General features: G+C 38.6%; 1 protein-coding gene across 1 annotated transcript; it reads left to right on the top strand.

The window, feature by feature from the left end:
- Positions 1-24,113: 24,113 nt before the first annotated feature.
- Positions 24,114-70,920, top strand: SPARCL1 (SPARC like 1). The gene is made up of 11 exons (XM_039225169.1): positions 24,114-24,454; positions 52,208-52,272; positions 56,569-56,745; positions 57,131-58,126; positions 59,425-59,497; positions 60,401-60,519; positions 61,248-61,368; positions 62,594-62,730; positions 64,201-64,349; positions 64,946-65,094; positions 70,456-70,920. Exons 2-11 carry the CDS (start codon positions 52,219-52,221, stop codon positions 70,482-70,484), a joined length of 2,004 nt encoding a protein of 667 aa, XP_039081100.1. The 5' UTR covers positions 24,114-24,454; positions 52,208-52,218; the 3' UTR covers positions 70,485-70,920.
- The last annotated feature ends 1,169 nt before the right edge of the window (positions 70,921-72,089 follow it).

Below are 72,089 nucleotides of genomic sequence, written 5' to 3'. Positions count from 1 at the left end.
ATTTTTCTAGGATAAATGTCTAAGAGTACAATTGCCAGGTTGTATGTTAAGTATATGTTTAATTCTATAAGAAACTGAAAAACATCTCTAGAGTAATTGTCCACCTTTGTATTTCACCAGCTATTTATGAAAGATCCAGGTTCTCTGTATTCTTGTCAGCATTTAGTATTATCAGCATTTTCCTTCAGGCTAGTTGGTGTGTAGTGGGGTAATCATTTATTTTTAAGATTAGTATTACCTGTCTTTCCTTTGACTTAAAATTGAGTACTGTTTAGGGGCGCCTGGGTGGCTTAGTCGGTTAAGGGTCCGACTTTCGCTTAGGTCATGATCTCGCGGTTCGTGGGTTCAAGCCCCGCGTCGGGCTCTTTTTGAGCGGGCAGTGCTGACTGCCAGCTCAGAGCCTGGAGCCTGTTTCAGTCTGTGACTCCCTCTCTCTCTGACCCTCCCCTGCTCACGCTGTCTCTCTCTCTCTCCTAGAAATAAATAAAACATTTAAAAAAATTGAGTACTGTTTATTAAGAATAGTGCTGACCCCAAAATAAAATTAGCATAAAAATACATGTGATGGTATGACCTCAAGGATAGCTATTCCAGTCTGAATCTAATAGATGAGATTAATGATCTGGTCCCAGATCTAAAGATTCAGAAACTTTCATTTACTCATTGACTTAGAGGTAAAAAAAAAAAAAAAAAAAATACATAGGCATTGAACCATGTCAAAAAAAACCTCTAAAAGATCTATCTGCAGGCTAGAAAATTACGTGTAACGATATCAGGCAAACCTAGCCTGGAGAGACGGTACCCATTTCCTCTGTCATAGTGGGTCGACCCAGGAGCCCAAAGCAAGGAGCAAATGTTTACAGAAGGAAAGGACGGGATGTGGATGTTCTTACAGGCATTTTTATTAAGCTCTGCTAGCCTGATGAAAGGCTGCCTTTGCTTTAAATATTCCCTTATGAATCATAAACACAGTATGTGAGATGAAATCATCCTTTGGCCATGACCATGTGGAAGAAAAAAGTCCACTTTCAATCTCCTTTCTACAGCAGAGTCACTTACCATTTTTTGGGTTTCACACTACAACATGAGCCTGCTTCTTTCAATTTCCATTAATATGCCAATTCCCAAGTGTACTAATTTTTGCTTATTACAATTGATTTCCTTACAGTCAATGGTATTGTAATAGTGCTCTATATGGTGACAGATGGTAGCTACACTTGTGGTGAGCATAGCATAATGTATAGAGTTGTGGAGTCAGTATGCTGTATACCTAAAATTAATGTAGCATTTTGTGTCAATTATATTTCAATATATATTGAATGTATATATATCTATATATACATTATATATTATTGAATATATATAAATTAAAATACTTCCTAAGGATACTTAAACTCACCTCATAGAGCAGTAAGCTACCTCAATCACAACTTTAGTATATAATTTTTTAAAAGATGTTGTTAAACATAAAAGCAGTACATACAGTATATGATTCAGACTTGTAAGTCTTGAGCATGTCATTCCCTGGTTGACATGTTGTTGACATACAATGTGATTGTATTAACCTCTTATTGACATTTTAATATAGTTGTCTTTTATCCTAAATTTAAGGTCTATTTTACTTTGGTGTCTGCATCACTCGAATCCATGAACTGAATATGTTAAAACCCCAAATAAAGGCTATGTAGATAGTAACATTGGCATTTGTTTGAATTCTAACCATACAAAATAGTATCTAACCACAAACCCAAAGACCGCAGGTAATTGATACCATTGCAGACATAACTGTGAGTTGCTACTGATCACTAGAGCTGGACTTAGCAGGGCACTAAGTATGAGAAAAAGACTTGGAGAGTGCTTTGAAGTTCAAAACTTAATGAAGTCCCTTATATTTAAAATGATCTACCTAAAGACTGAGGTATTTCCTTTCTGAAAATGTTTTCATTACATTCAAACTGTTTGATGTCGTTTTCCTTTATGATTATGGTTGTACAGATTCCCATTTTTATTGTGTAATTTTGGCTGCATTAGTCACAGGCTGAGATAGGAGTTTATCACTCTCTCTCATGTGAAAGTCCAGAGATAGACAATCCATGTGAAGTCTGACTTCAGCTCAGGTCATGACCACACGATTCGTGGATTTGAGCCCCACATCGGGCTCTGTGCTGACAGCTCAGAGCCTGGAGCCTGTCTTTGGATTCTGTACCTCCCTCTTTCTCTGACCCTCCCCTGCTCATGCTGTCTCTCTCTGTCTCTCAAAAATAAGTAAAAACATTTAAAAAAATTTTTTAAAAAGCACCTGTTCTAACACCCTCCATCATATGTACATCCCAGGTAGTGAGAAGAAGGAAAAGAAAAGAAATGTGTGTTGCCCATTTTTTTAAATGGTGTAACCTGAAAGTGGTACATATCAATTTTATTGTCATTCTGTTTTCAAGACCTTAGTCATAAAGGAAGAGCTAGCTGCAAATAAATCTGGGAAATATAGTCTCCAACTAAAAATCAGAGTGCCTAACTATGATTCATGAACTTTAATATCAAAGAAAGACAAAATAGATATTTATAGAGAACTTGCTGCCTCTCCTGTAGTGACCAGTTATTCCTCAGTTACTGCCAACTCCTTGTCCCTTCTGTTACTTTCAGGATGTCAAGTTCCAAGTAAAATGAACCGGAAAACGGGGACTTTTGCCCTCAAAGACGCTGTTCAAATTATAATCCAAGGAATTCCATTCCTCCTTCTAGAGTCTAGAATCTGAAGTGCATCCCTTTATTCTGGTATCTTGAAAACATTCACCAATTTCTATTAATAAATCATTGCACTGCAGGGATAAACAGAGGAATATGGATAAGAAGGTGAGAGAAAATGTCTTCAAAAACTGTAAACCAAAGTCTCTTTGAGAGTAAAAGTTCCTGTTTTTTTTCTAGCCTTCTCACATAGCTAATACAATAGTAGGAGCAGCAGCAGTGGTTGCAGTAGTAGTAATAGTAATAGTAGTAATTGTAGTGGTTAAGTCAGAGTAATAGAAGTTGCCTTTTATTGCACACTTGCTCTGTGTCAGGTGTTTCCTAAGTCATTTTCCTAAACTATTTTGTTGCAATCCTTTGCAGTCCTTTGTCTCTTGAGAGTGAAGCTGAAGCAAAATGATGTGAGGTTATCTTGCCCTAAGTTGCATGGCAAGTAAGTAGTAAAACCAGGATTTTAATATAGGCAATCTGACTGCCTGTATTATACAGAGTCCCTAAGAGATACCCTTCTCTGAGCTACTGTGAGAGACACTCTACATATAATCAGCTCATTTTATCCTCCCAATAATTTCACAATACTATTAACAAATGGGAAAAACTGAGGATGAAAAATTTAGATAACTTTCCTTGAGTCATAGCCATGTAAGTAATGGAATGAGATTTAGACTCAGGCAGTCTGATTCATAATTTAGACCCATGATCAGAGCTGTGCTCAATAGCAGAGTCATTATCTGGGAAAGAAAGTATAAGCTAATATGACCCTATAGTCTCCTAATAAACGTTCCATTTTGCCTTCTAATTCAGTTGGAGCACACTGGAATATCACGTTAAAACAGCTTCCCAGGAGTGAGCAGGTGGGTTTGTAAAACGAGATTTGTTTTGTCTGATGAGTCATCTTTGTCTTGTGTCTGGTAAAAATGAAGTTGTTTTGTCTCACTGTGTCCCTGAGAGGTATTTAAAGTCATATCCAAAGACATCTTGAGTTTGTCATCTTTGTCTGACTATAAAAATAAAACCAGATGGCATGTTGCAGGTATCAGCATGATGGTTGAGTGTATGGAGGTGGAAGGTGTGAGAGGTCAAGTGGATGAAGGGAAGTTTCTTAGCCATACTATTGCAGTGCCTTCCCTTCCACCCCGCCTGCCTCTCTCTCTCTCTCTCTCTCTCTCTCTCTCTCACACACACACACACACACACACACACACACACACACCACTTAAATACACTGGAAACAGCTACCTATAAGCACCTATATCCAAGCATTTTCCTGTTCCTCAGATATCCATCAGCAAGGTCAAGCCTTAAAAAAATTGTAAAATATAGTATCACCTCCACATCCCTACCTCTGTTTGTCTTCCTTCTGTCTGTGTTTTGGGGTGTTTACAAGCTGCCCTCTTGAGAGCTGCAAATTCCTCAAAGAGGCCCCTGCCCTAACTAGAGCTCTCTGTCTCTGCTTATGTTTCGCCAACCCATTCACTTATTCAGTAAATATGTATGGAATGGCTACAATGAGCCAGGCACTGTTCTAGGCTCTTGAGATACTTTGTGAGCAAAACAGACAAAAATCCCTGCCCTTGAGAAACTTAACATTCTAACAGAGGCAGGTAGAAAATAAACAAGTCACATTATAAATGAGTACATTATTTAGTTTGTTAGTGTGTGTTAATACTGTGTAAAACCAGAGAAAAGTTGAATAGAGAAGAAGGATCAAGAGAGTTGAGGGGAGAAGACAAAGCTGTGTTTTGAAATATGAAGTAGTGTGATCAGAATAGAAGTGTGATCAATGAGAAGAAAGTGGAGCAAAGACTTGAGTTTGGAAGAAAGCAAGTGAATAAACTAGGAAAGAACATTCTAGACCTAAGAAGAAACAAGTACAAAGGCCCTAGACCAGAGGGTGTCTGAAGAGTTTGAGGAGGTGCAAGGAGGCAGAGTTCTGGAAGAGAGAGTAGGTGAGTGAGGGGAGAGTAGGAGCTGAGGTTAGCAAGATGGAGGCAGCCATAGCCTCTAGATCTTATTAACCAATGCAAGGATTTGGATGTTAAATTGGACGCAAATGGAAAATAGGTTACATTTTCTTTTCAATTTAATTGATATAGACAAAGTATTTCTCCTCTTTTAAGAAAACAAATAGAAACCTATGAAATAAGGTAATGAAGTGGACCAGTGGCCTAGTCAACTCAATCTTCTACATCTAAAGTGTTTCCAGCTTGCTGAGTGGAAGAGCCTTGTATTATATTCTAATCACTAACCTCCCCTTAAAAATCTATTAGACATTTATGTAGAAGTGCACAAAAAATTCTTCTAGTTTACATAAACTCCTATGGAAAGATGATCTGTGTTGAAGATAGGGGGTTCTGACCCTTCAAGATTACCAGTTGTGTCTTCCATTTACATAGCAGCCACTACAACAATGCCAGCCCTCTTTCACCATGAACCCAAGGTCTTTATAAAATTAAAAAACAAACACAGTTTCTTCCGATAACAATTTAAGGATTTAGGTGTCTTAGACATTAGGAATCTGGTTTAAAGCCACAATGTTCTCTGGGCACCCGAGTGGTTCAGTTGGTTAATGTCCGACTTTGGTTCGGGTCATGATCTCACAGTTTGTGGGTTCAAGCCCCATGTCAGGCTCTGTGCTGACAGCTAGCTCAGAGCCTGGATCCTGTTTCAGATTCTGTGTCTCCCTCTCTCTCTGACCTACCCTGCTCATGCTGTCTCTCTCCCTCAAAAATAAAAATCATTAAAAAAATAAAACCACAGTGTTATCTTTTTAGCCCCAAATTAAAGTAAGTGAAGTAATTCTTTGCTCAGGTTTTCTTTTTTATATTAATTACTATTTATCCATTTCCTAATTAAGAGGGGCTATATGAGATAAAATTATTAAGTATTCAAGGGAAAATGTTTATATCTATATTAAGAGAGCATCTTTTTCATCCAAATTTACCTTGTTAGGGTACTGTATTTGTTCAGGAAAAATACGCAGTAAGCTACTTGAGTGAAGGGTGAGACCCCAAGGGAATGCTTGAGTAACAAAAGATCACTGATGAAATACCCAGCAAATTAAGGGCAAATGAATAAGGTTGGAGGAAAACTATCCTTTAGGAAGAGGAAGGAGCCAGAGAGGTCAGAGGCAAGGACCCAGAGAAGGGAGACAGTCTGGAATAGGACAGCCACAAAGAGACTTAGAAGAGGAAACACATTGGCTATGGTTTTTTTTACAGGGATTTATGTACCCTGTGTTCTGTGACCTTCTCTCTATAACCCCACAAAGGGATCACTAACTAGACATTTTAAGCTTCTCTAAATTATTTAAACTTTCAAAAAGCAGTCCTGAATCAATATAGCCATGAAATCTAGAGACATAATTTAATCTTAATAAGTAGTAATAATTCCCTTCCTGGGGGATTTTTAATGCTTGAATGATTTGTGGTAGTGGACAATCATTATCTTCTTCCAGTGGTGGAGGAAATAGACACCTGTTATTAACCCTAGGTTGCATTTAATGACATTACTAAGGCAACAAGAAAGCAAATGGCTTCGAGAGGGAAAGGAAAATTATTAACTATATTACAGGAAAAGGTTTCTCAACTTTGGCACTGCTAACATTTTCAATAGAATAATTCCTTGTTGGGAAGTCAAGGGTACCTATTCTGGGCATTGTAGAATGTTTAGAAACATCCCTGTCTGATGCTAAATTACACTAAGATGCCAGTAGCACCTTTTCAATTATGGCAATCAAAGATGTCTCCAGATTTTGCTAAATGCAAAATCATCCCCAGTTGAGGCTGACTGTCATGGATGATCCACTTGTGCCTTACCTAACTCTTAGTTCATGCATATCCCCAAAATTGTCTAAAAACAATAAGGAGGCTGATACGTCTGTGCCTTTAGAAACCACAACTGAAGTAGCAATTAAAAAGCAGAAATAAAAATTTCCAGAATTCTAGTTACATGGGATCCAACCTTAATGCCTTTGCAGTAACTTTGTGAATATTTTGCATGGACAAAAGACCATATAAATTGGTTTTTGTTAATGTGCTCAAGAAATGTAACTCATATGAAAAAAATTTTTTTATCAGCTGCTGAAGGAACTGGAAGGTTGAATCTTTTATTTCCTTGATCAGAAGGTGAGCTTATCCCTTCCCCTCTTCTTTTAAGTGAAATAAAGACATAGTTTGAAAACGCACCTACCCATTTGGCTGAATAGTTAAGTCTTGTCTGGCTATATGGTAAAAATAGACCTTCTTCTGTCTGAACATGAAAATAGTACTTCCCCAACAAAAGCCAAATGTCATAGAGCTGCAAAAGATGTTTACTTTTATAAAAAAGCCTTTTCCTCTGGTGTTTATTTTGGGATCGTGTAGGTGTTCTAGTAGAAGTAAGCAGGTATATAAGGCTTAGAGACAAACCCATAAAAACACACTTCCCACTGTAGGTGAGGAAGTCTTGTGATAGTCACAACTGTCTGCATGTTAAGTTGGGAGTATATGCTGGGGTAATATATACCCTCCCCTTTTAAAAAGTTGTGGATATACTGAAATAATAATGACCGTAACTATATAATCTTTATGGAGCACTTTATATTCATGCATTCATTCATTCATTCATTCATTCAACAGTTATTAAAAACCTACCATGCAATTTGCAGTACACATTGTCTCTCAACTCTGCTATTGGGCAAAACTGGCCACAATCAAGACATTAAAAAATGAAGATGGTGTGTGCCAATAAAACTTTGTTTATAGAAACAGAGGGTCACATTTGTTGAAAAGATTACCCTTTCCCCATTGAATGATCTTGGTATTCTTTTTTTTTTTTTTTTTTAACAAATAGTTTATTGTCAAGTTGGCTTCCATATAACACCCAGTGCTCATCCCCACAAGTGCCCTCCTCCATGCACATCTCCCTCCTCCCCCCCACTCCACACCCATCATTCCTCAGTTTGTTCTCAGCATTCAAGAGTCTCTCATGGTGTGCGTCTCTCCCTCTTCCCCACTACTTCCCCCCTTCTTCTCCTCCACGATCTTCCGTTAAGTTCCTCCTAATCCTCCTATACGTGCAAACATATGGTATTTGTCCTTCTCTGCCTGACTTATTTCGGTAAGCATAACACCCTCAAGGTCCATCCATGTTGCTACACATGGCCAGATTTCATTCTTTCTCATTGCCATGTAGTATTCCATCATATAGATAAACCACATCTTCTTGATCCATTCGTCCATTGATGGACACTTAGGCTCTTTCCATGTTTTGGCTATTGTTGAAAGTGCTGCTGTGGACATTGGGGTCCATGTGCTCCTAAGCATCAGCATTCCCTATATCCCTTGGGTAAATTCCTAGCAGTGCTATTGCTGGGTCGTAGGGGAGTTCTAGTGTTAATTTTTTGAGGAACCTCCACACTGTTTTCCAGAGGGGCTGTACCAGTTTACATTCCCACCAACAGTGTAGGAGGGTGCCCGTTTCTCCACATCCTCGCCAGCATCTAGAGTCCTCTGATTTGCTCATTTTAGCCACTCTGACCAGCGTGAGGTGGTATCTCAGTGTGGTTTTGATTTGTATTTCCCTGAGGAGGAGGGATGCTGAGCATCGTTTCATGTGTCTGTTGGGGGCCACCAGTTTTAAATAGGATGATCAAGTGAGCTTCATTGAGAAAGTAATGTTCAGTAAAAAACTAGAAGGAGGTGAACAAGTCAGATGTGTGGTTATGTAGAGGAAGAGCATTCCAAGTAGAGGGTGCAGCCAGTGCTAAAGTCCTGTGGCAGCAGTGTGTCTGGTGTTTTTTGAAGCATCAGAAAGGAGCTCTGTCTGGTTAAGGCACAATGAGTGAATGACCCTACTTAAACCACTCTCACTTAATGGAACATGTTTTACTACAACGAGTAAGGGCTCAGAAATTGGCCTTTTCACTTGTGGGGATGAGCACTGGGTGTTATATGAAAACCAACTTGACAATAAACTATTAAAAAAATAAAAAAGAAAAATAAAAAAAAAGAAATTGGCCTTTTCTGGGCATAGAAAAGATAATCAGCATGTTATGTCCTCACTAAGGCCTTGTTTCAACTTAATACCAAGAACAAAAGCAACAGATAAAGACAAAATTGCCTAACCATAGAGGTTTCCTCTAGGAATCTTCTATCAACACATTCTAATCCTCAGCAAAGTTGGCAAAATGAAGATTTAAAATCAAAAAGCAACTATAAAATACTGCCTTTTTATTCACTCAGGCTGTTTATTCCTAAAGTGTTTTCAAGAACCAACTAATCGTAGTATTTACAGAACCAGAAAGTAGGCTTGTTCTTTCTAAATTGTCAGTAAACCTAACTTCTAAGAAGAACTCTCTAACTCTTGATCTGGATGTGCTGCAAAGAAAGAATAATGCGAGCCTCCAGACTCCATGAGAACAAAGCCAGTCTGTGTTCTCAAGTCCACAGGCTCAGTCAGAGTGAGCCAGCACACCTGTGTCTGTAATGAGCCTCTGTGGACCTGAACGAGCCTGGGTGGCGATATATGGCGAAAAATGTCTTCAAGTAATGCTTGATGGAGCCAGCTTGCAATGCAACTTGGAATAATAATAACTTTTAATTTATACCCCATTTTGTTCCACAAAAATATGTTTATTAGGAAAAGATAACATAGGCAAGAGATAGAGGGGAACATAGAAGCCTCGGTAAAGCTACCAAAACTGCACTGTCCTCTCAAGCCTTGCCTCATACCTTCCTCATCTTTGCCAGTACTTTAGGTCCCCTGGAATTCTTCCAGTTGCTGAATGCACGGCGCTGTGCCCTACTGGTCAGGAGTGTCTGTGCCCACCCCTGTCACTCAGGTACCTTATAGTCATCCTCATGTTCATAAAGCACTTCTTCCCAATGAGGTTCAGTTGTCCTGTTATGCACTTTCATGCTATGAAGCTTACTTTCCTTCATAATACTTTTCAGTGTGTAGTTTATACATTCATTTGAATGATTATATCAAACTGTGATTTGGCATGTTATCCTAGGCTTATCACAATTCATTATAAACATTCTTAAGTTTTTTATTTATTTTGAGAGAAAAAGCATGCAAGTGGAGAGAGACAAGGAGAGGGAGAGAGAGAATCCTAAGCAGGCTCCACACTGTGGAGCCCGACACGGGGCTCGAACTCACAAACAGGGAGATCATGACATGAGCCAAAAGCAAGAATTTCTTAACCAACTGAGCCACCCAGGTGCCCCTCATCATATAAACAATTATAAATGGTACAAAACAAAGTAATCCAAGAATACAATATTCTCAGGGTCTGGTTTAACGCAAAGGTAAAATAACATTAGTAGAATTGAGGGAGAGGGACTGCATGTCCTTCAGGCCCTTTCCAGAAATATTTCTTCTAATTCGCATTATGGTGTGATTAGACAGCTGAAAGTTGAAGGTTATATTCTCTGTGAACACATAAAAAGCAAACCCCCATTCATTCTTTGACAATCAGCTGGAAGGAGTATGATTATTCAATTGACTGTTGTTCAGAATCAAGCACGCATTCAGCTACAGAAAGGATTCATCAGGTCACTCATTTGTGAAAGATGACAGTGGCTGATACTCCCCTCTTGTGGCCACTTGGAAGTATACCAGATCGTACATATGAGTGTAAAAAGGCAAATGAGAAATCAGATTCCTTTATTCAAGTCAGGAACCTGAGAATCAGTCATTCTTTAATCCTTCTCAATGTCAGACCAGTTTTAAAAATTGCAAGATGTTTAGCAACATCTCCAAACAAGAGTCATTAAACTTTGTATTAAATCTTTAATGATTAACATTTTAAAAGGTTTTAAAGGCTCAACATCTGAACTGATAGAGGGTTTGATACAAATATATGAGAGGCCTGATCATTTCTTGCACATTACCTTTCCTTAATTATATATGCCTTATCTTAATTTAATCTCCTTCAAGTAGCACTTTAGTAGATTTGGAACTTTTAGGAAGTGTAAGAAGGAATGATCTGGTGGATGAAGCAATTAATAACATCACAAATGCTCATTTTACAAATATTTATTGAGTACTTGCCACTGTAGAGAATCATAGTGATATAAAAAATAATCCCTGCCCTAAAATATTACCCAGGAGAAGAGAAAGGACCTATATATGTATCTATATTACATGAGGTAGAGCGGTAAATGACAAAAAAAAAACCCTCTAATGTGCTATTCCACTCTGACACAGGACAAAGCCCGGGACAGGAAGTGAAGAGGGACAGTTGATAAGCTTCTTCTTCTGAACCAACAGTCTAGTGCAGGACAGATACAGATGTAGCACTTACTCTGCACCAGGTATTCCAAGCACCTTATCAAAGATAAAATTCTATTTACCTCACACCCATTAGGATGGCTACTATGCAAAAAGAAAATAACAGCTGTTGGCAGGGATGTGGGGAAATTTGAATCCTTCCGTGCTGTTATTGGGACTATAAAATGGTACAGTTGCTATAGAAAACAATATGACTGTTCCTCATTCAAAAAAAAAAAAAAAAAAAAAAGAACTAAGTAAAATTTCCCCATGGTCCAGTAACTCCACTTCTGGGTATATACTTAAAAATTGAAAGCAGGATCTCATAGAGGTATTTGTTCATCCTTGTTCATAGCAGCATTATTTACAATAGCTGAAATGTAGAAGCAACCCAAGAGTCCACTGACAGATGAATGGATAAGCAAAATGTGGTATATACATACAACAGAATATTATTCAGCTGTAAAAAGAAAGGAAATTTTAACACATACTATGGCATGGGTTAACCTTGAAGACATGCTAAGTAAAATAAGCAGTCACAAAAAGGCAATTACTGTATGATCCATTCAGATGAGGTACTTAGAATAGTCAAAATCATAGAGACAGAAAGTAGAATGGGGGTTTCCAGGGTTGGGAGCAGGGAGGAATCAGGGTTGTTGTCTAATGGATACAGAGTTTCAGTCTTACAAGATGAAAAGATTTCTGAAAACAGGAGGTAGTGATGGTTGCCCATTATAAACACAGTTAATACCACTGAACTGTTGGTTTAAAAATGGTTAAGTGGGTAAATTTCATCTTGTGTATATTTTACCACAATAAAAAATTCTCTTAAAAAACATACTATTGAAGTTCAGAGAAAGAATAACTTCTTTTTTTTTTAAGTTTCTAATGTTTATTTTATTTATTCATTTATTTTGAGAGAGAGAAGGACAGACAGACCATAAGCGGGGAGGGACAGAGAGAGAGAGGGAGATACAGAATCCAGAGCAGGCTCCAGGCTCTGAGCTGTCAGCATAGAATCCAACATGGGGCTTGAACCCATGAGCCATGGGATCATGGCCTGAGCAGAAGTCAGATGCTTAACATACTGAGCTACCCAGGCACCCTGAGAAAGAATAACTTCTATCAGAAGTAGCAGAGAAATCTTCTTGGAAAGGAAACATCTAAGGTGGACCTTGAAACATTGGTAGAGTTTAAGATGGAAATTTCAGGCAAAGAAACCACCTAAGGAAAAACATAGAGGCATAAAATTACAAAGCAAAAAAAAAAAAAAAAAATGTTGGTGATCAGTTAAGTAAATGGCAAGATAATACATAACATAGTAGATGGATTTAAACACCTGGCTCGTGAGTTTAGAATTAACTTGGTAGGCAGTGAGAAGCTATTGAGAGATTTTAAGCAGGAGAAGGATGTGATATGAATTACACTTTAAGAGGACTACATTTTTAAAATTCTGTTCAAGGTGGATTGGATTGGGAAGAGAGGAAGTATCTGGAACTTAGGTAAAAAATTAGTGTTCTGTTGCTCAATCCAGCTCATAGACCTGTTTTATTTGGCTTAAAGAGTATTGAGCAATATTTAGTGATCACAGAAAGTTTCAGATTTCTGACTTCTCTTTAAAATGCTAAAATGATTTGTCAACCCCAGAATGTCATTTCCCCATGACTGTAAGATTACAGGAGTTGAGTAACAACTACCGTCTCTCCATGGACCACATATTTTCCAGATCCCAAGTCCCAAGGACTCCTTCTTGTCTTCTTAACACAAAGGCCTGGTGTCAGCTACGAGTCATCCGTGTCCTGAGTGTGTGGTTTTCCTACTTCTGACCTTCTTTCTTAATTTATGTGACCTTCCTGGCCCACGAGGGCAATTGCATTTGTGAATGTGGATCCAGAGGGAGACAACAGTTGGATGTGAGGTGACCTGAACTTTCATCAGGAATATGATCACAGGAATGAGGAAGAAGGACATTTGCGAGAGATCTTTCCCCTGCTATTTTTTTAAAATCTCACCAACTATTAACATGCAATATGAGAAGTGCTGAATTGGATGGAAAAATTATAATTATGAAAATGTTGACTGCATTTCCTCAGAAAGTCAACTATAATGTCTCCAAAAAGTTATTCTGAATGTGTTCTTCCATAAAAGTTATTAGAGTAATGAATGCTGTTATAAATATTATATAGAGTTCAACAGAAAAACACCAATGACTCAATTTCTCCAACCATAAATTATGATGGTCAATTGATTACACCACAGTAAACTGTACTTTTAAGCATGAAATGTGTTTCAGTCAGTTAGTGAGGTTCATTAATCAAGGGGACAAAATTGACTCATGGGAGAGACAAAAGCATTGCTTTTTAAGTAAATAAAACATAGCTGTGGATATACTACATAACTGGATATACAGAGTATCTGTGGTATTACAATTGCATGGAAAGGGGGCATAGGAAAAAAAGTTCAAAGGGCCCTTTGGGAGAATTATATTGAAAAGAATATTTGAGAAATACTAGAGAGAACAGAAATTTAGCAAATCATTTGTTTTGTCTCCATCTGAATTGCCAGCCAGTTAATGCCAGTGTAGACTCTAACCAGTTCTAATCTGCTTGCTTAGCATTTGTAAGAGATTGAGCCTCAGTCATACCATCACCAATGCTCATGTGTATAGACCACATGAAAGCTCTGTAACAAACCCAGTACTTTTCACAGCCAAAATATTGACAAAAATACAGATGCCCTTGCTCAAAACCATGAAGAAAACAACTACCATAACAAATTTCCAGAATAAGATTACTTACTTCATTACACAAGCAGTACTTCTTAGTTTAAACCATCTTGCCCTGGGAACTTAACACCGCAGCCAAAAAAACATCAGAGAGATTTGGAAGATGGTGGTTTTTGGCTAATACCAGCAAAGTGACCTCACCCGTGAGAAGGCCTGAGTGCAAACTTCAGTGTTGATGAACAAGACACATCCTGCAAGTCAAATGCACAGAAGTATGAAGATGTCCAGCTGCACCTCACAGACAAGACATCTGAACACCAGGTGCTCTGATAGACTGGGCTCTGTGTCTCTCCCAAGGTGAGGTCAGAGTGAGCATGCAGCTAATGTAGCTCACATTGCTTGTGCATGGCCAGCCCAAATTCCCCTGAACTCAATGAGGGTTCTGTCTGAGAAAAGACAACGGCATGGGACCCCAGGGATTGATGTGAGCAGCTGCTGTGCTTGCAGAGCTTGACTAAAAGGATGTGTTTCATCCCTCACAGAGGATATTAGCAGTTTATGTGAAAAGAAGAAGCATCCTAATTCTTATTACAGGAGGCTGCATGACAATCTCTAGCAACATCTGGCTTCCTTACTGGTGACCTTCGTCATCATCGTCGTTATCTATTATTATTATTATTATTATTATTATTATTATTATTATTTACTGAGCCCTAGTCTAGTCATGCATTAGACAAAGCACTACATAAACATCATCTCTTTTCCTCAAAATTACCCTGTGAGGTAGGCATTATTATTATTCTCCTTTAAAGATGAGGACATGGAAACACAGAGAGGCTAAGTAACTTGCCCAGGGTCACACAACTAGGAAGCATCAGAGCTAAGGCTTGAATTCAGATCTGTCTGAGTCATCAATTCTCTACTATTTCCTCTAGAGAGAAGAAGGGTTTTGAACATGTGTTCCATCCTCTGAGGGCTTGATTAGTGTCATCTAGATTGAGAAGTAGTCAAATTTATTTCTGGTAATATTCAGGGGCATCAGTGATTAGCAAGATCCTATCAAGCTTTTCTGATGTCCTTTGATAATGTGACACCTGATAGGTAGGCACAAAAGAGGTACAAGAAAAGAGTAGGCATTTTAGAATTTACCAATTCTGAATCAAAGCAATGGATATATGTAACTAAATGTAACTTTTTGGACTGAAACTCAGACATATGTATCTTGTACCTTGGTAGTGCATTTGACGTTCCATATTCATAGCCAAGTATCATTAGACTAGGCTCTTTTGAAATCTTTCAATGTTAATTAACAACTTTTCAGACGAAAGGAAGGAAGGAAGGAAAGAGGAAAAGAATGGGGAAGGAAGGAAAAGGAATGAAAGGAAGAGGGAAAGGAAGAAAGACAGATGGAAGGAAGAAAGAAAAGGAGGGCAGGAAGGAGGAAAGAGTAAAGAAAGAAAATATTTCTTATTATTGTGATGAAGGACTTCAAGAATACAGAAAGAACTCATAACTACTAAATGAAAATCTGCTAAACAGGTGCAAGAGTATCATGAACTGGGCCACATAAAAACAGCTATAGATTTTTATTAACTTGAGAATAATCTTAAACAATTTCAGAAGAAATCTCCTGTTTCTTGGCTCAGGCCACTGCAGCTTTACTTCTTTGACTTTTAACTTTGCTTTTTAAATTCAGCTCTTCATCTCCAGGTTATGCTCAGTTATCTTCCTGATGTCCTCAAAGATTTCTCATGTGTTCCTAGATTCCCAGTTATCACATGCTGTCTCCCATTTCCGTAATCTGTTGGCTCCTCTGGGGTTATTCACTGCCTGGGAAGCTACATGGAAGCTGATCTAAAGCCCATAATTGAGCCACCGCTCATCAGCCATGCCCTCTAACCCCTATTGAGTTCCACTATGTTTACCAGACACCACAACCTCTAGAAGTCGTCGCTAATCATTGCTGAACACCACTGACCTTATCAGGACTCTGCCTCTGCTGAGTACTGTCATTGCCAGTCAGCATCACTACCACCATCCTCCTGAGGGTCTACACTGTGCACTATTACCTGTAGCTGGTGCCACTGAGATGCCAGAGTAACTCTGTGTGCTCTGGAGTCATCCATACACTGAAACCTGCTGTGCACTGAGTCACATGGGTATGAAAGCAAAGCTGCCTACGCCCTGGTTTTTCAAGAGATTTGATTAAATAGCTTGTTCCATTTAAACCCCACCCTCTTTCCAGGATGCACTTGCATTCATTGAAAGCTGGGCTAGGGTCAAAACTAAGGGAAATAAAGTACAGGCATACCTTATTTTATTGCACTTCACTTTATTGCACTTTGCAGATACTGCATTTTTTACAAATTGAAGGGTTGTGGCAACCCTGTGTTGAGAAAGTCTGTCAGCACCATTTTTTTAATTGAAGTATAATTGACACACAATGTTACATTAGTTTCAGGTGTACATCATAGTGATTCCACAAGTTTATGCATTGTGCTATGCTTAACCACAAGTCAAAGCTCCCATCTACCACACCAACATTCTTCCAACAACTGCTCACTTTCTGTTTCTATGTCACATTTTAGTAATTCTCATAAGATTTCAAATGTTTTTATTATTATATTTGAATTGCTGCACTCTCAAGGGAAATCTTTAATGAATAAGGAGTTGCTTCTTACAGATGAGCACAGCAAGTGGTTTCTTCTTCCCTTTTTCTTTTTTAGCATTTATTTATCTGAGAGAGAGAAAACACAAGCAGCAGAGAGGCAGAAAGAAAGGGGGACAGAGGATCTGAAGCCAGCTCTGTACTAACAGCAGAGAGCTTGATGCGGGGTCAAACTCACAAACCATGAGATCATGACCTGAACTGAAGTTGAGCTCTTAACCAACTGAGCCACCCAGGTGCCCCACAAGTAGTTTCTTGAGACCGAATCTACTGTGAAGATTACTGGGGTGGCTGGGTGAATTTGAGTCCTACACATCGGGCTCTGTGCTAGCAGCTCAGAGCCTGGAACTTGCTTTGAATCCTGTATCTCTGTCTCTCTCTGCCCCTCCCCACTCATGCTCTGTCTCTCTGTCTCTGAAAAATGAATAAACCTTAAAAAGTTTTTGAAAAAAGAATCTACTGTGAAGATTATTAAAATGAAACAAAGGATTTAGGATATTATATAAACCTACTTGATAAATCAGTGTCAGGTTTCAGAGAATTGATTTCAGTTTTGAAAGAAGTTCTACTGTGGGTAAAATGTTATCAAACAGCATCACAGGCTACAGAGGAATTGTTCATCAAAGGAAGAGATAATCACAGCAAACTTCATTGTTGTCTTATTTTAAGAAATTGCCACAGCCACCTCAGTTCTCAGCAATGACCACCCTAATCAGTCAGGAGGCGTCAGCATCGAGACAAGACCCTCTACCAGCAAAAAGATTACAACTCATCAAAAGTTCAGGTGATGGTTAGCATTTTTTTAGCCATAAAGTATTTTTTAATTAAGGTATATGCATTATTTTTAAAGACACGCTATCACATACTTAATAGACTACAGCATAGGGTAAATATAACTTTTGTATGCACTGGGAAACAAAAAAAAATTATTTGACTTGTTTTACTCTATAATATTTGCTTTATTGCAGTGGTCTGGAATCAAACCTCCAATATCTTCTTGTATTCCACCACCCCCCTGGCTATATAACTGAGCTAATCTTGTCTGCCTGGCTTCCTATTCCCTTAGAATGTGTCTTTCCCAAAAAATCCTTGGCTCCTCCTAAGAAGCCCACCCCATGCCCCCCACAGTAAATGTCCAGATTTTTCAATAGTGCATGAAACTCAGTTCAAACTGAACCTATAGAACAGAGATTAGAATTTAATCACAAATAGCAGTTACATTTGTTTTTGTAGGTTTGTTAATCTCAGCAGTGAAGAATTAAAAACCAAACTATCACAGTTCATTTGTTACTGTCTCATAGAATTTATTTTATTTAATTGGACTTAGCCTTTTTTCCATTACCTATCCACCCAGGGATGTTGTAGGGAATAAAATGAAATGTGATATTCTAAGGATGCGTATGCTGTAAAGGCACCATTTTCTGCTTTCCAGAGTGTCTCATATGTTCTTTCTGAAATTATTTTATATTATGAATTTTACCACTAATCATATTTTCCTCCTTTCTTTGGTCACCCAATTGAGAGTCAAATCTGCAACCCACCTGGTAGTGGCTTAAATTGTGTTCCCTCTGAAAAACTGTGTTCCAAATCTCAACATCTGGTTCCTGTAAATGGGGCCTTATTTGGAAATAGTGTCTTTTTGTTTTTAATTTTTTAACATTTATTCATTTTTGAGAAAAAGAGTGGGGGTGTTAGTGGGGGAGAGGCAGAGAAAGAGGGAGACACAGAATCTGGAGCAAGCTCAACGTTCTGAGCTGTCAGCACAGAGCCCAACACGGGGCTCAGACTCACAGACCACGAAATCATGAGCTGAGCTGAAGTCGGACATTTAATGAAATGAGCCACCCAGGTGCCCCTGGAAATAGAGTCTTTGCAGATATAATTAAGTTAAGATAAAGTCATACTAAATTTGGACTGATCTTAGATCCAATGACTGGTACACTTATAAGAAAATAGGACAGTGGCACCTGGGTGGCTCAGTCATTTGAGCGTCCAACTCCGGCTCAGGTCATGAGCTCGCAGTTCATGAGTTTGAGCCCTACATTGGGCTCTGTGCTGATAGCTCAGAGCCTGTAGCCTGCTTCAGATTCTGTGTCTCCCTCTCTCTGCCCCTCCCCTCAAAAATAAATAAACATTGAAAGGAAGGAAGGAAGGAAAGAAGGAAGGAAGAAAATAGGACACATAGAGATTCAGAGACACATAGGGAACAGTCATGTGAAGATGGATGCAAAGATTGATAAAATGCTGCTACAAACCAGTGTATGCCAAGGATCTCTGGGAGCCATTGGAAGCTAGGAAGAGGCAAGGAAAGACTCTTCCCTAAAGCTATCTTAAGGAGCATGTGCCTGCTGACACCTTGATTTCAGACTTTTACCTCCAGAACTTTGAGAAAATAAAGTTCCACTATTTGAAGCCACCCAACCTGTGGTAATTTGTTATGACAGCCCTAGAAAACTAATACATAACTCTTGTAACTGTATAGAACCATCTGACTGGTATTGCTCTAACCTAATATAACCCCTTATATTTCTGTTGTCTCAGCTTTCTTGATTATTTGTATCTTCTGTAGAGCTGCCTCTTATTTTCCCCTCTCTCCTCTGCCCCCTCACCCTTTTTATCCTTCACCTTTTTTTCTAACTTTGCTTCTACCCCTTTCTTTTCTTTTCTTCTCTTCCTTTTTCCTAATACTTTTTTCAATTGGCTATCCTAGTTTTCCATTCTTATTAAAATCCATTTTCTGGTTCCTCTTCTCTATAGGAGGAATATACTTTCTTACCCTGTTAAGCTCAGTTGTGGCCACATGACCTGTTTTGGGCAATGAAATGTAGTCAGAAGTGATATGTATATCACACACAGGCAAAAGTTTTAAAACTAGACATAGTTTGCCATATTTCTTTTTCTTCAGCAAAAAGGAACTGATTGGTCAGCCTATATCCCAGAATGAAGGCAATGTATAACACAATTACAATAGACCTACAGTAAACATGTAGCATGAATGAAAAATAAACCTTTATTACAAGTCTCTGATGTTTAGGAGATATGTATTATTACAGCTTAACCTATCCTGATAGATACTTTTTTTTTCAAGATTTTAATTTTAGGTAATCTCTACACATAACATGGGGCTCAAACTCACAACCCCAAGATCAACAGTCACATGCTCCAGTAAATAAGCCACTCAAATGCCTGCCAAATACAGTATGTTATGTTTATTCCTTCTTCTTCTTCCTAACCTTCAATGGGTAAACCTCCCAAAGCTCCCTTTTACCTAATGAATAAAAGCCAAACTGCTTAGACTGACATGTAAAACTGACCTCACCCTAACCAGTCTTTCTCGTTTTATTTTTATTCAAAGTTATTATGAGAAACATAGCAGTTAATCACATTAGCTACATTTATTTAGCAAAATATTATGTGTATTTTGCTACTCACTTTCTTATTGTTTCTGTAAGTCAAGCCTCTGCTAAAGACCAAATAGAGAGTATGAATAAGCCCATAGAAGACCCAGGCTGGGAAAGGATGGTTAGAGTAAAGTCCTGCAAGAACCCAGGGTCAGAAATTGACCCAGTAGGTTGATGACCAAGACAGAGCTGAGAGATCTGAAATGGTTCAGGGCCAGGATATGCTGGTACTGCTGGCAGGTGGAGGAATGTCACAAAAAGTCAATAGCTAAGCCAGAACTGAGAAATGAGTATGGGTCCCATAAGTAAAACCTACAGAGAATTAAATATAAAGGTATGAAAGATAATGTGGTGTTATGGACTAAATTATGTCCGTATGTTGAAGCCCTAAACTTTAATGTGACTGGATTTGGAAATAAAGCCTTTAAAGAGGTAATTCAGGTTAAATGAGGTTTTAAGAGTGGAGTTCTAATATAATATGACTGGTATCCTTATTTATTGGGGGTTGGTGCAGAAAGAGAGGGAGAGAATTCCAAGCTGTCAGTGTGGAGCCTAATGTGGAGCTTGATCCCACAAACCGTGAGACCATTACCTGAGCCAAAATCAAAAGTCAGATGCTTAACCAATTGGGCCACCCAGGCACCCCTGGTGTCCTTTTAAAATGAGGAAGAGTCACCAGGATTGTGTGAGCATAGAGAAAAATCCCTGTGAGGACACAGCAAGAAGATAGCCATCTATAAGCCAGAGAGAAGCCTCAGAAGAAACCAACCCAGCGAGCACCTTGATCTTGGACTTTCAGCCTCCAGAATTGTGAGAAAATAAATTTCTCTTAGGTAAGTAAGCCACCCCAGTCTGTGCCATTTTGTTATGATAGCCCTAGCAAACTAATACATGGCATATCAAGGAGAAAAGTCCTACAGGCCAGGTCCTGGACAAGATAATTATTGAAACTCTGCTTTCACTGCACCTTTCCTTCATTCATACTCACTTCCTACCTGGAGCTATCTACTATTCCAAGGGAATCATGACACTAAGTGTATGTCTTATGTCTTAGACTCCTGATAGTCACGAACTCTATTTTTCTCACATCACCCAGAGACTAAAAAGGCTTATTCAGTGCTTAAGGATTGATTAATGTGTTCTCTGTTTACCTAAATCAGAGGTTCTTAACTTCATGGAACCACTGAGTGAGGGAGTAATTCATAAACGGACTTTAGGAGCTTGCCCACAGCTTTTGTCACATTTTCAAAAGGAATCTTAGCACACCAGGGTTAAAAAAAATACTTCAGTTTTGATATTGACTTCTGTTAGACCCTTTTGACTGATGCTGATGTTATGTGGGTCAGTTCATATGCAGTAATGTAATAAGCTCTTTATTTTTCAAAATTCTCCAATCACAGTCAGACACTGGGTAAGTTTCTATGGGTTTTGTTTTGTTGTTTTGTTTTGTTTGGGAGGCACAGGGGCAGAGAGAGAGGGAGACAGGGAACCCCAAGCAGACTTCACACTACCGGTGCAGAGTCTAATGTAGAGCTCAGACTCACACACCGTAAGACCAAGACCTGAACCAAAATCAAGAGTCGGATGCTTAACAGACTGAGCCACCCAGCACCCCAAGATGCTGGGTGAGTTTCTAAATCAGATGTACAGCTCCATCTGTTAGGTGGATATTATAGGTTTATTCTTCAGCTTCATGCGCTGTAACCTATTTTAGAAACAACAGCCTTAGAAACAATAAGAGTTTGGATATCTGCCCATGAACATTCCTAAAATAAAGCCATACTTAAAAGACATTGTAAATTCAAGGTTTTTTTTTATTTAAAAAAAAAATAATACTCTGTTAGCTAGTTATAAGAAACACAGGGGCGCATGGGTGGCTTAGTCGGTTAAGCATCCGACTTTCGCTTAGGTCATGATCTCGCGGTTCGTGGGTTCAAGCCCCGCGTCGGGCTCTATGCTGACTGCCAACTCAGAGCCTGGAGCCTGTTTCAGTCTGTGACTCCCTCTCTCTCTGACCCTCCCCTGCTCACGCTGTCTCTCTCTCCTAGAAATAAAATATATATATATATATATTTAAAAGAAACACAGTCAAAATTCTCAAGCTTTGCCACCTACAAATGAACTTTGTAGCCACATATTTACATTTAAGAGAGAAATCACATATTTTCATTTAAGAGAGAAATCTAGTTTGCTTTAACCTAATTATTTTTATGTTAATATAGACTTCTTTAAGAAATTTCACTTTGGTCACTTCATAGATGTGTAAAATATCAATTTTAGGATTAGAAAAAGTATTTTTGTTGGTCAAATTTTTTTCCATCGTTCTCCAGCTCAAACTTCCCCTACATTCTCAATTGATGTAATTACCTGAAATCAATCTCCTAAAGCAACCTCCAATAAATAGGGAATATGATTAGAATAAGAAGTCAATAGTTTGTGTCCCAGAGAAAATTTCCACAGCCAAACGAAGCAGAATCTTCAGAAACGCTTGTCCAACATGCCCTGCAACAGTGTCACATGCATGGCCCTCGAGAGCTGTTGGAAAAATGGTGCCTGTGTCTCCTCCACTTCTTAGACCCAGATGTGTACCGAGGCGGAGAGGCAAAGTCGAACACAGCCCACTCCTTTGATCCTGCCTCTGAGGAGACCGCCCACACCCTAGACCTTGGCTAAGGAAAAACATCCTATTGTCTGAGGCAAAAGGACATCACGTCATTTCATCCTGTGCCTGCAAAGGCCTTTGGGAACAAGGAATCCTGGTTGTAGAGTCGTGAGACACTTCCCAGCTGCGCAGTGACTTGTTTTCGGTTCCTAGGCAAATTGCCCAGTTTCCTCTGCTTCCAAATTTCCCCAACTGCAAAACAGAGATAATTACTGTTACCTTTCTCTTGTGGTGTTCTGACAAATAAATAGGGCAAATGTTCCTAAAGTGGCTGGAGACAGTTGTCGAAGGACAATTTACCTACAATGGTAGGTGGGGTGTTTGTCAAGTTTTGTTGTCATCGTTTTGCTTCCAGCCTGACTTTGGCATAAATGTAGTAAATCTAAATTAAATTATAACCATTCATTTAAAGTTAATGGAGCATTTACAGTCTGCAAAGCACTGTGCCAGGCAGAAGGAGCACATATCTACCCTCAGGGAACTCACAGCTCACTCAGAAGGAGGTATCATAGCCTGTAGTTTGAGTAACACAAGCACAGCAATTGGCCAAGGTAGCTGGGTTGGAATCCCACTCTGTAACTTACAAGCTGGAGACTCTGGAAAAATCAGTTTTATTAAGCCTAGGTTTCCTCTACAAACCACAATAGCTAACATCTGAGTGTCTGCTGGGTGGCAGGAGGCGTTCTGTGCATTTGTATTTACCTAAAACAGAACAACTGCCTGAGACAGATATTATTCTCATCCCCATATGTGCATCCCCATCTTATAGTTAAGGATACTGAAGCCTCCAGAGCTTACATAATTTGTCCCAGGTCATATAGCTGGGAAGTGGTGAAGCCAAGATGTAAACTCAAGCTGCGTGGCCTCAAAGCATGCAGAATTTACCACTTAATTACTACACCACCCTCAAATGGGAGCATAGTTATACTCACCTCATATAAACGTGTGAGGCTCAACTGAAATAATGCATAGAAAACTGTTAGCACAGTGTCTGACACATAATAAATGTACAGTAAGTGTGGAAGTAGTAGTAGAACTAATCAGACACTTACATAAATAACCAGAATGGCAAGTCAAAAATACACGTGTAACACCAGTGTATTTCATGAGAATATTTCTTATAGATCAGTCATTACATGGCGGGGGGGGGGGGGGGGGTTTAGAAGGAAGTTGTGTGGGGAGAATAATAGTCTGTGAGCCACCCTGTTTCTGAACTGGCATACAAGTGATCTATAATATGAATGAGTGATGCTTCATATGTACGTATCTTCCTAAAGGTCATTTAAAGAAAGTTTAAAGTATCTGAAGTACCCTGCTATGATTAAAATTGATACTGTACTCATGAGAACAGTTTCCAATTAGACAATTTAAAAATGCATCTGCTGCAATTCTTCTTCTCCCCTTCCTTAACCCCCACCCCCACCCCCAATTTCCTTTAAGAAGAAACAACAGCAGAGTTTCTTTTCAAAGTCTTAAAATAAAAAATCCCCAAAAAAGGGATCCTGCTTGCTTTTAGAGTTGTTTGAAAAAGGGGGAAAAAAATGCATGAGGAGCCACGTGCTTCTGTTCTGGCCAAGTTATTAGCTTCTGAGAACAAGAGCTTGAGGGGAGGACTCTTAACCCCCTAGTCTCTCTGGCAGAATGAGCTCTTCCCCTGTTGGCTTGCACTGCCTGGGAAGCTCCTCGCGCCCTCAGAGAGGCCAGCCTGCCGGAGAACTGCAGGAATCTGCAACAAAAACGATGACAGCCTGAAATACCCCCAGTGCCAACCTCCACATTTGTCTGTCACCTCAGACCCTGACTAGTTGACAGAGCAGCAGAATTTCAACTCCAACAGACTCGAATGTGTGTCTGGGCAGAGAAGCAGAGCTAATGAGGGAAGAGGTTTTTTAAAGAGTATTGGGTATTTGTCAAAGTTTTATTTCCTGGCTGTGTGCAAAGAGAAGATTCAACTTCAATTTTGTATCAAGCCTCTGGGTCCAGCCACCTACCTGAAGGTAAATTTTAATAAGTTTACTGTATCGTCTAATTGCATTTGTTATACTACTCTGCATGATCTGGTGAAGATGTCTAATATTTTTTTTCCTAGTACAAAACCATTTATTTACAAAAAAAATTGTGTGATTTACAGAAAAGCTACTTACTAAGAAATTTTAACTCTTGTATTCATGTTTCCTTTTCTTTTTCAAGATTATGTAGAAAGTAGTAATAAATGGTGATTTTAATGAAGACCAAGAACACAAATGTAGAACTATTGTTGGCTATATTAACATTCGGATCTTGGTGAAGTCTGAATCCGGAAATGTGTTTTATAGAAATATTTTACTAAGTATATTTAGTAAATCATAAGGGAAGTAGTTTAAAAAAAGAACTTTCAAATCAAAGTAATATGTATATTTTCCATGTTAAAGTATCTGAAATTATTTCATCACCAGCACTGTCTCAGTCTGTACCTACCAACAATACAGACATGGAACATTTTGTTTTTCCGAAAGGTAGGAAAATTCTACACTACTATAATCTTCTTTTATTATTTTTCAGTTATCATGACTATTATTCCTTTCCTAATTCCCTTTTATACTTTTATGACTAATTGTCTCTTGTCTCCCTCCATAGTTTTTAAGATGCACATGCATAAAATTTCTCTAATTCCTAATGATGTCTTACTTGGGGAGGGAAGGAGGAGGAAAGGAAACCAAAATGCTAAGGAGATTGTGGCAACTCCTACATCGTAAGGTATAGGCTCTACTAGAATAAAACAGTAATGCAAGTCATGCTCACTCATTCTTCCTAGGTATTGGAGGTCCCCCTGCAGGAGAAAACCATCCTTTCAACTATAGATCGATACTGTTGATAGTATAACCAAGATGTACTGGGGAAAGAGTATCTCTTTTGCACTGCCTTTAATCTGCAAAGAGGTTAAATATGTCACCTTGGCATTGTGTCTGAGCTTTCCTCTGGCCCACAGCCTAAGTACACTGAATAGAAATGTTCACTCAATCCAACTTAGCAAAAATCTTTTTAATAAATTCTCCCACGTCTCTTGGATATCAACTTTTTTTCAGCTCAGAGCTTCTTCATCTAAATTTTGATGGTAGTGACTATTGTTAACTATGACTATTTAAAAAAATGACACCCCTCTTAGGAAAGATTTAAGTTTATATTTCTGTTCATTCAACCAGATCTAGCAAAGAAGAGCAGTCCATTTCATCCACTTGTCATCCAATCAACTAATGTGACTTTCCAAATTTTTAATGAATCTTGGCTTTTTTCTTTTATGGAACTTCTGTACAGCGATTTAGCAATTCCTGAGGTTTCCTCTCCAGGTCTTTTGGGATTCAGTCCCCAGTACTTTCTCATCTGCAGCTTCACTTCTCAACTACGTGAAAATAAATAGTGATGACAGGAATGAAATGAACAGTGATGTTATCTAGACAACTCCAGAACATTATTCATTTCATTTCCTCTTGACTGATTATTATTTTTATTCCATTATTTGGTAACAGTACACAAACATTGCTATTTTATTTAACTTTAGCACACTGTCCAGAACATGTTGGGAATCTTTTTCTACAAAGAAGAACATAAACAACAGCTGTTAAAAAGACATCAGGTGGGGGTGCCTGAGTGGCTCAGTGGGTTAGGCGTCTGACTTTGGCTCAGGTCATGACCTCACAGTTTGTGGGTTCGAGCCCGCGGTTGGGCTCTGTGCTGACAGCTAGCTCAGAGCCTGGAGCCTGTTTTGGATTGTGTCTCCCTCTCTCTCTGACCTTCCCCTGTTCATGCTGTCTCTTTCTCTCTCTCAGAAATAAATAAAACATAAAGAAAAAATTATTTTAAGACGTCAGGTTCCCTTTTCCTTTATATGTCCTTCTGGAACAGTCTTCAGTGAAGGTGAGAGGAGCCCCCATAAATCCAGGAGAACTTCCCCAATAGATCTGGCTGCTCAAGAGATGCCTAGCTAAGCTCAGGTCTGGTTCTACAGGGCCCACTGGGCATCTTCTGCCAATGGCTGAGCTTGCACTGGTTGTGCCACTTGGGCCTCGTTTTTGTTTTGGGCATCAAAAAATGGACAGAAGTCTGGGGAACAGAGTGTGTGGTCTCAAATAATTGTAGGGAGATGGTGTAATAAAGTAAGACTGTGAGCTCAGGAAACATACGGACCTGGTTTATATCTGAGCTTTACCAGGCTCTATGACTTTGGGCAAATGAGTTGTTGAGCCTCAGTCCCCTCATCTGTGGAAATGAAGATCACAAAATTAGTTGCCATTTCATAGATTTGTTGTTATAATTAAGAAAACAGCTATGCCTGGTACATATGAAGCAATCAATTAATCATAGCTAATAATGAAAACACCACCCTACCTAGGTGTCCCAACTAGAACTCTGTAAGAAGGGAATTCACTCTCCAGTTTTCTTAGCTTACCCATCTATTAAGCAAGCTGTAATAATAATACCCACAAATGCAGTTGTTGTAGGAGTTAAATGAAATGTCTTAAAATACGAAGTATAGCACCTAACAGAGTGGCACAGCATGAGAAAGTGTTTGGTTTTGCTCTTGAAATGATTTTTCTGATAACAAAATTGGGGATGGAGAAGGAGATATTCTTTGAAATGTCTTTTTTTTAACTAAGGGAATGGAAAAATAAATCTGACTCTACTGTACTCCCCTGGGGGGACTCAACGCAAAGTATTTATTACTGTGAGTCTTTACTGCTTCATCAATTAGTTGCTTCTTAATGGCCAAGTCAAATGAAACCAAAGGGAGTTTTCTGTTTCAAATTGCCATTAAGAGAGTGAGACGAAATGCTGGTTTGCAGTCAGTTCTGTTTTATTGGCCTAGTTGGACAGGGAAGAAGGCCCCCAACATTTCTCCTTTCTTACCTTTTCTAAAGGCAAGAATAGGGGTTTTGACTTGCTCCGGGGGTATTTTTTCCTTTCTAACTGAAATTCAAACAAAAGGGTTTGGGTTTTGTTTTTTGTTTTTGTAAACCTCTCCCCCTGTGCTCCTAGCATTGAAATGTCAGCTGCTTTTTCTGGCTACATGTAGCAGGAGCAGCCTGTCGTCATAGCGATGAAAGGGTATAGAGAGACTCGAGTTTCATGACCCACGCTGTGAAATAACTCTTAGTCTGCTCGAAAATTCTTCTTTAGAAATGAAGTCTCCAGTCTTGGCTTGTTTCCTTCCTATTATGCAACCAACTTATGTACACCAATTGCAGTAGCTAAATGTTTTCTTTAAAGATTCAATGAATAGGTGTTAAGAAAGAAAATGAGCAAGAAAGCTACTAAAACAGTGACCAGTTTACTCTGGAGTTCAGGGGGGAACCACCTGGGAAGGCAAAGGAAGAAAGATGGAAATAACCTCACTTCATAGCACCTACTGCACACCCCAGAATAAATCCATTTTCTGAGTTCCCCCCAGCTTCTCCCATCTTCACAATGAACCACAGTAGAGTGGTTATCTAGGGGAATTCTGGGGCAGGCTACCAGGACTCATATCCTGGCACTCTCTAGTGTTTTACCTTATCCACTCTTTGCCTCTGTCTTCTCATCTTTAAAACAGAGATAGTAATAGTCATAAAACTGTTGTGGAGATTGAATGAGATGGCGTGTGGAAGGCTCTCATTACAGAATCTGACCAGTGGTCAAGGTTAGCTGTTAGGCTTGCCAGGCCTCAATATCCCTTATTCGTTAAACGGGGGTAACAGCCCATTCATAAGATTGTGGTCAGATTAACTGAAATGACGGGTGTAAATGCTCAATAAGTAGCAGTTCTTTTGATATTTGTCATCACTATGTCCAACGTTGACGGAAATAGCTTGTTTTTGTTGTTGTTGTTGTTGTTGTTTTTAAGAGAGAGCACAAGCAAAGTAGAGGGGCAGAGAGATGCGAGAGAGGGCAGGCTCTGCTCCCTGCTCAGCATGGAGACCAGTGCAGGACTTGATCCCAAGACCGTGAGCTGAATGAAATCTAGGGTCAGACACTCAACCAGCTGAGCCACCCAGGCACCCCCAGGGCTAGAGTTTTTGAACTAGGAATTTCCCAATGAGTAAACTGTAATGAATATAGATGCCAGAATTATCATTGTATAAATGTGAACCGTTGAATTTCTAAAGAGAAAAAAAAGAAGGGTTAAGATTTTCATCTTGATTAACAGCAGAGTAAAAGTGTGTCAAAACATCTTTTATTAAGATGCTTTACATTAAAATTTCTGTTTTAGTCTCTCCAGTGTTTTCTTGGCCATGCAATTACGTAAATAAGTAATTTTATGTCTCAAACAACTCATGTATTTCAATGTTCTATACCATAAGAAATGCCAGAGGTGCTGCAGGAGTGAATAGAGAAGGGCTGTGCTCTAGTGGCACTTACTGTGTAGTGAGGGAGACTGTCATTTTAAACAAATCATCACATTAATAAAAAGTGCTTACTCCCAAACATAAGGTGACCTTGAATACAAAGCCATCTTTATTTTTCTAATGAAAAGATTTTCAGCCAAAGTCCTTGGCCAACCTAAATGCACAAATGGATAGTATATTGTAATATGTACTTAAGATGCCCAAGATCTACTCACTGAATCCACTCTGTAATTATCTAATACAGACGAGTGTATCGTCAGTCCTCTGTAAGTTGTTTATAACACACTTCTTAAAAATCTGTGGATGCTGCAAATTGGATCCCCAAGCATAAATTCTCATTCTATTTATTACTTCATTGCTTTTCCCAGCCCTCTTTCAAGGGCTTATTTGAAAACACTTAAGTTTGTAAAGTGTGGTTTTCTAAAACTGTGCAATTCTAACACGGTAATGAAATCATACCTCAAGAATAATTACTAAATCTGCTTTAAATATCTTTATCTCCTTTTTTCTGTCAAGATGACCATTTAAGCATGACAAAAATAAGCATTGCTTGAGATCATTTCAGGCTGTTTTCCTGAAATGGTACTTTGATGTTCAAAATGAAGTCATTGAGACAGTGGTCTTTAATGTGAGAGATCTCAGAAGCACTAAAATATACTGTGAATCCCTCTTTTTTATAGCATGATTTGGGGAGATGAAAAAGTCACAGTATATTTGAATTTGTATTGTATATAATTATCTGCTGAAGTAAGCGTTAAGAGGGTAAAACACCTTTGTTCTAAGAAAGTATGTTTAAGGAGTCTGACTTCTGCTGAAGGTCAGTGATGGCTTTCCTTGACCTGAAGGCTAAACAGACGTTACTCCGTGGTGCCTCTGAGTGCGTGTGTGTGTGTGTGTGTGTGTGTGTGTGTGTGGTCATTGGGGTGAGTGGGTGCTGGCAAGAGAATTCTAAGAGTGTGACACCTTGTGCAAAGACCCTGTAGCAGGTGAGATCATGGTTTACTTGAGGAACACAGAGAAGGCCAGCTCCTCTGAGAGCAAAGAGCAGAGCAATGGGAGATGCAAATCCTAAGCAACTCCCCACAATGCCCTCTTCCCTGAGTACTAAGCATTTTTATTATCTGCTTGATTCATATTTAATGTCTCTTGTCGAATTCTGGTTGGACTCTGCCCCAACTGACATAAACCATGTTTATCCCTCACTCGGCCCCACATAATTGTAGTAGGTTTGGTTAGGAAGGATGACTGCCAGTTGAAGGTCAGAGCTCCAGAAAATCTGTGCCATTCACAGAGCTGGGACAACTTGATGTCAGATGGTGACTCAGCAGAGAACTCAAAATAGAAGAGCATCTTTTTCAGTCCTTCAGATGACTTTAATGTCAAGCTACAGAGCTCTCCCAAGAGACTCATTAATACTTTAAAAGCCCTAAAGCATCACTTCTAACTCTGGATCAGGTAACAATATGTATATGTTAGCCAAAATGTGACTAAAGGGTTTGCTCTCTAATAACAAAAGCTTTGGCTATCATGTAAGGACAAGGTGAAGGAAAATGATCTGCTTGAGACTGATTATGAAATAACCATGATAATAGTTTTTTTTAGTACATTTCCTTGAAAGGAAATTTTTCCACAGTTATAATAATTACTAAGAATAGCAGCCTACAGGCTTCCTCTGATATAAATGAATTCAACAGAAGATATATCTAGCCTTATTTAAAAGCATGGATGTACATACTCTAAGAAATGCTACACCAATAATAAAAAGAAAAATAGGGAAAACAGTCAATGCAAAGCTTTCTTTTTTCTAGGGTATATGGTGTGTCTTTCTCAGTTTGTTGGACTTTAGACAAGGTAAGATGAACAGATCAAGTAATCATAATCTGCCTTGAAAACCAAAAGTGTTGAAGCATTTGTTTAGTTTCCTTGGCCTAGAAGGAAGGGAGGAAGGCTTGTAAGTTTGGCTGGGGCTGCCTATGAAGGAGCCAACATCTAGGGAGAAAGGGGTCAGTTCAGCTGCTGGTAACTCCAGGCAACAAGAGGGAAGTTCAAACAATAACTCCTGGCACTCACATTTCCAAGGAGTCATTTACATAGCCAATAGAAGAGATAGAAAAGAATGGACTCTGAGCCTGTTCTTCCCTTTAGAGGAATGGATAGCTGTTTACACTAGTTCAGTGGTCAGAGAGCTTGTTAATGCTTAAGAGAAAAAAGAAGAGAAAGGAGATAAAAAGAGAAAAGAGGTAGTGGCACAAGAAGTGCCTGGGGGAGATATATGGTTACAGTAGGTAGATTTAAGCAGCAAGACAGCAGCAGAACTTCAAAAAGATTTATCTTTTTAAGTTTAAATTTAAATTAGACCTTTAAACTAATTAATTTATTTAATGTTCTAAAAAACTATAGAAACTGAAAAGAAATCAGATACAAAAGTCTACTCTGACCCAATCTTATTTGAATTTAAACTTCTAGAAAATATCCCAGAAACTGAAATGCAACCAATTACAGATAAGAACGCAAAATGAATCAGAGTACCCAAAATATATTCTTGCAAATTTGTGTAAGTTCACTCCTAAATTGAGATGGAGAAAGATATTCTAGGGAGTGCCAGACTTTAGGTGCCCTTCCCTTCTCCAGGAGATAGAAATTGCAGGACATCAAAAGATAGACCAAGAGTCATAGGGTTCCATCAGAAATGGTCCACACCAAATGCGGTGTCCAAGCAATATTTACCTATCACATGCACTGCTTTCCACCCTCCATCTAGAGGACCAAACACTGGTCTTAGAGGCCAGAGGAACTTCGCTCCATCCATCAGTCTGGGGGTAGATGACACACACATGGCCTATTTTGCCTGTGCCTTTTAGTCCAATCCTTTCGGGCTTAGCTGGGCTACCTTCCCAGCTAGAGGAAAGGATAACCAGACCCTTTTCCTTGTTTTTCCAGGGAGGGAGCTTGTAGACCTGCTGAGAAATCTAATTACAACCTCCTTTCATGGTAAAATCCAATTACAACCTCTCCCATGGTGAAAGCCAATCCTTTTGATACAAAAGGAAGCCAAACAAAGGGGCTTCAAGCAGTGGGTATGACTATGTTCTGCTCTCTCTTAGGCAACTATGCAGAAAGGTTGCAGTGACCTTCACTTGCTTGAGTAGGAGCAGTGGTCATAATTTACTACTACTCCCATTCTCATAAGAAGGAAAAATATTTTCATATCTGATGCTGAAGTTTCTGGGTATTTTCTCAAGCATCCATTAGTTGAGGAAATAAAATTTGGAGCCTCTCTCCAGACACGTTTTTGATTCAGTGATGGGGTTTTGCAGTGATGAGAGTCCAGAACCGATAGCCAAGAAAGAATTCTTGAGACATCTTTGGTGCAAAAAGGTGATTTTATTAAAGCACAGGGACAGGACCTGTGGGCAGAAAGAGCTGCACTGGGGTTGTAAGGAGTGACGGGTTATATATTATGGAATTGGGGAGGTAAAGGCAAAAGGGAGGCCTCCAGAGGGACTTCATAAGCTAAAGAGATACCTGAGGCCTTGTTGTTGTCAAGCTCAGGTTGTTTTTCCCTCTAGTAAGACATTAAGATTAACACAGTAGGGGGTTCCTGGGGAAATGTCATACTCTGTATTTGCCTCAAGTATTTGTGAATGGGCTGCAGGTTATGCGGAAATTTCATTTTACCTGCCATTTCCTTCTTGCCTTTGTTCCCCACATCGCTATGGAGGGGCGGGTGATATAAGGGGCTCCAGGAAACTGAGTCTATAGGTTTTCTTATAATTTACTAAGATATTTGTAAACTGATAGAGACTCCTGTCCTGCATGACTGTGACCTCTATCAATTTACCATTGGTATTCTTTCCCTTTCCTTTGTCCTTGGGCAGCCAGGAGTGTGTGAAGAATGTAGCATACATCGCATGGGGGAAGGGGGGAGGAGGAGTTGGTGGTAGCTTGTGCTTTGCTCTCAGCTTGCTTTATGGTCCCTCATCATCAGCAAGATGACTTTTTTTTTAATTGAATTTGGAGTATGTTAAAGAAACAACAACAAAAAAGTCATGAGTTATTTAATCTAATATCCTCCTATAATTTGTTCCTGATGTCTTTGGCTTCCTACGCCACACTTTCAGCCACCTGTTCACCTGAGGATAATGAGAAAATGAGAAACTCCAGTGCTGCTTAGAGAAGTGTCACCCCAAATTCCTGAAACCTGAATAAGATAAACAGAGACAGTTCTCAAAATAGTCATTTATGAAAATACATATTTTACGAGTACTGGCATAAGTCTATAACTGCTGAAACAACAATCACTATAGTCACAGAATATGTATAAAATCCAGATTTTCAGCTTATCCAAAGAAAAAAAATGGGCAGTTTAGAAGGAGCATCCAGTTATCTGATAGGTTTTTAATTAGATATATGTGGAGCAGTGGGGTTTTTTTTTAACAGGATAAAGTTTTAACAGATAAAGTGCTACACCCACAAAGTTAATTCAAGTATATAAAGAAGCATAAAATCCACCATTTAAAGACTCTGAAATGCCTCCAAAAGCAAAACATTTTTACTCTACTTGATTTAACTTCAGGTACCTAATTATCTATATCATATATATATATATATATATATAAAATTGTAGGTCAATGAAAATCTCTAACTGGCTTTCAGACACATGTTTGCTTAGATCTTCATGCTCTCTTAGCCCACTGGATGATTTTTAACTCTCAAGCCATTAGTTCAGAGGGTTTCCTCAATTTTTCATTGGGAAACAAACAACTTTGAGCTAACTCTAAATCAACGCAGCATTCTATTAGAATTCAGAAGAACCAAAACACAAATGCTGAACCCCAAATGTCTTCTTTCCCTCTCTTTTTCTTTCTTGATCCCCAATTTTAGCACATAATAGTAGCCTTCAAGGACCTCACAGCGGAGTGCAGGTTAAGCTCTTTCCAGGAAAACTTTTCAGTAATTTCCTAAAATATAGGTAGAGGATGATATTAGATGCTTTTGGTTTAAGCCTTGGTACTTCCAGTGGTCTTGCATTTAGTAGCTTCTTAGACAGGTATGGGGGCAGGGGAGGGGCACAGCATTAGCTCACTGATAAAAACAGCTGATGATGTCTCCTTGTAATCAGAAACAATTTAAAGTGACTGGTTTCAAAAGTAAATATTTTCTTATATTTTGAAAAATACTCTGGGTAGGAACATACAAGGTTACTATAGTCCGACCTCTGGATATGACTGACTGCTTTTCTTTCCCAAAAGGTGACGCAAAAACCTAGCCTATGCTTACTATATGTTTCATTCTTTGTTGTTTTATTTTTCCCAAATCCTCTGTGTTTGGGGGTTGGCCACAGTGAGGCTTAAGGTTATAGTCATGGCTAGAGGTAGCTGACTCACCTCACACTTCACAGCATCTTTTTTTTTAATTTTTTAATGTTTTATTTATTTCTGAGAGAGAGAGCATGCGCAGGGGAGGATCAGAGAGATAGGGAGACACAGAATCTGAAGCAGCTCCAGGCTCTGAGCTAGCTGCCAGCACAGAGCCCAATATGGGGCTCAAACCCATGAACCACAAGATCATGACCTGAGCCAAAGTCATGACCTGAGCCGAAGTCGGATGCTTAACCGACTGAGCCACCCAGGTGTCCCCACATAGCATCTTAATAACAGGGCTAATATCTCTAGAGATCTATAGCCTAGTTACGGAATGTGGTGTGCACATTTTAGTGCAATGAAACCAAAAATAGTCACTGTCCAAAAAGAATTAACAACAGATTCCCTTGTACAGTATTATTCATCCAAAATACAACTTTGTTTCAATTTGGCTAATTAGACTACTCTTGATTAGGCAAATTTCTACATGTCCTGGGATAACCACCCAAAAACAATGGTTTTAGAACAGTGTTTAAAGTGTTTAGTCAGACTGAACTAATGAGTTGGATTTCCTTTGGTATAGAAAAGACTGCATAATGGAGGGGAAAAGAACAGAGGGACTAACTTACTTTCTAAGGCTCCAGATCAATCCTGGTGTCAACATTCTAGAGATTGCATGAAAAGAAAAATGGGAGTCTAAAGTGAAAAAAAAACACCCATAAATACTCCCAGGCCTAGCTGACCATATTTATTTCTAAAACTCTTTGATTCACCCTTCAAAATTTGTGATTTTACCAGTAAAATCATCTTTGCTGATCACATTTGAATACCTTGTAGTTTTGGGTCTCTCCAAAAATAACTGCTATGCTCCATTTAAAAAGAAAAACATGGGGATTCCTGGGGGATTCAGTTGGTTAAGTGTCCATACTGGGCATGAAGCCTACTGGACATGAAGCTTACTTAAAAAGTTAACAATAATAAAAATAAAGAAAAAGGAAAATATGTCCCGGCTAAGGCAATGTAGAGGAGGAAAAAGCTTTTCCTCGCCCTCTTATATTCGGTGTTTGGGGCCTGCAAATTAAACTGACAAAAGACAGGTTAACAGGAGAAAAAAGTTTATTCATATGTACAGAGGAGCCAACAAAAGTAGCCGGCCCCTTAAGCAGGTAGAGTTTAAGGCTGTATAGCTAATTTAGTAGGAGAAAGGAAGGAATAGGGGGGAGAAAGGAAGGAATAGGGGAAGAAACAGCATCTATGGGAAGGACAACAGATTTTTTTAGGAAAGACAATCGTTTTTAGAACAAACCAGAGATAAGAGAGTTTGTGAAAATGTTTGTTTATACAAGTATAAGTGGCCACAAAACTCTCCTGGAGAGGAATTTGTGGTAGGTTTACTCTTGATCTGTCTCCCAGGAGCACAAGCTGCCTGCAAGAGGGAATTTATGGCAGTGTCTCATTTCTCAGAAGTTTCTGCTGTGAGTCAGATAAAGGAAGCTCCAAGAAGGTTTCTTTCTGCATCTGTTTAATCTCAAATGCCCTCAACCTTGAATAATCTTCATACCAACATGAGGGTTCCAAGTGGGTCCCCACAGCAACTGTCTGACAGACTTGAAACAGGGCAGCACTGGGGAGCAGGAGGCAGCTTTGTTGGCAAAGGATCTGAAAATATCCAAACCCATGAATCCTAAATTTTGAATCAAGTGTTGTTTGGTCAAGGTTTCAGCAAGGAAATGATAGATCCAGGCCAAAAAATTGAATTTGGGGATTTGATAGAATATATAAAGGGGTTACCAAGGTGTGGGCAGGGTATAGAGAAGCTGCAAGGGGTTCTAAGAACAGACTGATAAGAACTAAGCTTGTACATACCAAGGGAGGGAGCGTTTTCTGCACCCAGACAGAAAATGCTGCATGGAGAGGGTCACTGAGAGGTGAGAGGGTCTATGACCTTCAGAGGAGGGACATAGTCACAGAGAGGGCACTGAGAAAATGTATAGCCTGATATTGCTCTCCTCCTTCCCCCAAATTTCTCCTGCAGTGCACTCCACTGGCTGTACCCAATAGAAACCATAAGGCAAGAAAACCTTGTAATGCCATTCACAGGCCCTGGGATAGCTCAGGTTGGAGAAGATTGGACAGTGGATATGGTATGGATCTGGAGGAACAAATGGAAGGTTTCTAGATTCAGGGGGAGGAAAATACTTTCCCAGTGTGGGAGAGGTAGAATTAACAGCTGTGGACCAGCTGTGTTCCCTCCTTGCTGGAATGAATCTTCTGGAACTTCCCCCTCTGAAGGCCTAAATATGCTTTGGTTCTTCACTCTATTTTCAAAGAACTCCTCAAACCTCAGCCATGAAATTCATTAGGGTTATTGTATCTGCTTCTTTCAGAGAAGGCAGGTAATGAATAACATTGCACCACTGGGACAAGCAATTGTTGTCCCTGTTTAATGTGTTGGCCCTCACCAAAGCACATGAGAGGCTTCAACCATGTGCTGAATCCTGGAGGGACCTCCCCTTGGAGTGAGTGCTTTCATTAGTGGTTCACACAAGAACTACTCATCAAAGCCCACCATTGTTACCCAGCAGATCCCAACACCATGAGAATGAGGCTACTTGGAACTGCTCTTAGGTATGATTTACTGTTTTTCTTAATCCTGGAAGAGAACTACCCCAGTGAATAGTTCTTGGTACATTCACAGAGCTGAAAGCACTTGAAATTCCTCTCCCAACTAGCAGAGCTTAACAACCAACTTACTCTATTAACAAAAGAGAGACATTTTCCATCGTCTCTCTTTTTATTTTATATTATGCTGGTAGACTTTAACTAATAAGGGAAATTCAAATAAGAATAGTCAGAGCAGAAAATTAAGAACTGGCATTCAAGGGGAAAGAAATTCCAGGGACTTATGGAATAAAATAAATTAGGGGTGCAGGTAGAGAAAAGAGCTAAAGGCAGGAAAAGAATTGGAGTAATATATCTGATCATATCATGGGCTAGGCTTCACAAGGTGAATTGTCATGCCATTAACAACATGAAGCAAACCATTCAGATGTTATTAAGTCCTGCAACACAGCAAATGCCCCAAGCCTTCAGGCAAGTCATACTCAGGAGTAGATTCAGAATTTGTGAACCAAAAGTTTACTGTATGTGTGAGGACTTCTTTTTTTAAATAGAAAAATCAAAATTAGGTGCAGGACTTTGCAAGGAACTCATTCAAGTGAGGAGATCTAAGGTGTAAGCTTCTTAGCTTCATAGTATATCCACCTCTGGCCATAATACTGAAGAATCTATTACTCCAAATGATAGGTAAAAGGATGGGGACAGGAAAAAATAAAGGTAAATATGAGAAAACCCTGAATGCACCGAGAAAGAAGAATAAAAAGACATTTATCATAATATTATTTGGACAAAGAAAAACAAATATGGCCAAATAATTTCTCCCACTATACCACTCTCAGTAGCTCCAAAAGCAAGGCATTTTTACTATATTTTATTCAACTTCAGTTATATATAACATCTATATAATATGATAGGAACCAGAAGGATCATAGCCTGAGATTTACCAAAGTCAGAAAACTTAACCCTGGGGTACCTGGGTGCAGTAGGTTAATCATCCAACTCTTGATTTCAGCTCAGGTCATTATCTCACAGTCGTGAGATCAAGTCCTATGTTGGGCTCCATACTGGGCAAGGAGCCTGCTTAAGATTCTCTCTTCTCTGCCCATTGCCAGCACACACACTCTCTCTCTCTCAAAAAAATAAAATAAAAAAGACGACCTTGTTTATAGGTCAGTAAAAACCTGTAACCAATTTTAAGACAGCATGTTTGTAGGGCACCTGGTTGGCTCAAGTCAATGGAGTATGCAACTCTTGATCTTCGGGTTGTGAGTATAAGCCCCACATGTGACTGTAGAGATTACCTAAAAATAAGATCTTTAAAAAAAAAAAGATACCATGTTTGCTCAGATCTTCATGCTCTCTTAGCCTATTGGAATCATTTTTAACATAGGCAGTGATGGAAACTTTCAGAAGGACTGGCAAATGCCTGAAGAACAGAACAGAGCACTGCCTCCATGACTCCATCCTGTGCAGAGTTGTGAAATGAGACCCTGTGAGATTAGTGAGTGGTGAGTGATACAATCAGATGAGGAATCTGAGAGGAATGATGAAGAGATGTGGAAACATGGCTATCGCACAGCCTTGCCTAAGATAAGCCTGTGGGAGCCTCCAAATATAATTAAAGTAATCCTTCAATTACACATTATAGAAGAGGGAGAATGTACATTTCTCCTAAGCTGGAGAGAGAGAGAAATCTTTGAGAATGTCCCTGAAAAACAATTCCATCATCCATGACTCCTCATCCATGACTGGGCACAGTGGTCCAGAGCTCAGAAAGCTCTTATTGAATGGATATTCTATGAGGTGGAGGTGAGGGGCGCCTGGGTGGCTTAGTCAGTTAAGCGTCCGACTTTCCCTTAGGTCATGATCTCATGGTTCATGGGTTCGAGCCCTGTGTCGGGCTCTGTGCTGACTGCCAGCCCAGAGCCTGGAGCCTGTTTCGGAGTCTGTGACTCCCTCTCTCTCTGACCCTCCCCTGCTCACGCTGTCTCTCTCTCTCTCCTTGAAATAAATAAAACATTAAAAAAAAATGAGGTGGAGGTGAGGCAACAGGTAGGAATACATGGATGGTTCATAGATGAAGTGCTTAGTATAGTCCTGGCATATAGTAAAATCTAAAAAATAAAAGCTAGTTTATTACTTATTATATATAACAGTCAATGATAAAAACCTTTTTCTATTTTTGTAATGTTTATTTTTGAGGGAGAGAAAGAGAGGAAAGAGAAAGAGAAAACAGAGGATGGGCTGGAGGTGGGGGCGGGGAGACACTGAATATGAAGCAGGTTCCAGGCTCTGAGCTGGAAGCACAAAGTGTGACATGGGGCTCAAACTCATGACCACAAGATCATGACCTGAGCTGAAGTTGGACACTTAACCAACTGAGTCACCCAGGCGCCCCAAAACCTACTTTTTTAGGGGCACCTGGGTGGCTCAGTTGGTTAAGCATCCGACTTCGGCTCAGGTCATGATCTCACAGTTCGTGGGTTTGAGCCCCGCATCAGGCTCTGTGCTCACAGCTAGCTCAGAGCCTGGAGCCTGTTTCAGATTCTGTGTCTCCCTCTCTCTCTGACCCTCCCCTGCTCATGCTATCTCTCTCTCTCTCTCTCTCTCTCAGAAATAAATAAACCATTAAAAATTTTTTTTAAAAACCTACCTTTTCAATAAAACTATATTTGGGTCAAGATAAGTGATGCTACACTGCTAATGACTATACCTGAGTGCTATTTCATTCAAGATATTTAATATTCGAACTATGTATTGCTGCTCGCACACTTAGTGACTTAAAACACTAATGATTTCATAATGTTTCAAGCTTGTGTGGGTCTGGAGTTTGGGCAGGTCACTCACAGGTACTAAGCTAGCAAATGAGCTGCTCTAGAGGGTCCAAGGTGGCTCTGCTTACATGTGCTATGCCTTTGCAAAGACAGATGGAAAGCTGTAATCTATGGGCATCATTAAACAGTGTCTTTGGTGGAGTAAGTTTCTTACAAAGAAGATCAGTCCTCCCAAAACAAATATTCCAAGAGATTTAGATCCAAATTCCAAAGCTGCTTATGAGCCAAACTCTAGAGTCCTCAAATATCATTTCTGCCTACCTCAATCATTTGGGCAAGTAACTAAAGCCAGTCCAGATTTGAGTAGAAGAGAATTAGATTGCACCTCTCGAGAGGAGGAGCAGCAAAGAATTTACAGACATCTTCACTGTACTATGATGTTTATGTCTATTAAATAAGAAATGGTAGAAATGATCTTAAGACACCTACCCATGTAAGCTATTGACATTCATGAATAGAGTTAACATTCATGGAAGTTTGGTTCTTAATGAGGAGACCTGTTTCTGCCATGCCAAATGTTTCATCTGGATATTTGTTTCTATGGGCTGGTCAGTAGAACTTCAGGCATTTGAAATGTCGAATCCTACATTTCCCCCAGAAAGGCCATTCTTATAAAATGCAGTTTAGCTATCATCTTTTAAAATTCCTAAAAGTTTGGTAATGAGACACTCTGCTCCTAACAGAAGAAAAGGGCTTTCTTCAAAGTTCCTTATCATCTCTCATTTCTAACCTCTTCAGACCCATGAAAAGAAACAGTGGTACAAATGAAAGAAAGATAACACTTAAGAACTCTAAAAGAATGAGTTAAAGTCTCAGTGAAGCATTAATTATTGGAGTTATTAAGCCATTTTTGCCTCATGAATATTGTAAAAAAGATATATTCATTTCATTTTTTACAGGTGAAATAATCAAATGACTATATGATCACATTTGAGTCTCAAAACAACCCTAGAAGGTAAATAGGAAAGATACTATAATTTTTTCTGCTTTGTAGATGAAGAAACCAGTGACTTGACTAAAAGTCTCTTGGCTGGCAAATTCAGTTCAGGTCTGGAACTTAGATTCCAGTTCTATACCAAAGTGTTCTTTCAGCCATGCCAATGTCTCTGAATAGACTCATTCATTTGGGCAAAATAGCAATCTAATTTCACATCAGCACTCCATATTTAAGTCTTCAAGACTAATAACTTTGTATTCAAAAATTTGTCTCATTTCTTCATTTTTCAACAAGTTTTATTTGCTTTTTTTTTTTTTTTTTTTACAAAAAGGACATTCTGCATTTTGTAGAGAGTGCACACCAAATTTGAATGCCTCAAAATACATGACTTTTTACTTATCCAAGATTAAATTGTATTCATCATACTTAGCAAGGACATCACGGATTTCATTTTCAAAGTACTTTGCAAGCATCAGCTAATTAAGCCTCCCTGTAGTCTTCAGTATGACAGTTATTTTCAAAATCTCTCATTTTCCAGGAAAGTTCTCTATTCTGTCTTATTTATACAAATCAGCACATTTGTTCAGTTCTTAAAATAAGCTGAAGGCTGTGAAATTATTTTGATCAGTGTGTGGCAAATACAATTAGTGCAGTGAGACAAAAATGCCCAGTGACTGGTCTAAGGACAAAGTAGGACACAACACAAGAACTCGAGGCCTCCTGCATTCTGAATGCCAGATTGTTCCACAGGTCCAATCTTTAAACACTGTCATCTGCTTTATAAGTGAAAATTTGAAGGGTGCCTGAGTGGCTCAATCTGTTGAGTGCTGACTGTTGATCTCAGGTTGTGAGTTCAAGCCCCACATTGGGCTCCACAATGGATGTGAAGCCTAGTTAAAAAAAAAAAAAAAGAAAATTTGAGGTGATTTCCAACTTCAGTCATTCTAAATGACATAGCCATATTCTCTCTTTAAATTTTGGTTTTTTTTAATTTCAGGATGGAAATAAACATGAGACCCTTAAAAATAGTTCCATCTTGGACAGTCAGTAATCAGGAATCATACAAGGAAACCTTGAGTTGACTGTCAAAAAAGTTGCACAATTGGCCGCCAGAGGTCATGTGACAAACTCTACACTTACTCCAAGTCTTATTATGTCTTCTCACAGCTATGCCAAGATTTTCAGCACTGTACTAACCTCCTCTGGGCTAAGACCAATGTGAAAATACCTTTTACCTTAACCTTAAGAAGACATTAGTTCAGGAATATCCCTGTTTCCTAAGTATGGATTAGAAGCATATAGAAAACTAGAATTTAAATGTGTGTTATATAGGACAGTATTTTCATGAGTGAACTAAATGTAAACATGTTTGGAACTAGGTCTCCTGGGCAGTTTGAGATCACCAACGGGAAGAAGACATGGAACAATGGAAGGAAAAAGTAAAGGAACACCAAAGATTCATTTTCTTTATGTCATACTTAATAGAAGACATAAATGACTATAATGATAACATTGATGAGATACACAAAGCAGAGCAATGGAAATAATAATTATGTACATGTGTATGTTACTTCAGAGTTTGTGAAGAGCTTCTCCACCTCAGTGGCTCCCATTTTTTTTAAGTTTGTGTATTTATTTATTTAGAAAGAGAGCACAAGTGGGATAGGGGCAGAGAGAGAGGGAGAGAGAGAGAGTGAGAGAGAGAGAGAATTCCAAGTAGGCTCTGCACTGTCTGACATGGAGCTCAAACTCACAAACCTGTGAGATTATGACCAGAGCCAAAATCAAGAGTCAGATGCTTAACCGACTGAGCCACCCAGGTGGCCCCTAATGGCTCCCTTTGACATTGCAAAGAATTGTTATTTTCATTCTATACATGGAGTTGGAGATATTAAGTAATTTGTTTAAAGTAGTATTTATACTTGGCAGAGCCAGGGCCCAAAGCCAGAATCTCTGATTTCTTATCTGCAATCTGTTCTGTAGTCATGTCAGAATCTTGGATTCGGAGTCCAAAGCATTGCATTCTAATCCTTGTTCATTTCCTTTTTTTTCAATTTTTATTTAAATTCTAATTAACATATATGGTAAAATTGGTGTCAGGGGTAGAATTTAGTGATTAATCACTTACATGTAACACCCCAGTCCTCATCACAACAGGTACCCTCCTTAGTACCCATCACCCATTTAGTCCAGCCCCCATCCACCTCCACACATCAACCCTGTTTGTTCTCTAGAGTTAAGAATCTCTTCTGGTTTGCTTCTTTCTATTTTGCCCACTCCCCCCATGTTCATCTGTTTTGTTTCTTAAATTCCACATAAATAAAATCATAGTATTTCTCTTTCTCTGACTGACTTAACTTGATATACTCTAGCTCCATCCACATCATTGCAAATGCAAATGTCTTTGCTCACCTCTTAAGCCTTGCATTGAGCCAAGTAATTCAGATTCTTTAAGCGTCTGTTTCTCTATAGTTAAACATGGTCTACTTCCTTTCTTTATTGGATCAAATGAACACAGTATACAAGAAAGTATTTTATAACTGTGAAATGTTATATAAATGTAAAAAAGATATAGCTAAGTCCAACTTCATGAATTCCTGGGGCCTTGCCTCAATGTGTCCTTATAGTTAAGCCTTCCTCCCTTCTGTTTAAAAGGACAAACAATTCCCCTCCTCTCCTCTTCAAAATAAAACCTTCCACCTGTGCTTTAATATTAGACTAGCAAATATTTATCAAAGGCTTCCTGAGATTCTATCATCTCACTTCATCTTATTCATCAGTGTACAGATAGAGAATTGAGATTCAAAAAAAGCTAAATTTTTTTAATGTTTTATTTATTTTTTGAGGGAGAGAAAATGCACATGCCTGTGCATGCAAGTAGGAAGGGGGCAAAAAGAAAGGGACAAAGGATCCGCTGTAGGCTCTGTGCTGACAGGCTGAGAGCAGCAAGCCCAATGTGGGGCTTGAATTCATGAACCACAAAATCATGACCTGAGCCGAAGTCAGCTGCTCAACTGACTGAGCCACCCAGTCGCCCTAAAACTAAATAATTGAACCAAGATTGTGCACATTAAGTAGTGAACCCAGAAGGCCTGTGTCAGAGCCTCTGTCTTTAATCACTGTGCAATATTGTCTTCACAGTGACTCAGGCAACTTCTCTGTTTTCTCCATTTCAGTTATCTATTAATTCATAACAATCCAACCAAAAACTAAATGGCTTAAAACAATCCCCTTATTTGTACATGATTCTGCAATCTGGACTGGACTCACCCTGGTGGTTCTTCTGCAGATTTTTGTCTGGATTCATTTACATGTCTCTAAGCTGGGAGCACAGCTGGGGCCAAATCATCCCAGACAGTCTCATATCTTCCAGGGTTCTGTGTGGCCACTTATCATTCAATGGTCCAAACTGGTCTCTAGTCCCAACTTTCTTACAGCACGGTGAATGGCTTTCATAGGAAGACAAATCCCAATATGCAAGTGCTTACTAAGCCCCTGCTGGCATCATGCTTGCTAATGTCCCATTGGCCAAAACAAGTCACAAGACCAAGGCCAAAGTCACAAGGGATAAAACCCAGAAGTTGTGGTTCACTGGGGTTATTATTGTTTACCACATCTCCTCTTTCTCCCTTTATCTTCTCGTTCATTACTTATGCTTTTCCCTCAGCATAATGAGGGAAATGCTTTAATAACCATATTTAAATGCAAATAAAAATTTCCTGTGACCACATGTCTGCCTTTAGCTACCATCTTACCTTCCTTTCATAGCCAACCATCTTAAATAAGTAGGCAACATTCATTGTCTTCATCTCATCACTGTCTGTCCACTCCCCAGTCACTGCAGACTGGCCTACACCAATATTATTGCACCAAACCTACTGTCCCTCAACTCTTCAATAACTTCTGTATTTCCAAAGGCAATGGATAATTCACTGGCCTTATTTACTTTGACTTCTCTGTGACATTTAACACTTTCTTTTTATTATGTGACTCTCTCTTTCATCCTTTGTATCTTTAGCTTTACTCATCCTCTAATGTTACCTAATAGTCTTTACTCACCAGGGTTGTGGCTCCTGCCTTCTGCTCTACTCTCTGTCTGGTTTCTCATAGTAACAGCATCCAAAACTCTCTCTTTAGCCCCAGGCTCTATGCTTACCTCCATACCTATTTATTCAAGCATGTCTCTACTTAAATGCAATGAGTCCAAAACTAATTCATCATCTTTCTTCTAAAACCAGATCCTCCTCCCCAGGGACCTGAGTGGTCATGATCTCTGGTCTGTGAGTTCAAGGCCCATGTCAGGCTCTGTGCTGACAGCTCAGACCCTAGAGCCTGCTTTAGATTCTCTCTCTCTCTCTCTCTCTCTCTCTCTGTTCTTCCCCCACTCATTCTCTGTCTCTATCTCTAAAAAATAATAAACATTAAAAATAAACTATGGGGGCGCCTGGGTGGCTCAGTGGGTTAAGCGTCCGACTTTGGCTCAGGTCATGATCTCACGGTTTGTGGGTTTGAGCCCCACAATCTGGAGCCTGCTTCAGATTCTGTATCTCCCTCTCTCTCTGACCTTCCCCTGCTCACACCATCTCTCTCAGAAATAAATAAAATATTTAAAAAATTAAATTAAAAAAAAAACTGTGTAGCCTTGTGCTTTGGCAGTGTCTAGTAAGCACTTAATAAATGGATAAAAGTAAATGAGTGAGGCACATTATGGCCAACTGGACATGTGTTTCTTCTTCATTCATTCAGCTGCATTAGATTTTAAAAAGTGAAGGGAATTTAACTATGGTCAAGTTAAAGAGAAATTTTTTCTCAAATTTAATTAACTATATATATTGTTATAAAAACTAAAACAAAGGAAATTAGTCTTGAAACCCACAACAATCTGCTTTAAACGACAGTCTGCCGATTCAGATGCTAATCTCTCCTGGAAACAACCTCACAGGCATACCCAGGAATAATGTTTAATGGCATATATGGACATCCTGCAGCCTAGTCAAGTGGTCACATAAAATTAACCATCACAGACATTATCCCCATTCTAGATGGAGAATCTGAGGCTTAGAGGTTTAAGTAATTTGCCAAAGATCACATAGTTGGCAAAGCACCAAAGCACCATTCCTCTTCTACTAAAATAGTAGTTCTCAATCAGGGCAATTTTATCCTCCAGGAGATACTTGGCAATATCTGGAGACATTTTCAGTTGTCATAGCTGGTGGCAGATAGGGGACTTGCTATGATATCTAGTAGGTAGAAGTCAGGGATGCTGCTAAACATTTTACATGCGTAAGAATGCTAAACATCCTACATACCACAAAGAGTTACCCACCCCAAAATGTTAACAGTGCCAAGAAAAAAAAACCCCGCACTAAACTATATTCTTTTATATGTTTACAGTTTTCAAAAACTGTATTCTACTAAACAGCATAAGCTGATCTAAAATGTAAATGATGGTAGGGATACCTATGTGGCTCCATCAGTTAAGCCTCTGACTTTGGCTCAGGTCATGATTTCACATTTCATGGGTTTGAGCCCCACGTCGGCTCTGTGCTGACACCTCAGATCCTGAAGCCTGCTTGGGATTCTGTGTCTCCCTCTCTCTCTCTGCCCCTCCACCACTCATGCTCCATGTCTCTCTGTCTCTGTCTCTCTCAAAAATAAATGAACATATAAAAAAATTTTCTAATAAAATAAAATATAAATGATTACTTGCATAACTCTAGTAAATACTGATAAAATGAATGAATGTTACATTCTAAATACAGAAGAAGGAAAGTGGATTTTTCAATGACTTTTTGCATTAGCGTTCACTAAGAGAATATAATATTTTAAATTGTCATCAGTAATAAAGATATGAAATAAATACCACTTAGTTGCTTGAAGCAGTAAATACCATAATACAAAATATTTCATTTTGATACAATAAAATAATGCAATATATTTTCAGTGGGTTTAGTAATTTACAGAAAAAAGATAGCAGTTTATGGTTCATGAAATTCATAGAATTATCTTCAATTTTAGAATTATAAAATATTAGAGCTAAAAGATCAAGGTCATCTGCTTCACTGTTCACCGCTTAAGAAAACTGTATCTGAGAAAGGGTAAGTTACCTACCCAAGGCCTTTTAAGGCCAGTTAAGAACAGTGTTGGAGCCAGAATTCAGCTCTTCTGACAGTTACATGCTTTATTCTTTCCAAGGTGTTTTTTAATATCCCTGAAGTGTTAGAATTTGGGGTACAGGGAGTTGCTACATATTTTTATTTAAACGTGTTCTTCATTCAGAGGCAATTGAATTTCTATGTTTTTGCCTTGTTTCAACTAAAAAAGCATTGAAAGGGACTTTTGATATCAAATAACCCAACCAACATTCTATGAGAAGCCTTTTTTTCCTCAACTTAGAAAAAATGTATTTGCCAGGTATGCAAAATCTTAAACCTTAAAATATTGGAACTCTTTATTTAAAAACTCAAAGTGAATTCTGAATTTTTCCCAGTACTGGCATAGAAGGTTTTTTTTGTTTTTCCTCCTTCCCTACATCTTTGTGTAAGAGGTAAAATAGAGATCTTTATTTGCGAAATTGCCGTGAAAGCACCAGAGCAGGAGCCAGGAAAGCTGGGTTCAAGCCCAGTTCCCTTCTTAACAGCCTTCCGACTTCCAGCATGTCATGTCATAGCCTTTCTAGTCCTGTTCTTCATCTCCCACATCACGGGGTTGTTGCAAAGGTCAAATAAGATAATATCCCATTTGTAAATCTGTTTGGTAAACACAAGGCACTTTGATAATATAAACTTCCAGTATTTATTACACATCATTACTAGTTCTAAATGTTTATTTCAAGATATAAATGGAACACACATGCCACTGCCAGTACTCTGAGTTTCTGAAGTTATGTACAGTCATTTTCAGAGGGGTCCATTAGAGGAATTAAATTTAAGTCTCCTAGCTGAGTTTGTCTTACTTTCATTAAACATGGAATAGATTAGTTTTTTAAGGTGATAGAAGGTTATAAGTGATTTTTTCCCTAACGCTTAATCTCCATTCTTCCAACACACTGTTCTCTAGTCTGGGTGGCCCGCCCTGTGAGGTTTGGATAGGAGGATAGGTGAAAGTGTGTTTCTATTTTTTCTAATAGGATAAGGAAGTCTGTGCTAGTACCTGTAGGCTGTTCCTTCTCTTCAATAAAATCTTTATTTGTTAATGAAGTTAGAACAAAGACACAAATTCCTATGTGTCCTAGAAGCAGCAGCAGCAGCAGCAGTCTTGAAACCCAGTGGTGTTAGTAGTATTATTAGTAGCAATAGCAGCAGCAGTAGTTAACAGTGGTAGCAGCAGCAGCAGTAGAAGTAGTAGTAGTAATAGTGTAGTAATGGGAATATAAATCAGATGAATAAATGGAAATCATCTGTTAATTAAATGGGGTAATGAAGGGAAGCCTGGGTGGCTCAGTTGGTTAAGCCTCCAACTTCGGGTGAGATCATGATCTTGAGGTTCACAAGTTCAAGACCTGCACTGGGTTCTGTGCTGATGGCTCAGAACCTAGAGCTGCTTCGGATTCTGTGTCTCCCTCCCTCTCTGCTCCTCCTCCCCTTGCTCATGTGCATGCATGCATGCTCTCTCTCTCAAAAATAAACATTAAAAAATTTAAATGGGGTTGAAATACATGCATATATTGTCACTCCCAGCTAAAATTCCCATATAATGATAGAAAAAGACAAATAATAATATAAACTCATAATAACAAAGAAAAAAGAGAAGGTGACAAGATAAAAGATATCAGCAAATTTTTAGAAGGTAGCAAGCAGTTGGAAAAATAGAGAAAGCTTAAACCTAAGGATTTTCAAAGAAGAGTGTCATAGACAAAGAAGTCAGTTCACACTGCAAAACCCAGAAAAGTTTCAAGAGTTGGAGGTACCAGGTAATTTGCAAGGTTGAGGCAAGGAGAGAGGCCTTAGGAGGACTGGTGGAAAGTCTGTCAGATCTTTCCTCCTGCATGCATTGCCAGAGGACTCCCCATTTCACCCCTAACAGAACAGAGAAGATTGTTCTCTGATCCTGGGCTCTAAATAGGCACCATGGTGCCATACAGAATCTGGGGAGTGAGAGTCAGTATATTGTACCGAAAGCCCTCAATCCCTCTACTCCTCCATCTCACAGAAAGTGGCAACCAGGCTTTTATCCAATCCCTGGGGTGGGATATATGGAGATATTTTCTAGAAAAAAAAAATCTACCCAAGAACAAAAATCTGACAATGACATTTAGGGCACCAAATCAAAAGTGTTAGGTTCCTATTTTAATCCCTCCATGATAGCTCTCCAAGGTGTCAAGCCCTGCCCATGAATGAAATGTCTAACTGCCTCTTTAGTGACTTGCTACTAAATATTACTATACATCCAAAGGCACTGGATGGTTGAGAAAAGCTTCAACATAAAAATCAAAGACCAAAGTAAGCCAGAAAAACTGAGATAATATGGAAACAGAAAATGCAGGGCTCAAAGGAAATTTTTTTAAATATTTAATTAATATCCCCCCCAAAATAAGAGTGTATATCACACTAATGAAGAAAGGAGATAAAATTAAAAAGGGGAACATCAGGAAATAAGAAATGAAAAGTGTGTGAGCTAAATGTTTAAAAAATAGTAGAGATAAAAGATAAAATTAAGGAAGTTTCCAAAAATAATATAAACGAGATGGAAAAAAGAAGCAAAAACTGTAAGTAAATTAGAGAACAAACTCCTAAATTCTGAAACTTTACTATTATGAATTCCACAAAGAAAATACAAAAAACTAGAGGGACAAGAATTATCAAAGAATTACATGTAAAAATCTCTCAGAACTGAAATGTATGAACTTCCAAATTCAATGGGACTAATGTGTGCTTAAAGTAAATTAAAAAGGATCCAGACTAAGTCAGAGATTGTAATATTTTAGAATACTTGGGATAAATATTAAAACTTAGGACAAAAACTTAAAAGCTTACAGAAAGAAAGAAAAAAAACTATTCTTATTTAAAAAATGGGGGACACTGACACTGGTATTCTTACCAGCAACACCAGAAATTAAAGAATATGAAACATGTTTTAAAATTCTGAGAAAAAAAAAGCTTGGATCTAGGGGCGCCTGGGTGGCTCAGTCCGTTAAGTGTCTGACTTTGGCTCCTATCATGGGTTCACAGTTTGTGAATACAAGCCACGCATGGAGCTCTCTGCTCTCAGCAGCAGAGCCCACTCTGGAAACTCTGTTCCCCTCTCTCTCTCCACCTCTACCCTGCTCTCACTCTCTGTCTCTCTCTCTCTCAAAAATAAGCAAACATTAAAATAATTTTTTATCTAAAATTCTATATCCAGCCAAACTATCTATCAAGTGAAGGATAAGATACTCATGTTTTCTTGATATACAGAGTCTCAAAACTTTTGTCTCTTATATACTGTTTCTCAGGAAGCTTCTGGAGGATGTGTTCCATGAAAATTAGGGAGAATACCAAGAAAAAAAATATGGGATCCAGGAAGCGAGAGCTCAAACACAAGAAAAGAGCAAGGGGGATTCCCAGGGTGGTGGTAACTGGAGATCCCAGGAGGAAGACAGGATAGCTGCGGGGGGAGGGCTTCTGTCAAATGGAGCAAGAGAGCCAACACCAAGAGGAAAATGGGGTCCTCGATGGGTTTGCTGTTGTCATTCTGTTGTTGTTGTTGTTGTTAGCGTATTAAAAGGAACTTTTAAATTTTGGGAAGAATAAATGTACATGGAAAAGAACGTTAATAGAAGAGGCAGTTTCTAGGGCCAGACAAAACAAAATATTGTTCAAGAAATAAATGTAAGTATGATTCAACACAGGAAATTACAGATTGGCTCAGCTATGAAGAATATGCACATTGTCATAAATGTTAAATAGATTATTTAAATAACAATTGTGATATAATTATTTTAGGAAGGGAACATTAGTGTGTGTGTGTGTTGTATGTGTGTGTTGTATGTGAAATGATTGTTACAGTATTAAATCATAGAATAATGTTTAGCATTAATATATTGTTTAAAAATACATATTTATTTTAAATATCCATTTAAGTATTTGTTTAGAAATATAGACATAACTAGCAGAACTGCTCACTTTCTTCTATAAATGTCAAAATATTTTTTAAAGCTCTATGGATACATTTATGTATAAAAACTATGATTGCAAAAAATAATTTGAGTCATCTGCTGTTTCTAGGAGATCCAGAGAATCTCTTTTAAAGACTAAAAACTCTGTTCCCAATCCCAGTGGGAGCTGGACCACTAGGCTTAGAGATACTCTGCAGGGAAATGTATACAGCTCACTCCTTCCCCTGGAGGCCAATTTACTTAGCCTCTTTGAGCATCTCTTGCTTCATCTCTAAACTGAAAAAGTTCATTTGGAACAAACTAAACTCAAATTCAAGGCAAATAACACAAGTTAAACAGACCAGGTACAAATGGCAACATCCCTTACAGACGACAGTCTCTACTCAGATCCAGCCAGCTTTGTCATGAAGGCCTGTTGTTGCTAAAAGGCTTAGTGGTTCAAGACAAACCGCAAATCTGAGTTTTTGCATGAAACCTCTGAATTTTAAAATGCTAGTTTAAAATATAGCGCAGGGTGCCTGGGTGGCTCAGTCAGTTAAGCATCCAACTTCAGTTCAGGTCATGATCTCACGGTTCGTGGGTTGAAGCACCACGTCCGGCTCTGTACTGATAGCTCAGAGCCTGGAGCCTGCTTCAGATTCTGTGTCTCCCTCTCTCTCTGTCCCTCCCCTGCTCACACTCTGTCTCTGTCTCAAAAATAAATAAACACTGAGAAAATAAAATAAAATAAAATACACAGTGCTTTGGAGTGCTTCAGTGGCTCAGTCAGGTAAGTGTCCAGCTGTTGCTTTCGGCTCAGGTCATAATCTCACAGCTTGTGCATTCGAGCCCCACATCGGGCTCTGTGCTAACAGCATGGAGCCTGGTTGGGATTCTCTGTCTCCCTCTGTCTCTGCCCCTTCCCTGCTCACTCTCTTTCTCTCTCAAAATAAATAAACTTAAAAAAAATTGTTTAATAATAGAATAAAATAAAATAAAATAAAATACACAGTGCCTGCCAAACCAAACCCATCTGCAGGCCACCACCAACCCACAGATTGGTGGATTGAGACCTCTAAATTAGTTGAACATTGGTGACCACTTCAGGCAATACCATTTCTCATTCCTAAAACTCTGCATTGAATGTATGGGTTTCTCCACCGCCAAAGAGGCAGGCTGTTTTATCCCAACCTGACATACTATATTACTTCACTTTGTCACTTTTATCTTTACTGTAAACATTCACAGATCTTAAGACCTAAATCTGAATAGCATCTTTATTCAAGGAAACACAGTGAAAAACAGAGGTAGGTTCTGCCAAATACAGCTGGGCCAAAAAATCAAGGCGTCATTCTCACAGACACAATTGGATAAAAACTGTCATTAAATCCGTCTTTCCAGACATGTTAGTTCACATGTCTGTAAAGGCATTACTGTAAAGACAGTAATCGCCTTTAAATACAAAGCTCAGTATCAAGCTCATTGTTTGCTAAGAAGATTATCTTTTAGTTTTTCACGAGGAAACTTTTAGCCACCACTGCTAATTATCTTCTTGCTTCACAGGCCTAGAAAGCATGAAGACTGTACTTTTTCTCCTATACCTTTTGGGAATGGCAGCTGCAATACCGGTAAATATCCGTTTTACTGTTATTACATCTCTCCTTCCTAACATTTAATTTAGAAATGCTCCATTTAAAAGAAAATGTGTTTATGGGGCACCTGGGTGGCTCAGTGGGTTAAACGTCCAACTTCCACTCAGGTCATGATCTCACGGTTCGTGGGTTTGAGCCCCGCGTTGGGCTCTGTGCTGACAGCCAGCTCAGAGCCTGGAGCCTGTCTTGGATTCTGTATCTCCCTCTCTCTCTGACCCTCCCCTGCTCATGCTGTCTCTCTCTCTCTCTCAAAAATAAATAAAACATTAAAAATTTTAAAAAAGAAATGTGTTTATATAGTGATTTGAAATACTCTTTTTTATTTTAATATTATTTATTCCCAAGCAGGGAATGAATGACTCGAAATATTGAAATAAAATACTTTCTAAAAGAATGCTTATTTCAGAACTACCAGATTCTACAAGATACAATAAATATAAATCTGAAAATGCTGACTATCAGTTATTAGAAAGGGGATCTGCCAGGACCCAAATGCCAAAGAGAATATGAAGAAATAAATTTTCCTATGGAAGTTTATCACTTAGTATGACAAACTTAAGAAATTAGTATGAGAAGTCTTGGGGAATGCACACTCCATACTCTTTAGCAGAATTTTCTTCAAGATTAAATATATACTGGCTGATTAATTCTGAGTCTGTAATAAAACAAGAACCAGTGGGTTAGGGCCGGGAAATCGTATGGTAATCATAAACTAGCTCCTAACTCATCCTTGGGCGTGACTAGGGAGGGAGTACTTTCCTAGCAAAAATGCTGATAATAGACAGAACTAGAACATTCTTTTCTTCACGATCAGATATCCTGGCCCCCACCATTCACACAGCAATAAATCAGCCACACACAAGTCAGAATCATCTGAGACCATGTCAGAAGCCTTAAAATAACCTGAAGGTTATTGTTGTCGTTGTTAATGGACCCATGACTTGGAGGATCGTTTAGATGTCTCCCAAATGATCCATGTCATCCATAATCAAGCTAAAGGATTTGTGCCATTTTTTTTCTTTTTTTGCCAAAAGGAGGAATCAATCTCCTTTAAATAGACAAAGTAGTTTTTCTCTTCCCTTCTCTTCTATGTCTAAGATTCTGTCCTTGCTTTTTGGATATCTAGGAACTAACATTTGGTTGACAAATGTGTCCGCAAAGACAAACATCATGCCACTCAGACCAAGCATTTCTTAGAAAATGGAATTTATGACCACTCCTAGGAATTGTGCTTTAGTAGCTGGAGCTTATCCAGCTGAAATTATACATTGTCCTCTGCAATTACAGAAGTGGGATAAATTATGTTCAGCACAGAAAGAAGCTCCCACAGACCCATTGTTTTCTCGTAAAAAATGTGTTTTGCCCTTGCAGCTGTTGCCCACTATGTAAACAGGCATCAAAAGTGTTTTTGAACCAAATGTTTGAATAACACATCTACATATAGACACATTTTAGATGTTTTCTTTTTAGGACAATATGTTATGTAGATCTAGCCAAACACTAAGAAGCTAAATATCTTCTCATAGGGTTTACCTCTTACAATTCTTATATCATTTCCCCCAGCTGCCTGAATTCTACAGAAGTAAGTGGATTCTGTGTGGTTCAGAGATTCCACATTTCCAGAGAATATGGTGTTACAGACGTGGGAATAATAGTAAAGCAGAATTTAATTTCAGAAAATTTCTGAAAGAAAATAAGCTGCCATCCTTCTTCTGCATTTCTTCAAGCTTGGAGAAGGAGAGCAGAAGAGGAAGGGTGCAGAGGGGGAGCAGTTCTCCACTAATAAGCTGAAAATCTCCTCCATCCCTTGCCTTCCATGATGCCCTGCTGGCAATCTGCCAAACTGGCCACCATTCTCTCTCCTTTCCCCCTTAAAATTTGGAAGTTTTTTCAAATGTCATTACTCCTTTCAGTTGGAAAGGTGATAAGAAGCAGGAGAACAAACCACATCTAAAATGAATCCTGAACTCCATGTCTTTACTTATATTACACAATTGGTACAACAGAATGCGCTAATAAAGACAAATGAGTGCAAATAAAACCTGATTTTGTACTTACACCTCTATCTGCCTGACATCTGAGTGTCCATAGCATCTTTCTAATACGGATTTGTGGTGACTACCTGCTTACAGTATCAGACAGCTCATAATTTACCACTGTATGATATTACTGCTAGCAATAGTCATTTTCACTTGGATAACTTTATAATTTCCAAACTACTAATATACATAAACTTATCTTGATATTTCTGCTCACTTCACCTTGACAGATGACAGGGTGGGATTCACAGTTTGTCAAATGACAGATAGATAGTTAATAGCAGAGTCAAGACTTAAAGGAAGGTCTTTAATCTCTAAGTCAGTTGTTAAACTTCTCCATCATGGGTCACTGCCAGCTCTTCATCTATGCCTTCAGTCTTGCTAGAAATAGAGCCATCCTGGGGCGCCTGGGTGGCTTAGTCGGTTGAGCGTCTGACTTTCGCTTAGGTCATGATCTCGCGGTTCGTGGGTTCGAGCCCCTCGTCGGGCTCTGTGCTGACTGCCAGCTCAGAGCCTGGAGCCTGTTTCGGAGTCTGTGGCTCCCTCTCTCTCTGACCCTCCCCTGCTCACTCTGTCTCTCTCTCTCCTAGAAATAAATAAAACATTAAAAAAAAAAAAGAAATAGAGCCATCCTTCCAGCTGAAATAATACTTCATTGCTTTTTTTCCCTACTAGACTTAGTGTACTATTTCACACAGTTTTTGAACTGGTTCTGTGTTAAATTATTTATTATAAGATTTCTTGATGAATATAAGGCTGCTAATGTTAAGAAAATAAATCAATATTGAGTAAAGGTTTATATCTTTTCTGCTAATTATCAGTGAATACTTAAAAGTTAACTTAAGAAAATGTACAATGTTAAATAACTTATCAAACTCAACATCCCTCCCAAAAAAGTAATCCAGTTAAGAAATGGGCAGAAAACATGAATAGACATTTGTCCAAAGAAGACATCTAGATGACTCAACATAAAAAGATGCTCATGAAAAAATGCTCAACATCATTCATCATTATGGAAATACAAATCAAAACTATGATGAGATACCACCTCACATCTGTCAGAATGGCTAACACGAACAACACAAGAAACAACAAGTGTTGGCGAGGATGTGGAGAAAGAGGAATCCTCTTGCACTGTTGGTAGGAATGTAAACTGGTAAAGTCACTATGAAAAATAATGTGGAGGTTCATAAAAAATTTAAAAATAGAACTACTCTATGATCCAGCAACTGCACTACTAGGTATTTACCCAAAAGATACAAAAAAGACTGATTCAAAGGGGCACATGCACCCCAGAGTTCATAGCAACATTATCAATAATAGCCAAACAATGGAAAGAGCTCAAATGTCCATAGACTGATGAATGGATAAAGAAGATGTGTCATACACACACACACACACACACACACACACACACACACACACACCATGGAATATTACTCAGCCATCCAAAAGAATGAAATCTTGGCATTTGCAACAACATGCATGGAGCTACAGTGTATTGTGCTAAGCGAAATAAATCAGTCAGAGAAAGGCAAATACCATATGATTTAACTCACATGTGGAATTTAAGAAACAAAACAGACAAACATATGTGAAGGGAGAAAAAAAGAGAAAGAAACAAACCATAAGATACTCCTAACTATAGAGAAAAAACTAGATAATTGCTAGAGGTAGATGTGTAGGGGTGAGCTAGACAGGCGATGGATATTAAGGAGGGCACTTGTTTATGATGAACAATGGGTGTTGTACGTAAGTGATGAATCACCAAATTCTACTTCTGAAATGAATATTGTACTATATGTTAACTAACTAGAATTTAAATAAAAATTTAAAAAGAAAATATACGACATTATATCTTTGGTTAATTTAATTTGACTTTGACTTCTTGCTAACAGCTCTCAAAATTATATAGCATGTTTTTTAAGTTTGAAAACCACAGAAAATAATTCCAAACCTCAAAGGTGACTATTATTGAAATAACTTTTGCTCTGTTTTCACTCAGTCTCTGCATGTATAACTTTTTCTTAAATATGTTTGGGAGTCTGTTTTTACTTAACAATTATAATCTAGCCATTTGCTCGTATTATTAAAAATTTTAGAGACTAACTTTTAATTGATGTTATGTATGAACATATTGCTACTAATAATGATGACAATAAAAGGGTAACTAGGAATTTTAAACATCAACATCTAGACAAGAATAACATAAGCCAATTTCTAATTTTTTCAGACAAATGCAAGGTTCCTCTCTGATCATCCCAAACCAACGGCTGATTCCTTGAGTTCCATCCAACAGGCTGAAATGTTAGTAACACCGAACAATACTGCAATCCCTATGTTAAGGGTGGAAGATGCAGAAAATGAAAAGGAAATTGCAGTGCCTGTAGAAGACCATCCCAACCATAAGGTAAAAATAACATGGTTATGTGATTATAATTTTTAAATTTTCCAAAGGTCTCAACTTCAGAGCATAATTAAGGACATTACATCATTCTCAGCCTAATTTTTAAAAGATGATGATCATATCAGTGATTTCCAATCATCAAAAGAACTGTAAGAATTAATGAGTTTTATGCCTTTGGCCAAGGTGCTATATAATTTCATATCACAAAATTCAAATTCAGGTTATAAACTTGCAGCTATAGAATGTGAAGAACATTGTATATGAGTTTATCTAATATTATGCGAAGAAAAAGAATAATGAAAACTAAATGTTAACTTATGAATTATAAATATGATGTAGATATTCCATTACCAGTTGTTTCAGGAGTAAACTTTTTTTTTCTTTTAAGTCTGAAAAATCTTCAGGACTAAAGCCAAAGGAGGAAAACCAGGACCAGTCAGCAGATGAGGACCAGAGTTACAGCCAAGAGCTCGGATTACAGGATGAAGAGGAGAGTGAAAGTGACTTAAGTGAGAATCTGGAGTATATACCATCTGAAGGTACACTGGACCTAAAAGAAGACATGAATAAGCCTCAAAAGAAAAAACTCCCAGAGAACATTGATTTCCTTGCTCCTAATATTAGTTCCATTGTAGATACTAACCAACAAGAAAGCATCACAAAAACAGAAAAAAAACAAGAACAACCAATAAATGATTTACATCCTCAGTTCAACAGGAGCAACAAACATAGTCAAGATGTAAGTGATCAAGGAAACCAAGAGCAGGATCCAAAGATCACCAACGGAGAAGAGGAAGGGGAAGAAGAGCCAGGTGAAGTCAGTACCCACAACAATAATGAAGAAAGGGAGAGAGAATTTCCCAAGGAACATTCTAACAGCAAGGAGGATGAAAATAGTACCCAATCTGATGACATTCTGGAAGAGTCCAGTCAACCAACTCAAGTAAGCAAAATGCAGAAAGATGAATTTGAGCAGGGTAACCAAGAACAAGAAGAGGATAGTTCCAATGCAGAAATGGAAGAGGAAAGTGCATCAAAAATTAATAAACACAACCAAGATGGTGAATGGCAGAGCCAAGAAGAAAAATCTGAAGTTATCAGCAACCATGAGGAGATGGATAAAAAGACTGTTTCTGAGGCTTTGCTCGTGAAGCCAACTGATGAGGGTAACACCATGCCCAGAAATCATGGAGCTAATGATGATGGTGATGATCCCAGACGTGATGCAACTGATGACTACGAATTTATCCCAAGTGAGGCCTTCTTGGAGGCTGAAAGATCTCAGTCCATTTTCTATCACCCCAAATATGAAGAGGAAAGAGAAAGAGAAAGAGCACATGAAAATGGGAATGTAGATGCCAGTGAACCCGGTGAATACCAAGGGGTGAGATTCTTTACAATGATGCTTGACTGATAGAGCAGTTAGCTTTATAAAGAAATAGCCATGACCTTTCTCTATTCTCTCACAGTCTCCTGTGCCTATCTGTATCAGCACATTACTAAAATATATTACAATTATTTCTTTTCCTCTGCATCTCCATCATTAGGCTGAAAGTGCCTATTTTATTTGGGTTCCCTAGAAACAGATCCTGGATTTTAGTAGTTTATTTGAGAAGTTCAGGGAACAAAGAGGAGTGAAACATGATATCAGGGAGGAAAGGAAGCTAATCAAAGGTATATTATTAAGGCCATATAAAGCACATTCCTCCGTATTACCCCATTTGGAAAGTGAGGGAGCCGGATCATTTATACAAACTGAGAATTGCTGGAAGTGTTAATTCCCCAGTGCTTTCAGTCTGTCCTTTGAGCAGGCCAAATAGATTGTCATGGTTTTCCAGGAACAGAGATGCAGATACAGGCAGTTGAAAGTGACTGGAGCTAACTACAATGATAAATTTTGACACATATGAGGGATGGGAAACATTAGCAACTACTGTTTGAATGTCTTAAGAGTAGATGTCATGTAATAGTCAAGTTAAATCACCAATGTATAGCAAAATGCCTCTAACATAAGATGAGGAGTGTTTGTTCAGTTAGCTATAAAGATTAAGAATAAAGACTTCAGCTACAACTTTATTAAGTAAATGCACAGCAAAATGATAATCAGGAAACTGCAACAGAGTAGGAGTAGGGAAGAAGCATATTGTCATTGGTTGTTTAATAATTTGGAGCTTTCAGGCAAAACCCCAGCAGCCACCAACTGGGAGAACTTGACACAGCTTTTAGTGGCCAAGGTCAATAGTAACTTTGATTACTGAAAACTCTGCTGCCATTTTAAGATAGGAGTTTCATTACACTTTAGACACCTGGTAAGAAACCTTTATAAACAGCTCCATAGAGATTACTTTTGTAATTATGTCTTAACTATAGAATCATATGATAATACTATATTTCTACCATTCCAAAACCCAAAGGGGAGGTCCCAGCTTTGCTCCCGATGTTATTTCCAAATTTTATTGAGTAATCCCCAGAGATACAACACTGAATGCAGTTGATGAAGATACAAATGGTTCCTGTTCTCAAAGGGTTGCTGTCTATTTCCACAGTTGTGGCTGGTGTCTTTTTGAGATCTAAAATGATTTAGGTATGAAAAGCTTTGTGGAGGTATGCACAGTAGAAATATAAATTATGTAATGGCTTTCCTCTAAATGGACTTCAGCTTCTGCTCTTATTGTTATAAAGGCCAAGAAAGCAGAGAGCCTACCAAATGAAGGTGAAAGTTCATATGAAGACAACAAAATGGTGCATGGTACTGGTGAGTCCAGGCTAAGCAAGCTGCTTGTGACTGTATCAAGGAAGAAGTGGAATGGCCACATTAGGCTATCCCCATTCCATCATTTGTCAATGCTTCACAGAATTTTTCTTCTCTCACATCCTCCCCAAGGAAATACTCTCATAAATTGTTGACATTCTCTTGCATACATTCAATATACAAGTATGGGCAAATGTGTTTACAAACTCAAGTCTTGTTGCAATATTAGTATGAAAGCTAGAATTCTTTTTTCCTAACTCCTTTGCTTCTAAGAATTCATTCTACTTCATTTTTTCTCTCTAGTGTTTTATTTATTTTTAAGAGAGAGAGCATGAGTTGGGGAGGGGCAGGGAGAGAGAGGGACAGAGGATCTAAAGTGGGCTCTGTGCTGACAGCAGCAAGCCTGATGCAGGGCTTGAACTCACAAACTGCAAGACCACAGCCTGAGCCAAAGTCAGACACCCAATCAACTGAGCCACCCAGGTGCCCCTACTTTATTTTTCTCAAGTCCATAACTTACTAGTGAATTTATATCCCATATTTAATTCAGACCTAATTCCCAATAGTATACCCCAATCACAAACATTTTAAATTTCAACACAATAAAATTTTCATGGTACAAACTTAAATTATAGACTTCAGACTCTGACCATTGTAGGCAGGACAAGAACTGTTTGTTCTTTTCATATTTCCAATTCAAACTGCATAGAAAAGCTAGACTATTGTGTAACACAATTTGATGCTAGAGGGTCCCATCTGAACATTAACATGTCCATTAAAATGGTTTCTAATATTTTCCCAAATTTTCTCTAATTAATGAAAATAGAGCTCATTGTCTGGATAAATTTGAGGTTACATACTCAGTTTAGCTTTGCTCATGCTTCCTGTCCAATTTTTTTCTGTTAGATTCTTGCATGAACTTCCAGTGTAAAAGAGGACACATCTGTAAAGCTGACCAACAGGGAAAACCCCACTGTGTTTGCCAAGATTCAGTGACTTGTCCTCCTACAAAACTCCTTGACCAAGTAAGTATTCTACAAAATAGTCTCTAAGGGGCCTCAAGTAGTTAGTGATATGGATGAAAGTGGCTTGCAATTGAAACGTTTGTCAAAAAAAGAAGGCAAATATCCAGGTTATCATCTAATACTTGAAATAGTATTGAGTAGGAAACAATGCCAGCAAAAACAAGGAATTTCAACTGTGCATTGAAAAGGTACTAATGCATTGATCTTCAGAACTCATTTTAAAACTCACTGTGTCCTTGACAATTATGTAGTTTGCATTCTACTGAACTTATCTAGAGCTAGATTGTCATCACCATTGGTATAATTTAGTCGATTTTTTTAAGCCAAAATGGGCAGTTGTGATTTTAATAACTTCACTTACCTGACCACAGTTACCTGGCTTGGCACACTTGATCAGGCCACCTATGAGCTTTAAGAAGCAGAATGCTTCCCCAGTATGCATTCAGAAACATGAGCTCTGGGGGACCTGGGTGGCTCAGTTGGTTAAGCATCCTACTTTGGCTCAGGTTATGATCTCACAGTTCAAGGGTTTGAGCCCTGTGTTGGGCTCTGTGCTGCCATCTCAGAGCCTGGAGCCTGCTTCAGATTCTGTGTCTCCATCTCTCTCTGCCCCTTCCCTTCTCGTGCTTTGTCTCTCTCTCTCAATAACAAATAAACATTAAAAACTTTTTTCAAAAATAAAAGGTTTTAAAGAAACATGAGCTTTTTCTCATGGTTGTCTTTCCTAGGTTTGTGGCACTGACAATCAGACCTATGCCAGCTCCTGTCATCTGTTTGCTACTAAATGTAAACTGGAGGGGACCAAAAAAGGGCACCAACTACAAATGGATTATTTTGGGGCCTGCAAATGTAAGTCTCTGGCACTCTGGCCAACCACCATTGCTGAGAGGATTTGGGGTGAATCTATGCATATCTGAATAATCTATATACATACTCCCATATGCTAACAGGAAAAGGCTAATATAGTTCTGAACCTAGAATGCTCATTAAAATCTACTAGAGAGACTTAAAGAAAAATAAAAAGAATAATTCACTGGCTTTAACTGAAAGAGACTGATTTAATTGGACTGGCCTGGGGCTTTGGCATTTCTTTTTCATTTGTTTTTAAAGTAACCTAGACAATTCTAATGTGCAGCCAAGTTCAGAATTACTATGATAATGTTACTATTTAATAATTGAAGTGAATCACTGGAATTTTGCCAAATTATTTGTCCTCTTTCCAATGTTTGTTAAGTCCCACCAAGAAGTTTTATGACAGTATATTTTTCCAGACTTTTAAAAAATTCTCTTCCTCCCCCCAAGACACTCTCAGTTGGGTTTGAATCTCCTTATAACTAAGTTATTCTTTACATTAGCAGTGCTCACTAATAGGTACAATTCTCTCCTTCCTGACACAAAAGAGTACTAAACTTCTCAGCCCTCTTGATGTTAGATGTGGCCATATGAGTTGATTTGTCCAATAAAATTTCAGCAAAAATCCATGTGAGTTTTGGGTAGCTGCGTATAAGAACTAGCATATGTATGGTTCTCTGTGCTTCACCTTGTGTTCAGATGGTGAAGTCTTTATCATCCTGAGCTCCAGAGAGACTGCTGTGAGCAGAGCTCTCCTGTCAACTTGTATTGGGCTCGAATGTACAACACAGCGGCTGTAATTAACACTGCTGTATAGTATATCTGAAAGTCACCAAAAGAGTAGATCCTAAAAGTTCTCATCACATGGAAAAATAACAATTTTTGTAGCTATTTGAGGTGATAGCTAAATTTACTCCAACTTTCTGATTCTAGAGCAGTGGTTCTCAGCCCTGCCTGTGTATCAAAATTATTTTTGGAACTTTTTGGCCCTAGACCGATCATATCAGAGTGTCTTTGAATGGAAGCTGGCATCTGGTATGTTTTGAAAACACCACAGGTAGTTCTGTTGTGCCACCAGGTATAAGGACCACTGCTGTGATGGTGGGGCAGTGAGAGTGCCGTCAGTCACCGGATGGTATTAAGCTTTCTGTTATGAGGACTTATCATTAAGATAGGAGTAAGACCCAAAGATTAAAATCTATTTTCTTTCTGCTGGGGACAGCTATTCCTATTTGTACGGATTTTGAAGTGACTCAGTTTCCCCTAAGGATGAGAGACTGGCTCAAGAATATTCTCATGCAGCTTTATGAGCCAAACCCTGAACACGGCGGATACCTAAATGAGAAGCAGAGAAATAAAGTAAGTTATCCACAGGTCAGCTACCTAACTATCTACAGAGCCTGAGGAGAAAGGGTGTGTGTGTTGAGGGGAGGAGGGACCTACTTCCCTCCGCATACCAGCAAGAGCCCACTTTGCCTCCCCACACCTGATACGTTCATATGCAGTAACAGAATAGTAGTGGTCATTATTCATGCCACAAGGTTTGAGACATGGCCTAACCACCCCATTCCTCCTCAAAGGGCAATGGCCTGAGCAAGGACTCTTTAACTCATATCCTAAAGCAAACCCTGGTTGAGCAAAGTGAACCTCCATTCAGCACTTATATATTCAGGCCCAAACATATTATTTAAATCTAAACTTTTTTTTTTTTTGCCCTCGTAGGCCAGACAGGTTTATAATATAAGAAAAATCCCTTATTTGCCATGTCAGTAATATATTAAGATTTAAAAGTACAGAGTATTTATTCCAGAAGTTCTCAGGGAAAACTCATTCATCAAATAGCTATTGAAGGCATCCTGTATATCTGGAATTGATTTACATGCTGGGTATACAGCATTGAACCAAACAAAAATCTCTGCCTTCATGAGCTTACATCCTAGGCAAAGAGACAGACTCTGAACAAATGTGTGTGTATGTGTGTGTTTACTTCTATACATACTGCAAATATGAGCATACATGCAAATATACAAACATGTAAATAAATATGCAAATATGTAAGGTATGTCAGGTGGGATGAAACATGCTATAAGAAAAAATTAAACAGGAAGGAAGGTGTGCATTAACTCTGTCAAATGCTGCTTACAAATTGTAAGATGAAGGAAGTTCATCCATGATAATAAGGAGGGAAGTTGGTGGATGTGGCCCTGGACATGGGTAGAAGTTCGGTTCTAATTGCTTCCAATTAGTTCATGAGTAAAATTATAAGCTGAGAGTTTTATATGAATTTCCCAGAAATAATTTCTATCCTCTCTCTTTAATACATCATCATGAAAGTCTTGAGAGTATTAGATGCAAAACAGGGAAATTTTAATGGGGGTGGCCAAATGGTGTCACACCACAGATGATTCTTAACAGACACTGGACAGAAATACTTAGAGAATTAAGAATTAAGAGTATGTCAGTGGGAGGAAAAATGGGACTTTTCACTAACCAACAATTTTGCCTAGGTCGGTTCAGCCCTTATCTTTAAAACCTTCTCATAATTTTAAGGAACGTAATGAACAGTACCCAGTTAAGAGAAAAATCAAAACAGACTTAAATGTCTTCTGAAAACCACAGGCTTTATTTATTAATGTTGGTTGTTATTTTATGTAGAAATAAGAAAGTCTATAATGTTGATTAGAAAGGATTTTCTAATTCAGTCTCATATGATGGCCTGGCCTTGTTTTCCTCTGTCTTATCACTATTACTCTTCAAGTAAAGTTTAGCAGTGATAATTCCATTACACCTGTCTGATTCTCTAATGATCTTCTTCCTTCCTAATCCCAGGTCAAGAAAATTTACCTGGATGAAAAGAGGCTCTTGGCTGGGGACCATTCCATTGACCTTCTCTTAAGGGACTTTAAGAAAAACTATCACATGTATGTGTATCCTGTGCACTGGCAGTTTGGTGAACTTGACCAACATCCTATGGATAGGTAAAAACTCTTTACCTTCCCATTACTAGGTTGTCTCCCTGCTAGAATGTCTAATTATCTATACAAGATACTTCTAAACAAATTTAGGAAGTTTCCACCACCGTTTTAGAACACTGACATGCCAAACAAGTGTAGTTAGGTGTCTAAACACAACAGTACTTTGAAAATAGCACAATGTGGCTACACCATGTTTCCCAAGTTTAGATGTTAGGACCCAACCTGCAACAGAGACTCCTTCAATTCTTTCTCATTCTTAATCCTAAATTCCCAAGATATTCTGATTGGCCTAGCTTAGATCACGTGCTTACATCTGGGTATGGTCAGCAGGTAAAAGGTAGGCTATACAAACATGATTGCTGGGAGGGGGACATCCCTATAAATTTAAGATAGCAGGAGAATACCCCCCAGTGAGGAAGGAAACTTTGTGACATCCCAAGTGCTGTCTACCTTACCCATAAATTTGCAGCTTTTCATGAGGGTACTGTTTATTTGCCATTCTTAGCAATCTTGTGGAAGAAAAATGCCTTGGTTATCCTAAGAGTTAACTTTCATATACAAGCTAGTCATTGATATAACCACCATTTATTTCACTGCAGAGTTTTAACGCATTCTGAGCTTGCTCCTTTGCGAGCATCCCTGGTGCCTATGGAACACTGCATAACTCGCTTCTTTGAGGAGTGTGATCCCAACAAGGATAAGCACATCACCCTGAAGGAGTGGGGCCACTGCTTTGGAATTAAAGAAGGTAAATTCATCATCAGCCAGGGGAAAGGGTATCCTGTTCTCCAGGAGAGCACTAAGGCCTACAGCCCTCCTAGAGAGGTCCTGCTATGTGCTCAGATTGATACCTAGGGACAGCAAAGTTGCAGCATCCCAGGTAGGACTTCCTCAGGGCACCTGCTGTCATTGCAAGGTTACTTCATACTTCCCTGATGATACTTTTTTTTCAGAGGCTAAAAGTGGGAATACTTAGGGGAAATACTTAGGTATTAACAGTTGGCTAGGCCTAAGAAAATGATGTCACTCCAGAGAGCTGTGCTACCCTTCTGAGTAAGGAGGATTTTGTATCATTTCCTAACCTGACTATTGGTCCAAACATTAAAAAAATCATATGTGAAGAGTAAAACAGCAAGTCTGATTCTGCCAGTAAGAGATGTCAGAAAAATCTTAGAATTCTTTAAGAACTCACTGAAAATTGGGCCTCATATCACAAGCTGTGTCCAGATACTATGTCTTCAATCCATTACTGCATCTTCAGTGGCAAAAATAATAATAATCAGAGGGTTCTTTCCTCCTGCAATAGAGGAACTTAAATTTAGATATTTGTTTTGCTAGGCTATGTCTTAACATACTTCCTTTTGTTTTCCTAAATTAAAGCTGATTTTTATTAACAAGCATGTTTTTAATAATCAGGATTTGAAAGATGCTCAAAAAATGAGCAATTGAAACTGCTTGCACAATGTAAATCAATAGTAAACCTCAATCTGTAAAGCAGAGGTTTTATACATATGTTCACAGCATACAAGTAGGATGAATTTGCAGCCAACCAATCATGAAAAGTAAGTGCATCAAAAGTCAGAATTTCTCAAAAGGAGGCAACTTGTGTGATGTTCACTTTAAAAATATTCCTCATGAGGCGCTTGGGTAGCTCAGTGGGTTAAGCTCAGGTCATGATTTCATGGTTTCTGAATTTGAGCCTGGCATTGGGCTCTGGGCTGACAGCTCAGAGCCTGGAGCCTGCTTTTGATTCTGTGTCTCCCTCTCTCTCTGTCCCTCTCCCACTCACTCTCTCTCTCTTTCAAAATTAAATAAACATTAGAAAATTAATACATATATTCTTCATGGTATGTAGAATGCCTTGAAATTAAAGAGAAAGCTGAGAGTATCAGGATTCACTTATTGATAAATAGGTAAGCAGAAAGGGTTAGCTCTTTGCTTCTGCAGTATTATTTTGTGAAATAAGCACAACTGTAAAGAGCAAAGAATATATATTTTTGTAAGCAACAAGTGCTATATATTAGTCATCTATCACTGCATAACAAATTATCCTAAAGCTTAGAAGCTTAAAATCTCATAATTTCCAAGGATCAAGAATCTAGGAGTTATCTACCTGAATGGATCTGTCTTAGGATCTCCTCTTAACTCGCTCACATGGCTACTGTTGGAAGACTTCATTTCCTCACTATGTGGTCCTCTCCATAGGACTGCTCACAGCTTGGCATCTGTGAGAGAAGAGAGAGAGAGAGAGAGAGAGAACCCAAGACTGAAGTTATAATTTCTTTTGTAACCTAATCTCAGAAGTGACATACATTACTTCTGCCATATTCTGTTGGTCACATAGACCAAATCCTGCTGTAATGTGGGAAGAGGTCTTAGAAGCTGACTGTGACATATTGTTTATACCCTATTAGTATTAATAGGAAATGAATAAGCTATTAAGACACCAACCCGTATAAATAATACCAATTTCCTTTCTAACATCTATTCTATAAGCACAGTACTTATAAATTCAAATATATTCCCCCCAAATGGCTAAAACTACTTTTCTAATTCCCGTGTTAAAAAGACAAAGTGTGCCCAAGTATAGTCGCCCCACCCCCTCCACCCCACCATTATCAAGAGGGGGAAATGTAGCTGGGACAGGACATATTGATGTGTGCCTTTTTATATGGCACTTGATTTTAACAGAGTGATCGAACTTGAACAGAGTCCATTTAATTAAGGAAGCCAGTTGTGCTTCACTATTCCTCGGAAACTTCTGGCAGCTCTTCAGCATGTAGGCTCACTCAGGCTCCGAGCCGGGCAGTTGTCTGGGAGGAGCAGGAAGGGCTTGAAGCTCAGCGACTCAGAAAGCTCCTAATGATCTTGTTTGTTCCCTGTGGTTTGGCCATGATTACGTTATTTTGAAGGAGGGAAAGAATTATCACATAGTAAACCAAGAAAGCAGATATTTAATATTCAGTCAGAACAAGCAAACAAGTTACTGCTCTGGGCTGTAGCTAGGGAAAACAAAACAAAACAAAATCTCTATCTGTAAGCATTCCCTTCCTTCTCATAGCTGAGAAATCCATGGAAGGACAAGATAAATTTTAGCCATGGCCATTCTGAATTTTAACTGCCATTTATCTGGGCTAGGTGTGCTCAACTATCCAGCTCTGTCATGAGCTAGCTATGTGACTTGAGGCATACCACTTAACCTCAGCAAGTCTCATTTTCCTTCTGTGTAAAAATGGGGTTTAATTGAAAGGTGGAGGAGTCATATTTATTTAGTGCCCACGACTTACCATTCTACCTTAATCTTTAGAAAAACCTTCCAACTGCAACTGAGACTATTAGGCAAGCGAGTCAGATCATGCAGGTCCAACTGAGCTAGTTACAGACATTATGCTCAGCACACTGGAGGATCACCAAAGTATTTTAAACAGGGGAGTGATTTCACTGGATTTGTATTTAAGAAAGATTCTTTTGGTTACATTGTGGAGAAGGCAGAGAACTGGCTGATTTACCTGTGGTAAATCCAGGCATAGTTGATCACGACTTGAACTAGGACAGTTACAGTGGGGAAAAAGAAAAAGAAACATATTCAAGATATATTTAAAAATATAAACATGATATATTCAACAATATAAGCAGACTCAAGATGTACATCATATAGAAATAATAAGACAGTATTTGCTAGGAAATATGTGGGGTCAGGGGGCAGGCAGTTGAGAGATGGAAACAAAGGGAAGTATGACACCCAGGTTCCTGGCTCAGGCCAGGCATAGAGACAGAGGAACAGAGATAGAAAGCACAAGCACAGAAGCCAACTTTGGGAAGAGGATAACTTCCATTTACAATAGAACTTTTAAGTACTTGGGAGCAATGAATACATGGGTCAGCTTTTCAAGGCAGCATTTTGGAATTTAAGTACATAGTGGAGGATTACAAGCATACAAAGAGTAATTAAGGCTATGGAAGGGAATTAATTCCCCCCAAAAAATATGTTGAGTCATGTGGGAAAGGGTCTAGGATTGAATACCAAGGAACCAAGAATAATGGATAGAGGAGGAGGAAGGAGTTCATGAAGGATAATGAAAAGTGTCCTGAAAGGAAGGAAGAAAACAGGATTGTGCCATTTCAAAGGAGGTATTTGAAGAGGAAGACAAGATCACAGTGCCAAATAGTGCTGAGGTGTCAAGTAAGATAAAAGACTAAGAATGTTCCTTTTACATAGAAATTAGGATATCCTCAGTGGCCTTAGTAAGAGCAATTTTGGTGGAATGGTGGAGATGGGAGCCAGATTCCATAGGCTAAGAAACAGTGGATGAGGAAAGGTAAAGAGTGGCTGCTTAAAGGCAGAAAAGAACTTAAAAGGGGTATAAAGTTGAGGGAAGTGTTTCTGGGAATAAAATAAGCTTGAGCACTCACTCACTCACTCACTCACTCACTCACGCACTCACTCACTCACTCCACTCATTCATTCATTCATTCATTCATTCAACAAGTGTTTACTAATGGTCCCCATAGTGCCATGCACTGTTTTCAAAGCTGGATATGCAGCATATTTACATGCTCACAGGAAGGGCCCAGTAAAAAAAGAAAGATTGAGGATATAAGAAAGAAAAATAGGGCTGTCTGGTTGGCTTAGTAGATCTTGCCACTCTTTATCTCAGAATTGTAAGTTCAAGCCCTATGTTGTGGAGCCTAATTTAAACATTTTTTTTAAATAGAAGAAGAAGAAGAAGAAAGAAAAACAAAAGAGTAAAATGGGGGCGACAGGGGCGGGGAGAGATTTCTGAGGTCAGAAGAGATCCTAGACACAGGCAGAGAATTAGCCTAGAGTCAACAGGAGGGACATCTCTCATCCAAACAATGGAAAGAAGACAAAAAGTATGAGCACAACAGTAAATAAATGTATAAATAGGGAGACTAAAGTGTCCATTTTACAAATGAAGTCAGTGTTCAAAGTTGATAATCTTTCCTACTCTTGGGAAGGACTTACATTGGGCAGGAAAATTACCTGGTATCCCAGACAGTGTGGTAATTCAGTATGCTTCACGTTAGTCTGTTTAACTATTTGTTCAGCAATGCTTGAGTGAGGATGGGCCATACCAGTAGGAGTGGTCTTATGTCCCCTAAAGGATGTTCTGTTCTTCCAGACATGTGGCAACAAGTTCTTTTACAATTACTTGGTTCAAAATTTGCTTTAACTGGCACTATACTTCTATTTATTTCTGTTATAGTTTAACAACCTTTATAGATTAGTATACTTGGCAATTTCTTGGCTAGGCCTCTATTGGTGCTTCTCAACCCTACGTTAGAACTAATGGTGGAGCTTCTAGATGTATACATGCCATTGGCCCACCCTTGGAGATTCTGATTCAGGAGGCCAGGGGTAAGGCCTGAGAGCGTATCTTTTGTTTAATTGAAGTATAGTTGACACACAATGTTACATTAATTTTAGGTGTACAATATAGTGATTCAACAAGTCTAAATGTTACATTATAATCACAAGTAGAGTTACTGTCACCATAAAACGCTATTATAATACCACTGACTGTATTCTCTGTGCTCTACCTTTTATTCTTGTGACTTATTCTATAACTGGAGGCCTATACCTCCCACTCCACCCATTTTGCCCATCTCCCCATGCCCTCTGGCAGCCATCGGCTTCTGCTTTTTATTTGTTCTTTTTGTTTTTTAGATTCCACATATAAGTGAAGCCATGTGGTATCTTTTTAAGTTTCACAGATGGGGTGCCTGGGTGGCTCAGTTGGTTAAGCGCCTGACTCTTGGTTTCGGCTCGGTCCTGATCTCTCGGTTCATGAGTTCTAGCCCCATGTTGGGCTCTGCGCTGAAAGTGCAGAACCTGCTTGGGATTCTCTCTCTCCCTCTCTCTCTGCCCCTTCCCACTTCCCTCTCTCTCTCAAAATAAATAAGTAAACTTTTAAAAAATTATAAATAAAAGCTTCATAAGTGACACTGATGCCCTATCAGGGTTGAGAACTATCCTATAGTCTTATTAGATAGTTTCTGTAATACCTCAGTTCTATCATTGTTTGTGTATATTACAACTCTGGCTGTTTTCTAAAAATGTGTTTCGTTTTGTTTTTGTTTTTTACAGAAGACATAGATGAAAATCTCCTGTTTTGAATTAAGATTTGAAAGAATTTAAATATTCCAGCATCCTTCTCTGTCCTGACCACTCCTGAAAATATATACAGCTGTGATACTTGTAGATTTACACTTAGCAAAACTTTTGCATGTGTGAGATGACAATAAGAGTAATGGCTTGCTAACAGTGTATGCGCTAATCATTTAACATTAACTTTGGAAATAAAACTTTGAAATTAAATAAAGTCAGCATATGCAAAATCCTGTGTGCTGTTCATGAACAGGAGTCTAACTCGTCACTCTCTACATCTGTTTATGAAATACTTCCTAATTATGAAACTTGAAGAAAATACTGCATTCATTTTGTTCATAATATCATGCACACTTCAAGAAAATGGAATAATGCTCTTTTGTCAATAATGTGCATTATTTTCAGTATCTTAATATCCTAATAAAAATCCAAATGCTTACTCAAGTCTATTTCCAGTCACTTATTTAAACACCTATATGTGAAAGACCAAGTCAAGGCTCACACTTCAAACCAAATTATAATTGTGCCTCCTGACCTTGCTACTTAAAAAAAAAAAGAAAAGAAAAGAAAAGGCATAGGTATGGTTGGGAGAGATGTTTCTTATCAGAAACAAATATCCAGTTATTAAATGGTAGATGCTTATTGATGTCCTTTGCCATCATGTAACTTCAAACAGAAAAAAATGAATTCAAGTGCTCTTTACCAAATTCAATTTGAAATGTGGGTGATGATGCACTGCTTGGTACAGCTGGTCCCAGCTCTTGTGCAACTGCCCATGTAATTGGGGGAAAGGGAGGCCCTGCAGGTTTTCTGCACATTTCATACACTCAGAATAAAGGTAATGTAGAGATAACACAGACAGAAAGCTCTGAAGTGCCTTAATGTTCAGTGTAGTCAGAGATACATATTACTACTGCAATTTGAAAGCAAGAAATTGTGTTGTAAGAGAAACTTTGTGTTTTCATTTGAACTTTTCTTTGGTAACTATTAGTACAGTAAGGGCTAGATTACAAAAAATAATAAAAGACACCAGAATAGAGTTTTTCCTAAGGTTGAAACAAGGCAATGAAAGAAACTGTCAACTTCTGTATTCTACTTACAATATCTATAAGGAAGTAAAATGTTTTTAACATATTCTCCTATCTGAAATGAAAGATATCAAGCAATTGTCTTTTATTATTTTTTAAAATAATCAAAAATTTGTTGTTGTTTTTGTTGTTGTTAAGAGCCTTGTCCGTGATAGTAAATGAGACAAGGTACCTCAAGGAATTCATCTATAGGAACTTATGGAAGAGTTTGCTTTTGATCAGAATTTTTTTCTCTGATTATCTTCAAATTTTTATTTATGTCTTTTCTTAGCTCTGAGTCACTTGTTCTTAACCAGACCACATCACACCATGTTATTTCAAAATAATTACGTTCAGTTTGATTTATAATTTTTCCAACTAGGGAAATAATTTTAGAACTTATTCCAAAATTCAAAATGTTCTTATGCAAAAAAATGTCATGAGAGATCTTAATGAATTACAATTGTAAATTTGTGAATGTTAGAAATGGTGAAATTATATTTGGAGGCAATTAGGCCTAAATTATCATTTCTAAGCATTTTAGAA

This window comes from Hyaena hyaena, unplaced genomic scaffold (assembly GCF_003009895.1).
Source record: "Hyaena hyaena isolate Hyena2069 unplaced genomic scaffold, ASM300989v1 scaffold_1945, whole genome shotgun sequence".
Classification (NCBI taxonomy): domain Eukaryota; kingdom Metazoa; phylum Chordata; class Mammalia; order Carnivora; family Hyaenidae; genus Hyaena; species Hyaena hyaena.
The sequence above is the reverse complement of the archived record's forward strand: the minus strand, read 5'-3'. Positions and strand labels throughout refer to the sequence as shown.

Excerpts from the sequence above, each read along its gene's own strand:
- SPARCL1 (XM_039225169.1), top strand. The coding sequence starts at position 52,219 with ATGAAGACTGTACTTTTTCTCCTATACCTTTTGGGAATGGCAGCTGCA. Across the intron at positions 61,369-62,593 it reads TTATTTTGGGGCCTGCAAAT|CTATTCCTATTTGTACGGAT; the intron begins GTAAGTCTCTGG and ends TGCTGGGGACAG. Across the intron at positions 64,350-64,945 it reads GACCAACATCCTATGGATAG|AGTTTTAACGCATTCTGAGC; the intron begins GTAAAAACTCTT and ends ATTTCACTGCAG.